The sequence below is a fragment of the Urocitellus parryii genome, chromosome 5, assembly GCF_045843805.1.
Source record: "Urocitellus parryii isolate mUroPar1 chromosome 5, mUroPar1.hap1, whole genome shotgun sequence".
In the NCBI taxonomy this organism is placed as follows: domain Eukaryota; kingdom Metazoa; phylum Chordata; class Mammalia; order Rodentia; family Sciuridae; genus Urocitellus; species Urocitellus parryii.
Genome location: NC_135535.1, coordinates 68,052,493 through 68,112,747, shown reverse-complemented (window position 1 = coordinate 68,112,747; position 60,255 = coordinate 68,052,493). Strand labels below are relative to the sequence as shown.

General features: G+C 46.1%; 1 protein-coding gene across 1 annotated transcript; it reads right to left on the bottom strand.

Moving 5' to 3' along the window:
- Positions 1-12,467: 12,467 nt before the first annotated feature.
- Vdr (vitamin D receptor) lies at positions 12,468-45,071 on the bottom strand. The gene is made up of 8 exons (XM_026400675.2): positions 44,924-45,071; positions 32,651-32,781; positions 22,973-23,157; positions 22,603-22,711; positions 20,213-20,384; positions 14,056-14,207; positions 13,729-13,845; positions 12,468-12,727 (listed from the first exon to the last, which is right to left on the bottom strand). The coding sequence occupies exons 1-8, from the start codon at positions 45,067-45,069 to the stop codon at positions 12,468-12,470; spliced, it is 1,272 nt and encodes a 423-aa protein (XP_026256460.1). The 5' UTR covers positions 45,070-45,071.
- Positions 45,072-60,255: the final 15,184 nt, after the last annotated feature.

Genomic DNA, 60,255 nt, shown 5'->3' with positions numbered 1-60,255 from the left:
CATGCTGGGGGTGGGAAGGGTTGTCTCTCACACCCTCATTCCCCAGCAGGGCTTTGGGTGCCCCCCTCCCCTGGCCCTGGTTCAAGGAGATAGAAGGGGGGAGGCAGGGGAGGAAGAGGATGAGGGGCCAGGAGGGGCTGCTGGGAGCTGTGGTTGGGTTATCTGATGTGGGACCAGGTGTGCAGCTTCAGGGCTCTGAGGTGGGGGAAAGTCAGCTTAAGAGAGAAGGAGACACTGCGGAAGCAGCCTGGAGACCAGCAGCGAGGCCGAGATAGGAAGACCCCCAATATTGCCATTTCCGGACAGATGCCTGGGTTCTCCTGGTTACACCTGGTTCAAGGAGCCTCTGGGGTGCCCCTGCTCCCAGAGAGGAAGGCAGACTCCTGTCAATGTGTGGCATGGGGAGGGGTGGCATGGGGTCTGTGGCACTGGGGACGGGGGTCCAGCCTTATCCCTGAATCAGAGCAGTTGGAGACAGTTGCGGGTCTGTAATCTCGGTTGGGAGTTGATGGGTGGAGAAGGCTTTGCAGGAGGAGATAATGGAACTGAGATGATGGTGCCCCCGTACTAGACACCCTCAGCCTCAGTACTCTCCACCACAAGGTCTCCTGCCTCCTTAGAAGCTGCCCCTATCACCCCTCGGAACTGGGGAACTGAGCAGGGTTGGAAACACCATAGAGTGTACCCCAGCTTTTGAACCTCATTGGGGTGCCAGCTTCCAACTCCTATCTCCTCCAACCTGGCTTGGGTGTGGGGGTGGGGCTGGTTCTAAGGAAGACCAAGTCTGGATAGAAGTTGGGACCCCCAGAAGATGATGAAAAGATAATAATAAAGGCTAATATTTGTTCAGCACTTAGCAACCGGCAGGCACAATTTTAAAAACTATATATTAACAGGGTTGGGGATGTGACTCAGAGGTAGAGTGCTTGCCTGGCATGTGTGAGGCACTGGGTTCGCTTCTCAGCGCCACATGAAAATGAATATATTAAATAAAGGTATTATGTCCATCTACAACTAAAAAAATTTTTAAAAAACCTATATATTAACAAATTTAGTCTTCATACCTTTGAGTAAAGTACCACTATCATCTTCAATTCACAGAAGAGAGACACAGAGTACAGGTAAGAATCAGCCTGCTCCTGGATACAGTGTCTGCTGCTCTTGTTTTGTTTGTGTTTTGTACTGGGGATTAAACCCAGGAGTGCTTCATGATTGAGTCATATCCCTAGCCCTTTCTATATTTTATTTGAGACAGGGTCTCCATAAGTTGCTCAGGCACCAGCAATTTAGTGAACTTGTGATTCTCCTGCCTGAGCCTCCTCCAGTAGCTGGGATTACAGGTATGTGCAGTGGGCCTGATATCTCTCTTATTCTTAACTGTTACTCCCCAACAAGGCCCTGTCAGGAGGCTTGCTGCAAGCCTTCCCTGGTGTTATCTTTACAAAGACTTTATGTTGTCATTCATGGATGAGGAAACAGAGGCCCAGAGAGCTCAAACCATTTCCCCTGAAGTTACCCAGCCAATGAGAGACACTACCTGGATTTGGGATGACCTGGGCTTTTCTTTCTTTCTTTCTTTTTTCTTTCTTTTTTTTTTTTGTACTAGAGATTGAACCTAGGAGTGCCAGGAGTGATTTACCACTAAGTTACGCCCCCAGCCCTTTTTATTTTTTATTTTGTTGTTAAGGGCCTTGATAAATTGCTGACATTGGCCTTGAACTTGATATCCTCCTGCCTCAGCCTCCTGAGTCATGGGGATTACAGACATGCACTATGGTGCCCAGCTGAGATGACCTATTCTTGAAGTCCATGCCCTTACTCTCTAATTGGCTGCTTTGCTTAAGGTGGACAGGAAAGTGGAATAGCTGCAGAGCTTAATTTGCCTTTGTGGCCCTCCCAGCCTAGCATTGCACTGGGCCTGTGGTAGGAGGAGTTGTGGTTGGTATTTGCTGAGTGAATGAACAAACAATGAACAGTCATCTTCCAGGGCAAGGACAACAGAAGCCACTGATACCCTATTTATTATCCTCCCCATCCCCTCCTCAGCCACCTCAGGCTCTTCCTGTAAACACAGCCTAAGGCAGGGAGCCTCTTGGGGTGGGGTCCCTATCAGAGAGGAAGTGAAGCTAGCTTCTCCCCCTTTCCCTTTATCACTTCTCCCCCATCCACTCTTTATCACCCAGGGCTGCTTCATATATCCTGTGACTCTTCTCCGCTTCTGTGTAGAGTAAGAAATTTAAATCAGTGGGACTGGAGGTGCGAAGGCCAAGCCTTTTCTGATAGCCTCTGATCAAGATAGCTCCATCTATCAGGCCATCCTGTTAGACAGTGGGAGAAATGGCACTAACCAGGCACTGACCAAGTTTTGGGCACCTGCCCTGGCCTCAGCCCAGCGGCCACAGATGTTCACAGATGTCTGCAGGAGTCTTAGATGGGTTGGCATCATGGTGGCACAGGCCTTTGCATGTAGACTCTGAGCACAAGTGAAAAGAGCAGAAGGAAGACCCCATGAGGACAACTGAGGGCTGTCAGGTGGCTATGTAAGATTTCTCCATTCCCCTTCAAGGTCTGGATGCCTAAGAAGCATTCTGCTTACCATCCCCAATGCTGACTGGAACTTCTCCCCGTCTTCCCTCTTTCAGCAACCAGGATCTAGGAGGTCATGCCTTCTTCCCTGAGTCCAGCTCAGTTGGAATTTGCAGAACAATCCAGCTTGGAATTTGATACTTGATCCACCCCTTCCTGCATTCCCTAGATCAGATAACCCTGGGCTCAGATCTGGTCTAATTCTGCAGGAATCTCTTCAGACTTGGGGTGGAATATTGTGTCCTGAGAAGCACTGACAAGTTCCCCCACATTCCTGTGAATGACCCAATCTTTCCAACTGCTCCCTTCACAGGAGACAACCTCTCATTACCCACTTCTTTCCCTTCCTGACCGGCTGGGTCTTCAACACTAAACAAAAGAGTTTCTGAGCCAGGCATAGTGATACATGCCTGGGTTCAATCACTGGTACCAAAAAAAAAAAAAAGTTTCTGGGTAATTTGCTAAGGTCAACCTGCAGGAGGGTTAGATAATCTTTGCATCTATCTTCATCAACTATGAACATGGGTTTACAGACCTAAATTTTGGAAGATACAAGGCCAGAAGAGATAGTGAGAATATTGAGTAACAAAAAGAGGATTCAAAAGATTTGAATAGGCTAATGGGGGCATAAATCAAATCAAATAAATGTCAGTAGGGATAAGTGCTAAGTTCTGCATTTTGGCCCCAAAAGCAAATTGGACCAAAGAATGAGGGAGATACTTTAGGGAGAGGGAGTTAGCATGTGGGTTCTGAAGCCACATGAACTTATCAGTTTCCAAAGTTCAAGGGAAGGGTTTGCATTTGCATAAGTCTGTTTGCATTCATTTTCTAGCGAGGACTGTGACAGAACTAACTTTTTTTAAAATTTTATTTTTAATTGTCAATGTCTCTTTATTTTTTAGTTATTTATATGTGGTGCTGAGAATAGAACCCAGGGCCTCACATGTGCTAGCCAAGCACTCTACCACTGAGCACACAACCCTAGCTCCCCTGACAGAACTAACTTTTTAAACTTAACATTTATTGCCAAGACCAGATCTTTGAGATGCTAACAGAAGTAAGTGGTTAGTACATTGTGTCATATTCAATCATCCATCCATGTATTCAGCTACATCTATGGAATCCCTACTTTGTTCCAGTCTGGTAAACAGAAATTTAAAACACACAATGTACTTCATTCTAGAATAGAGAGCATAGTTCTACCCAAATGGGGCAAGCAGAGGGTAGAGAGTGGTGAAGGTCAGGGGAGAGTTCATGAAAGACATCAAGGCTGAGCTGGAAATTTAAGCCTGAGCAGTAGGAGTTAGTCTCATTGAGAAAACTGAAGGAACCATGCAAGGGCATTTGGGGCCAAGAAAACAACAAGTAGAAAGGTAGGTAGCGTGGGTTTCAGAGTTTAGTCTGCAGACCCATGTGGATCCCTGAGACCCTTCAGGGAATCTGCAGGATCCAAACTATTTTCAAAATAATACTAAGATATTATTTGCCTTTATCACTCTCAGTTTCTCACAAGTATATTGTGGAATTTTCCAGAGGCTCCATGACGACCTATGATATCAAATCAGCTTGAATGCAGAAGCTGATATGAGAATCTAGTTGCCTCCTACTAAGTCAGACATTAAAAAGATTTGCAAAGCAATACCCTCTGTTGTTTAATCAGTTCTCCTTTGAAGAATGGTCATTTTAATAAAAAAATTGTGTTGATGTTAACTTCTAATAGATTTTTTTTTTGGGGGGGGGTACTGGGAATTGAACTCACAGGCACTTGACCACTGAACCACATCCCCAGCCTTATTTTGTATTTTATTTAGAGACAGGGTCTCACTGAGTTGCTTAGTGCCTGGCCGTTGATGAGACTGGCTTTGAACTCACGATCCTCATGTCTCAGCCTCCTGAGCTGCTGGGATTACAGTCATGCACCATTGTGCCCGGCTTCTACTAGGTTTGATATTATTTACTTTAAAAAAATTAATACATATGCCAGATATAAAAATTTAATAAATACCTCCAGCGATTCAGAAGGCTGAGGCAGGAGGAACACAAATTGGATACTAACCTGGGCAATTTAGTAAGACGCTGTCTCAAAATAAAAAATAAAAAGGGTTGAGAATGTAGCTCAGTGGTAGAGCACCCCTGAGTTCAATCCCCAGTACTGAAAAAGAAAATTAATAAACATATCTTAACAATGTTTTCAGTTTTAATTTTGAACATGGTAAATATTGCTAGATATAACCTACATAAAAAGAAGTCCTTATTTTCTTAGGAAAGTAAAAGGATCCTAAGACCAAAACATTTGAGAGCTGCTGATCTAGAGGCAGGGCCTGAGATGCATGCTCAGAGAGCTGGGAGTAGGTGGACACAGTGGGGACTTGAGTTCTAACATCTAAAACAGTGACCAGGTCCTAGGAGAGATCACTCTGGGATGCCCAGGTGCTCCAAAGGAGCAGGTTCTACTAAATTCTGGGATAAATGAATGAGGAACCATGATATGCCAGATAATAGATCCAAACTGATTCTTTTTTAAAAAAATTTTTATTAGTTTTTGATGAACTTTTATTTATTTATTTGTAGTGCTGAGGATCAAACCCAGGGCCTCATGCATGCTAGGCAAGCACTCTACCATTGAGCCAAAACCCCAGCCCCAACCTGATTCTTGAAATCTGTATTGGTTCTCCTTTCTGTAAGCACAAGCCCCTCTTCCTTTACCAAAAAATACTGACATTAACTAGGGTCAGTGATACCTGTGTAGTAGTTTCGGTGGTAGTTTTTTACTGAGAGGTGGGCTGAAGCTTGCAAAGAAAGAAGCCTGGGGCAGTAGTTACTACATTTCTGTGTATTTCAGATTTACCTTCCTACCTTCCCATCTCTTTCCTGAAAATGTTCTTCCCAGGCAGGACTGATTCAGCTGGGGCCAATTTGGTTTATTAAGTGGCACACCTGTCCCCTGGTGGCCAGATGGCCCAATGACACTTCCTCCAGTTCTCAAAAGATATTCATGCAGCAACAGTCCCTAGCAGCAGAGGCTGAGATCCAGAGGTGGGAGTTGTGGGACAAAGAGATCAGATTGGGGACAGCCAGGATCAGTGGTCAAGCATGGAGACAAAGTCACCTCCTTGGCGAAAATTTATTTGTAACAATTCTTCCACACTGCAGCCCAGTAGTGAAGATGGCTAGCTTTTATGATTGATGGGTGGTGTAATTTAATACTTTATGTGGAACAAGGCAGAACAGCAAGGCTATGAGGTAGCTACAATCATTGTTGCCATTTTATAGAGAAAGCAACTGAGGCTCAAAAACATTAAGTAACTTGCGCAAGGTCATCCAAGAAGCCAAGGACCCAGCAATTTATGCTGTTAACTGTTAACATTTTGTGGTTTCTACTGTTACTGCCTTGTAATCTGTCTGTTTGTGGGTCTGTCTTTTCCTATTGGACTGTGTCTTTCTTGGGGGCAGTGACTCTTATTGCTCTGTCCCCAGCACTGAGCTCAGGGTGTGTCTGGGTACTTAGAAAGCACTAGTCAGCTGGGCTTCAAAAGGAACCTGCAGCCCCTCTCACTGCCAGCATGGATGCTGCTCACTGGCCCCAGGCACAGATCTCTGACTTGGAAGGCCCCTGGCTGAGGTGTGTGTCAGCTATTCCTATCGCTGAGACTCCTCTGGAGGTGGCCCAGGAAGCCCCAGAGCATGAGGAAAGGTGAATACCACCAGGTGCCCTCAGTAGCAGGGACTTGGGACCTTGTTGGATTTGTCAGCATCATAAGAGATAGAGGGTAGGAGGCCAGTTCGCTCAAGCCCATCCCTATAGGGCAGTAGCACCCTCTAGTGGGGAAGCTCAAGATGATTTTTGGAAGAAAGATGGTTCATAGCTGGGGAGGCTGGAGATAGCCTCTTCAGGAGGTAGTTTCAGAAACAGTTGCTATCCCTCACCCCAGAACCGCAAAGAGTCTGGGACTCTTCTAAATCCCCCCAGGCCAGAGTGGTCCACTGACAAAGGGCTTGCCCAGTTACCCAAAATGTGAAGAAACACTTCCTAGTCCCATTTGCTCTTTGCTGAAAAGAACAGCCTAGTTCAAGGTCACATCAAGGTTACATTTTCTTGTGAAGACTGCATTCAATGACTATCTGATGTAGAAATAGAAAAGCCAGTCTTCCTCATCTCAACTCAGGACAATCCAAAGGCCATCCTGGTTTCAGAGTTCCTGGCCAGGGTTTATTGAAACCCTTGTTAGACTGTGTTTCAGCCCAACTCTTCCCTCTATCTGATCTTACTTCCCTCCCTTTCACCATAGCTGATGGTCCTGAGACCTCTTTCCAATAAGTCCCCTGTATTTCAATCTCTATTTCAGTCTACTTCTCCAGAACCCAATTTGGAACACTTTTTAGAATATCATATATGCCATATGTGAATACAGAGCAGCTCTCAGGGACAGCGAGCCCCAGAATCTCCCTGCCATCCACCAGCTCTGCACCCTGGAGTGCTTCCTGGTCCTCAGAGCACAGAGTCCCCCAAAAGCCTCACAGGCTCCTTTCCCACAATGAGAAGTAGTCACCATCAGGATGTCAGCGTCATTACCTCCTTGGTCATACTGGGAATGCCAGATGGCACTTACCCTTCTTGTCACCTGCAGGGCCCAGGAGGAAGGCACAAATCCCATGCTGAATAGGCAGCCTCCAAGGTGTTGCCATAGAAGCTGGAGAAATAGACCTGAGGGCTCTGGCCACTCCAGGCAGGCCTTGTTTGCTTGTCCCCAAGGCTGAAGCAGTCAATATTTCCCCACACACCAATGACCTATGTATGTCACATAATGCTCTGAGCCTGTGAACCTCATGGTCATTGAGGTATTTCTCCTTTATGTTTCTTGAGGAGCATATCTGTTCCCAGTAGCCCAGCTGAGGAAGGGGAAGATGTTCCCTATACTGCTTTGTCACTGTGTGATGTCAAACACGCAGTGTCTACTGCCTCAAAGGTCAGCAGAAGCATGTTAGGGCCACATCCTCAGTCAGTCACCCACAGTGATATCAGAGAAGAATTCATGGTGTAGACTAGACCAGTGCTATACAGCAGAACTTTCTATGATGATGAAAATGTCCTGTATCTACACCGTCCCTCATGGTAGCCCGAAGATGACTGAGTACTGGAGCTGTGGCTTGTGTAGCCTAGGAGCTGAAAGTTTACTTTTATTTCATTTTCATTTAAATTTATATATATATATATATATATATATATATATATATATATATGTGTGTGTATACCTCATTGAACAGTTACAGATACGGAACCAAAACATGGGATGCAAAAACTCAAAATCACTTTGTCCTAATTATAAGATTTTCCTGAGTTTACCTGGAAAAGTCAGTTATAACACACAGCTTTGGAGATTTTTGTGTTCCCCCTTGATCATCTATAAAAATACTAAGTAAGGCCCAGCACAGTGGTGTAATCCCAGAGACTTGGGAGGTTGAGGCAGAATGATTACAAGTTCAAGGCTAGCTCAGTAACCTAGCTAGATCCTGTGTCAAAATGAGTAATAAAAAGGGCTGGGGATGTGACTCAGTTGTAAAGTGCCCCTGGGTTCAATCCCCAGTACAAAACAGCAACAACAACTAAGTCTGAATCTTCTAGTAATTTCTCAGATTTATGCTTTTTTAGCTAGAGACATGCCCATTTATGTAGTTGTTGGTTTCTTTTCTCTACTTTTATTAATTTTTCATGATCAAATAACCCCCAAGCCCAATTCTCAATTTCTCATCCCCCTGTGACACGTTTTAGCCTATGGTTTGAAATTTTTTGCAGATGTTTCTGAAAACTCAATCACATTTGCAAGTTCCGAGGCCAACTTATCCTAAATAAATACATTGTTTGGGCACGATTACTCCATTTACAGATCCCAATGCTGCGTCCTCAGTGGGTGGTTCTTGTTTGCTGTGTTTAGCAATGCTAACCTTCATCATGAGCCACGCTTCATTGCAGAAGAGGGTGCATAGGCTTTCACTCTTCAGGGCCCCTAGGGAGTCCTACTTGTACATAGGCGTCATTTGCAATCTTCCTGGTCACCAGGGCAGCAGCCATCTTTTTTGCCAACAGTTGTCTGCTTTTCATTCTTGAGGTTTTTAGGTAAGTGCCACACTGGAACCAACACATCTGACCAAACACTTTTTTTTTTTTTTTGTACCAGGGATTAAATTCAGGGGCACTTGACTACTGAACCACATCCATAGAATTATTTTATATTTTATTTAGAGACAAGGGCTCACTGAGTTGCTTGGTACCTTGCTGTTGCTGAGGCTGGCTTTGAACTCTTGATCCTCCTGTATCAGCCTCAGGAGCCGCTGGGATTACAAGCATGTGGTGCCACCACACCCAGCTTGACCAAATACTTCTGAGAGTAGAGCATTTTGGTCTAACATCTCTAATTTCCCCATCTCAGGGCCCATTTTAGGAAAGGGAACCTCCCCTGTATCCACTTTAGGAAAGTGCTAGCAAGACTGTCAAACCCAATAGGAAGCAATATAATAATGTAGCAGTTAATCAATGGCTTCTGAAGGGTCCAAATCTCAACCCTCTCATCACCAATGTAGCTTTCAGCAAGTTATTCTCTCTGTCTAGTGGGGGTAATAATAGCCCATCTCCCATAGGGTCCTTATAAGGATAAAGCAAGTTGGTTTTCATAAAGCATTTATTTACAGCAGTATTTGCCACAAAGTAAGTGCTATGTAAGTATGAATCAGCTTTATTACCATAAGCAGAGCTTTTTTTCCCCATTGGTTTACTTGACAATTTCTGGCAAACTTTTTTTTTTTTTTCTATTTGGAAATCAGTTGGGAGGCAACATTTAAAGCTTTCTTCTGCTGCTTAATGTCTGACTTTCACCAAATTTGTCATACATTCCACCTCTTCCGTTGACCTCACTTGGATTCCCCCTACTTGCTTCCGGTTAGCCAGCAGAAGGACCTCCCCATGCCTGGAATCTTGTTTATTTTCCACTTTGGTGTGTGCTTTCCTTCACTTCTAATATATACTTTAAAAGTTTTCACTTTATACATGTCCACCTTCACACTTTCATTCTAACACACTAGACAATACAGTTTTCTCCCAATTCAGATCCCTAAATCTTCACTTGTTTCTTTTTTCTTTTCCTCCCAGCTCCTAGACTTCCCTTTTGGAGTCCTGGTTATTTGCCCCTGGAATGAGTAACCGTTGTTCCCAGGGGGTCCCCTTGAGTTCCCAGGAGAGGGCAGGGTCAGAGGGAGAGCTGGGGAAGTGCAGACATTACAAAGATCAAGGTACTTTATTGATAAGGCAACAACAGCATTATACGGGGCTGAGGCAGAGACCAAAGGCCAGGGCCACCCGAGGGGAGGGGTTGATTCACATTGAGACACAGGCTGAATGTCCTTCCCCCTCCTTCTTCTGATGGGTCAGTGGGGCTACAACCCAGGGAAAAAAGAAAGGGGTTCCAGATCTAGACATGCTCTGTCTAAATTTGGGTCAGTCATCAGGGAAATGGAAAATAGGGTCTGAGCTTAAGTGTTTTGTATTGAAAAGGGCACTGGAGTATAAGTCCAAATTCTTGTCCAGCCCTGGAGTGACTTATTTGCTTGTTTGTTTAGTTTTTTTCTTTTGTACCAGGGATTGAACCCAGAGTGCTAACCACATCCCCAACCCCTTTTATGTTTTATTTTGAGATAGGATCTCTTTAAGTTGCTCAGGGGCTCACTAAGTTGCTGAGGCTGGCTTTGAACTTGTGATCATTCTGCCTCAGCCTCAGCTCCTGGAGCAACTTAAAAATAGTTATTTGAGCATGGGTAAGTCATACCCTCCTCTAAGGGTCAGTTGCCTTTAACAAGGGGGTCTAACTACTTTAACAATTTTTAAGCTTTCTCCCCCAGTGGAATAGAAAATTAGATCAATGCATTCTACAGCTAAAAATATTCTACAGCTAAAATCAAAGGTCTTTCCCTAGACCCTTATACAATAATAACAATATTCACTAATGTACAGTATTTTCACAATGTAAGTCCCCCCCCCCCCATAAATAGCTCTGCCTGGTACCCTCAATATTAGAACATAGTGGAGTCTGATTCTGAAAGCAACTAATATCTAACACATTGAAGATGAAGCCATAGGTATGCTATTCTGTAATGTGGAATGTGGCCTTTAGACATGTTTTCACCTGAAGAATTTTGGGAAATGCAGGGCCAGGAGGACACTGACAGCTCTTGCTATGTTGAGTCTGATTCCTCCCAGTTTTCACAGATGTAGGTGGAGGGGTGCATCTTCTTGGGATTTGGGTGGCCATATTCCCACTGACCTTACCTCCATGTCGATGTGGAAATACTCCCCTAATTCAAGCAGTCATCTCAAAGACCCTCCATGAGTCCCTCTGGAAGAAGCCCCTCTGTGTGGCCCACACACCCACAACCCACTCGGCAGGGAGGGTTCCCATATCCTGGGTGTGGCCACTAGAGGAGGAAATGGAGTCTAAAGTTATGCATTCCCCTCCTGGCCATGTTCCCTGTGAGTTCTGGGTGGTAGAGTGATGAGAAGGGAACCAGCCCCACACTGCTGGGTCCCCACATGCTCTGACCAGCCCCTGGATCTACCAGCTCCCCCGACCAAGCCCTGAGGTGCAGGTGCTGGCTTCTTATTCTGCATCTGGGTAGCTATCTTGGAGTTACATGTGGGCAGTCCTCTATCCCACCCTGCCAGGGGAAGAAGATGCAAGTCCCATGTACTTGTCAGAGGGAGGCCCTGTTGTTCCAAACTGGGGCAAGAGGAGATTGGGACAACTTCCTTGCTACCGTTGGTGATCAGAGAGGGTGAGGTCTCCTTGGGGGTCAAGGTAGGAGGGCCTGCCCTCCTGGGTGGGAGGTAAAGCACTGGCAGAGTGAAGAGGAGGACAGTGGCAGGGAGGCCTTCTTTGCAGTCCCAGGGTAATTCCATCTTGCCATGTGGATGGTTGGAAGGAGAGCTCCCTCTCAACCAACCCTGGACTTTGTGACAGAGACAGCCTTGGATCACCATCCATTGCCATTCTGGGAGGCTGGTTTGCCTGTTGTCCACTGCCTGATCCTGTGTTCTGCTCTCCTGGGGCTTCTCAGCGGGTGGGTTCTGAGCCAGCAGCTCCTGCCATAGGGAGGAAGCCCAGCATACCACAGCTACTGCCCATGAGAGGATTACCATGGCAAAGGGATGGAGGTGGGCATACCAAGACTGGGAGAGTACCCTTTGGCCAGCAGGGTGGGTGAAGGGGTATCATGACCTTAGTTTTCTTGGATTTGCTCATTCTTGGCAGTGAGTGGCCCAGGCAGGCCAGGAGAAGGAAGGCAGAGGGAGGAGGCACTATTGTGGATGGGACAGAACAGCACAGATAGGTAGCAGGATAAGATGGGGTAGGGTAAGGATTGTGGGTCAGTTATGTATTCTGTGTGGGCAGGGGGAGGGGTCTCCTCACCAGGCTCTGGACGTATGGGCTGGGGGAGGTACAAGTATCTCTGTCCCTGAGGAGTGGGTGCATTTGTCCTGCCTGCCTTCCTTTGCATTAGCAGCAGCCACTTAGGGAGTGTTGGGGACATCCCTGGGCAAGGCCCCTCCTCCAGCCTCTGCCCTCTGTCTCCACTTGATTTTTCTTTGTCAAATAAACAGTAACTCATGACTGAGGTCTCATGGGACAGGGGGCAACCTGTGGCCTGCAGAGAAGGGGAACCTGGTATTAGACCGGACAGGAGAGAGGATGGGCCAGACAGACAAGGGAGTTGGCAGAGGTGGGGTTGAACTCCAGGAGGAGTGGGAGGGGCTGCTGGGCTGTAGCCAGTCTGGGGCCTGGGCACCAGGCCCTGGAGGAGCAACCCGGCCCAGGCGCCACCACAGGCCGCCCTAGTCAGGAGATCTCATTGCCAAACACCTCAAGCACAAGGGGCGTGAGCTTCATGCTGCTGTCAGGCTGGAAGGAGAGCGAGCGATACTGCTTGGAGTGTTCCTCGTTGAGGCTACGCAGGTCCGCCAGCTTCTGGATCATCTTGGCATAGAGCAGGTGGCTGCCTGGGGGCGGGTGGCGGCAGCGAATATAGGTCTGCAGCGTGTTGGACAGGCGATCCTGGATGGCCTCCACCAGCTTGGCGTCCTGCACCCCAGGTCGGTCTGTGGCACAGGGGATAGGAGGAGAAGACACAGGGGCTCCAAGCTGACTCCCTCGCTGCTCAGTCTCACTCATATGGATACCTTGTGAGGCACTGCCCAGGCCACCCTGTATGACTGCTGACCTGAGACACCTGCCTTAAATCCCTCAACAACTTCCCACTGCATGGAGGATGACGTCTTTTCATGAGCCCATCTGGTCCTGTCTCCACCTCACCTCATTTCCTCTGTCTGTACATTGGTCTGTACATTGTGCCTGTACAATGTGTCTGTACATTGTGTCCTGAGCGATGCACTCTCTGGCCTCCGGGCTTTGCTTTTGTGTTTCCCCAGCTTGGAACTCAGCTCTTCTATCTTTGCCTGACTGACTGTAACAGCTTACAAGACCTTCCTCAAGTGGGCCCTTCCTGACGGCCCTTCAGCTCCATGTCTTAATCAGGAGCCCTGCTGCTGTCATATATTCTATAGATCCACAAATCTGGGCTTCATCACCAAGAGAACATCCCCAGGGCCACAACAACTTCCTCTTTGGCCTTTTTGCCCTCTTCCCACCCCAAACAAACAGAAAAGGTCAAGGGTCAAAAAACACTGCCTCCAGAACCAGCCAGGTAAATGCAGAATCATTCATCATCCTCAAGGTTTTGTGTTCTTCTGAGGAACCTCAAGTGACAGAAAAGTTCATTCCAGTTCACACAGAAGAGAGCCCAAGTGTTGGGAACACCCAGGCCTGTCTGTGGCCTGAGGAACCCTGTTTATCTGGTTTCTCAGAATCTTATGAATCACCTACTGTCTCTAGAAGAAAAAGCCAAGGGCAGTGAGGGATGAGGGACCCCTCAACCATTGCACACCCTAAGGGCCATACAAAGCCAGCAAAGCGATGTTTCTCTATTTCCCTATTTGCCTTTCCTTTTGATCAATTTTCCCTCCAGATTGCCCTGCTGGCCCTCCACAGGTCATTGTCTTTCACCACTTCCTAGTGAGTTCCTCACTCCTGGGCTCCATACCTGGGGAGACGATGCAGATAGCCATGAGCAGGACATGTTCTTCCTCATGCAAATTCAGCTTCTTCAGCCCCACTTGGAACTTGATGAGGGGTTCAATCAGCTCCTGGGTGTGCCCAGCTATCAGAAAGAATGACCAGGTACTGTGGGTAGAACCCAGGAGCTACCCACCCCACCTCCAACCCTTGCCTGCCCTTGCTCTCCTCTCCCTGTTGTTGCCTAGCCCCACCCCCCACTATCTTCCATGTGCCTGATGGGAGCCCAAGACCTCAAGTGGGTTGGAACCAGAGTCTGGAAGTTGGAAAAGGTGGAAGCAGAATCTAGACACACCTTTGGTCACATCAGTAAAATTATACTTATAGTCCTGGTTGCCGCAGTTCCAGGACATGTCATCCATAGTGAAGGACTGGTTGGAGCGCAGCATGATCACCTCAATGGCACTCGACTTCAGCAGCACGATCTGGTCCTCAGAGGTGAGATCTCTGTGATGGTTGGGGAGGTGAGGAGATCAGGCCACCAGTCAAGACCTTCAAGTCACACCAATCAGTTTAGGGTTACACCTGCTAGGTGACCATTGTGTGCCTCTGTCCTCCACACTGACCATATGCCAAGGTGAAAATTGAAGTAGCTCAGTTAATAAGAGAAGGAAAATCCAGTGACTAGGCAGCCAGAGCTATTAGTGATGGGAAGAGAAAGCCAAAGGAAGCTCCCCATACCGTGGTGTGGATAGGGTGGTCTGCAAATGCTTTGGCCCAAGTCATCTTCAACAAATCCCCTGTTTTCATTTCTTCTCCCTCTTCCTGTCCACCCGTCCTTCTCAGTAGTAAGCTCTGTCTCCAAGACCTTTCTCAAACCCTTGACCTTATTCCTACTCTCACCAGGACTGCTCCATCAAGAGCTCCATCATCTCTTAAAATAGCCTCCTCTTGGGGTTCTGGACTCATCTCTTAGATCTCTCATTCATCTTTCCTCCTGCTCTTCCAGGTAAATGACACTTTTGTGCCCAGAAAACCTCACTGATTCTCAAACACCCATAACTTGGATCCAATCTGTCTTTCCAGCCCACCCCTCCCAATGCAAATGCCATCAACCCTCCATTTCTAGCAACACTAGGCCTCTCTGTATTTAGATGCTGTATGCTTTCAGACCACTATACCTTAGAGCATACTCCAGCTCCAGTGAGGAACACCCTTCTTCTAATTTTCCATCATACTGTCCTTATCCTGAATCCAGTGTTATCTCTTGGACCTCCCTCCCCCATTCTCTTTAGCAGAAGCCATTTCTTTATGACCCACTGCACATCACTTGGCTCTTATTTTGTCCTTTCACCTTCAGCTCTGTTCATGCTAGTCTCTGGCTCTTATTTGTAAGTTACTTGAGGGCCAATACCATCTCTTAATTACCTTACTGTTGCCCATACTCTGACCATCAAGCCTTGAGTACAAGAGGATCAATAAATGTGTGTATGTGATAAGAGCCCAACAATTAGTTCCACTGTTCTGAGTCATAAGCTGGGCTTGTCTGAACAATGGCAAGGCAAAACCAGAGACCATGGACCCACTTGCTTTTGGCTTTTTCCTCCTTTTTCTTCCTGACTGTCAGTTTTCTCCTGGAAATCATGTAGATGGGCTGTCATCTTCTCTATGGCTGCTCTTTGGTATGTAAATACAGGAAGCAGATATTAACTGATGGGAGTTCTATATCAACAGGTGATAGATGATGGGGAATGAAAGGGCTTACATGATTAGGATGGTAGGCAAAGGACTGGTATTGAGCAATACACAAAATGCAAGAGTTGGAAAGCCTCTTGGAGACCAAGTGGGCCAATTCCTCTTCCTGCATGCCTGACAGATAGCGCTTACATAGCCTCCACAGGATGCTCCTGATGTAGGGAGCTCACAGCCTCTGGACTCAGCCATCAGGTTGTTAGATAGTTCCTGCCTTGATGGCCTCTTCTTCTGTTCAGCTTCAACCCCCATGCAGAGATATTCACCCAATGTTTATAGTTTTGCACTCGAAAGAATCAGACTTCTCCTTTATCCTTGAGATGGCCCTTTAACCATGCTAGTGGAATTTTTAAAAAATTTATTTATTCATTTTTTCCCATTCATTTGTTTGGTTGGTTTTGGGGTATTGAATTTTGTCAACTGATTTTCTCTGACAACTGATGACAATGATTTCTCTTCTTAAGCCTGGGTATGCTTTTCCTGACTGTTGTAACAAATGACCACAAATCTAGAGACTTAAAACAGCAGGAATGTTTTATAGAAGTCCCAGGTAAACCTCCGGGGTCAACTCCTGATGTTGGCACAACCATGTCCTTTTCTTTTCTTGGTACCAGGTATTGAACTCAGGGGCACTCAATCACTGAGCCACATCCCCAGCCCTATTTTGTATTTTATTTAGACACAAGGTCTCACTAAGTTGCTTAGTGCCTTGCCAGTTTTGAAGCTGGCTTTAAACTCGCAATCCTCCTGTCTCAGCCTCCTGAGCTGCTGGGATTATAGGCATGCACCACCATGCCTGGTGGATTTTTTTCTTTTTTAAAGAAAAAATTACCATGTCCTCTTTATATATTCTCTAGGAAAGATGGGCTAATAACTGTCTAAGTCTAAATGTTTCCTTATCTTTGTCACTTTTCTCTAGCTGTTCACTCTACATTTAAAAAATAAAAATTAGGGGCTGGGGTTATGGCTCAGCAGTAAAGCACTCGCCTAACACATGCAAGGCCCTGGGTTCAATCCTCAGAACCACATAAAAATAATAAAAATTAAAAGTTATAAAATTTAAAAACATGATAAAAATAAAAATTAACATCACCTCCATTGTGTTTTGGTTTTTTAACTCAACATACAAGTAAAACATATGTATAATTAAATCTTTGGAAAACAAATGTATAAAAGCAAATAAAATTACTTATAATCACAACTAACATATATATATATATATATATATATATATATATTTTTTTTTTTTTTTAACATACTTGAGTTCATACTAATTCCAGCTTCCCATATCACTGAAAATTCTTTCACCCAGTTCTTAGTGGGCTGGGTAATCTTACATCAGTACACTCAAAGTTATTTAAGCAGTCTCCCATTTACCTATTTTGGGATGTTATGGTAGCTTCTAACTTTTGCTACAATAGGTAATTTTGCGAGGACTGTCTGTTCAGTGCCCTAGTCAGGATGGATGGCATAAGTGAACACACATTCTCTGGGTGGTTGGCCAGGGGATTTCAGTAGGGTTGCTCCTTGTTGTGACCCAGACATGCTACTGCTATGAAGCAAACCTCTGATGACCCCACATTACCACCCACAGCCAGGAAAGACAGGGACTTTCTAAGTGCGGTTCACAGCCAGAACTGGGGATGGTGGTGGGTGGGAGTAGACATGGAGTTTAAGGAAACCAGTAAGAGGGCTGCTCTGTGACAACTGGAGCCTGCTCAGTCTCTGCCTCCTCCCTGACCTGTGTGATATTTATACCCTTGTTATCATCACACCTGTGGCCACTTCTGAGTACCTGAGGCGTGCCTGGTTTGATGTTGCTGTCTGGTCTTTCCCACCCCCAAGGGCAGAGTCCAGCCCCCCCTCGCCTGAATTCCCACGGTATCTCTAGCAGGTTTCCAGGAGAGCTCTTATCTCTCTACAGCAATTGCTCACATGCCTATCTCTTCCATCAGACACTGAGTACCTGGAGGCAGGGACTGTGTCCTAGTCAACTTTTATCCCTCACAGTTTATATAAGAAAGTTGTTTGTTTGATGGATGGGTAAATGAATGTGGAGGAAAGGGCACAGGACAAAGGAAGTACCATGACCCCTGAGCCTTTGTCTCAAGAAGGAGTCCCTGGAAATGGAAGTGGTATTTTTAGCCCACACATCTGGGCTCCAGCTGGAGTGGCCTAGTCCCTTGTGCACCCACTTGGCTGTGGAATCTGAGGGTGCTTGGTCCTCACATCCAAGGCTCTTCCTGGATGTAAGGACCAAGCACCCTCAGATTTGCAAGCTGCTTCTGACAACACTTCTTCTATGCATTTCTTTTGCAGTACCAAGAAAGAGGGAGGTTTGTGGGGTAAGTCTGAAAGGATGAAAGAGAGGCGGTGGGAGGAGGGAGTGGGGCCAAGTGTTCACTACAGTGCAGTTCACGCCCAGAGCAACCCATCCAGTCCCGCCCCATACTGGTCCCATGCCCAAGCTGGAGTCTCATCCAGACCCCCCTCCCCTCACCTACACAGAAGTCTCATCCTGCCTTCCCCACACCCACCACCCCCGCCTATAGGCAGCAAGATCAAAGCCACCAGGGACCATGGCCACTGTTCTTCCACTTCTTGAGAAATCAAAACCCTTAGCATGGAAACCAGAAAGACCAGGGAGCTGCTAGACTGGCCCTGACTGGCCCCTGGAAGTTGCTCCCATCTGAGCTCAGCACCCTCTCCATCTGGTCACAGTGTGTCCACATCAGTGTCCCCCCCATGCTCTTGCCAAGGTCTGCTCCATTTATATGGAAAAACATTCTGCTCTGAAACTTCTCAAGTCACTCTACAGAAAGAGAAGTTAACCCAAGGACATTCAGGATCAGTTTAACACATTTTGTATCAATGGTTTGGCACCCCTATTACCTGCTCACATGTACTTCCCTTTAGCCATGACTACAGGACCAGACTAACGAACCCCAGGGAAGATAAGACTTGAAAAGAAGAGGGCAGACTTAGGCTCAGACTTGGGGAGAAAAATTGAGAGGGAGGTAAGGAACAGGTACCAAAGGACACTGGAGAAAAAATGGAGGCTGGGGACACTTAGGGAAGAGGAGTAGTGCTGAGAGATGCATTTTAATGAGGAATTTCCTTGCAGGATGGTTTCCCATGTGCGCAATCCTAGCCACCACTTAGAACACCAAAACTTAGCCTCTGGAGAGAGCCTCAGGCCATCTGTCCAACTCCCCACTAGGGCAGGGAAGAATGAATCCTGTGCAGATGAGGATGGAAGCCAGGTGCTTCAGAATAGACTTTGGCACCTTGAAGTGTTTTTTCTCTATTTACACAAAACAAGACTTTGGAAGAGATGGAGTTTGCAAACAGTAACATGAAGCATGGAGGAGGGAGTTGAAACTTGTGTTCAACGGAATGTGTTTTTGGTTCCAAGGGAAGGCTCTGGAGGTTAAACCCAGGGACTCACAGGAGACTCAGTCACTTGTTCTGTCTGACTGCCAGCATGGCCCTTGCTTCTGTTGCAGCAACCCAAATGTTCATGTGGCAAGAGTGTCTCAACATTGTTTGACGTTCTTTTTTTTTTTTTTTAATATTTTTAGTTGTCGGTGGACCTTATTTTATTTATTTGTATGCGGTGCTGAGAATCGAACCCAGTGCCTCACGCATGCTAGGCAAGCGCACTACCACAGAGCCACAACCCCGGCCCCCTGACGTTCTTTTCTTTACAATTTTCACATTAATTTCAGGGCAAGAGCATTGGAGAGTTTCTGGTATATGGGTTGGTGAGAGGCATAAAATAAAGCAGGGCTAGTTGTCTCAGCACAGAAACAAACTGGAAAGCGTTGAAGCACCTGACTTCCATCCTAATTCTGAAGAGCAGTCCTCATCTATACATTGCCATTAAGCAGGGCAATGTGGTAATTTAGACAATAACTAATTGATGGCTTCAGTATGCAGCAGAGGGATCCACAAAACAAATAATGGCAGTTCATGTTAGTTCCATCCAGAGCTGGCCAACAATGATTTATTTTCCAGCTTACAGGATCCTATTATGTATTTATTTATTTTGGTATTGGGGATTGAATCCAGTGATGCTTAACCACTGAGCCACATACCCAGCCCCCTTTTAAAAAATATATTTTTAATTTTTTAGTTGTTAGTGTACCTTTATTTCATTTATTTACTTATATGTGGTGCTGAGAATTGAACCCAGTGCTTCACATATGCTAGGCAAGTGCTCTACCACTGAGCCACAAACCCAGCCCTCCCCAGCCCTTTTTGTATTTTATTTAGAGACAGGGTCTCACTGAGTTGCTTAGTGCCTCACCATTGCTAAGGCCAGCTTTGAACTCATGATCCTACTGCCTTAGCCCCCTGAGCCTCTGCGATTACAGGCATACACCAGTGCACCCAGCTACTATATATATATATATATATATATATATATATATATATATATATATATATATATTTTAAATCAAGATACACAGTGAAGTTTTGGAAAGAATGAAGATTTAATATACATAAATATGGATGTAGCTATCTCCCAATATATTTATTAAAAATGACAACTTGGTGTTGCTGGCTCATAAAGCAGTGCTGGATGGGCTACATTTCCTAAAATACAGATTCCTGGGCCTCCCCCAGAGATTCTGATTCTGGAGGTCTGAGGTAGAACCCAATCTCTGTTTTGGGGAAGCAGTGGGTTGGTGACCTCCAAACCTTCTAGCTCCATCTAGGATTCTGACTGATCCCCAGACATTGCAGAAACTACTTACCTGAATCCTGGGATCATCTTGGCAAAGCCGATCACCTTTTGGATGCTGTAACTGACCAGGTCAGCTAGGTGGGGCAGCATGGATAGTTGGGACAGGTCCAAAGTCACAGAAGGATCATCTGGGTCTTCTTCACTTAGATCCAGGTTCGAGAAGTTAGATGGCTCCATCATGTCTGGGGAAAAGGAGGAAAGAGTAGGAACTATTTAAGAATACTCAGGCCGGAGCAAGGCATGGTGGTGCATACCTGTAATCCCTATGGCTCCGGAGTAGGAGGCATGAGGATTGTGAGTTCAAAGGCAGCTTCAGCAACTTAGTGAGGCCCTAAGCAACTTAGCAAGAACCTGTCTCAAAAAATAAAAAGGGCTGGGGATGAGGCTCAGTGGCTAAGCATCCTGGGTTTAATCCCTAATACTTCCCCACAAGAAAAGAATACTCAGGCCAGGTCCCTCTTGCCTGCCCCTACAAGGACCTCATGTGCCCTGGAAGCAAAGCCAACAAGGGACCCCACAGTGACAGCCTCCCTCCAAAGGCCACACTGCAGCTCCAGGATTCCCTCTGGGTCTCTTCTGGTCTCTTCTAGCAGTGTGAGGTGTGAAGCAGTAAAATCAAAGAGCCAGAAATACTTAGAGAAACAAGACTTCCTTGAGCCATGATTTTGGAGACCACGTGATCTTGCAGAGCATGGATCAGATGGTCCTTTCCACACAGCCTGCATCAGAACTTGGCCTCTCCCTCAGCATGGGCCCAGTGCAAGTCAGTGCCCTTCTGTGATCTCCATTAAAAATGAATTTGGGACCAATCAACTTGCGTGTGTGTGTGTGTGTGTGGGGGGGATGTTCAACCTCCCTAGTGATGAAAGAACTACAAAGTAGAACATCTACACTATTCACCTATAAACTGCAAACAAATGTTTAAATGTTGATACCAGTATTTGTAAAGATACAGAGAATTAGGCAATTATCATGCAGAGCTCAGTGCTACAGGTGTACATCTGTACAGGTGATCTAAGCTATTTGACAATAGGGGTCAAAGTCTGTAATTAAGTGTACTTTTTGACCAGTAATCCCACTTTCATGAATTCACCATAAGGAAAGAATTCAAAATAACTGTAAATATTTATCTACAAGCAAAGTATTATCCTTCTGAAAAGTTGGGAAATAATCTAGCTATCCAGGTGGCAGGGGATTTAGATATGTTATATCTCCGAATACTATGCAGCCTTTAAATACTAATACTATATTATAGATGAATAGTGAAAGACATGGAAATATGATACAATATACTATTTCAATTTTTTTGGAAGTACTAGGGATTGAACCCATGGGTGCTTTTACTACTGAGCTTCATCTACAGTTCTTTATATTTTGAGACAGAGTCTTGCCAAATTGACCAGGCTAGCCTCAAATTTACAATCGCCAAGTCTCAGCCTCCTGAGTCACTGGGATCACAGACATGTGCCACTGCACCTGACATACGTATACTATTAAGAGAAAAAAAAAGCAGTGATCTGACTTAGGGCACAATTCCATTTCTGAATACAAGGGATCCCATAGTGACAGCGTCCCTTCAAACATATGTGTTTTTAAAAAAAAAGATGAAGAAGAGATACCTCCTAATGTTAATTTTCTTGGCTCAGGAAGATTAAAGATTATACATAAAATAAATTTTATAGATAATGCACTTTAACAATGTATGCTCCAACTGTTACCTCTGTCCTGGAACCCCTTCCATCTATTCTGGATCCATGCACAGATCCATCACTGAGTCTGAAAATTTCTTATCTAAGGGATGTAGTTATCCAGAGGGAAGATAGGGTTCCTATCCCTGCCCTCAAATAGGCCCTGAGTGGAGGACACCAGAGCTGGGTGAGGGGTGGAGGGAGAAAGGACAAGGGCAGGGGATGATGAGGAGGAGGATGAGGAGAAAGGTATAAAAAGGCCATAAGAAGGAAAGACTGTGCCTCCCAGGCTCTTGGGTGAACTGGAGGTGGCCGATCCTCCAGGGCCATAGTTCTCTCCCAGAGCTCAGGTAAAGCTCTGCTTTCCACGCTGATTTCACCTCCCCAAACAGCCCAGAATCAAAACATCATTTAAAGGAATCAGGTCACCCCCAGGGAGGGAGCCAGAACCTGGCTTAGAGGAAAGAGCATGGATCAGATGGGCCTTTCCACACAGGCTGCATCAGAGCTTGAACTCTCCCTCAGCATGGGCCCCATGCAAGGCAGTGCCCTTCTGTGAAAATGAGGTTGTTTTGAGGACACTGTGTGGTGCACAGTATGCAAATGCTGGTCACAGTAGGGAGCTTTCTGCCTCTTGCATCCAGCAGCCCAAGGACAGGTGGGTGGGCTCCCCTCCCCTGTTGGCCTGGCAGTGGTGGGAAGTCCTGCTTACCTAGAGAGGTGGTGTAGAGATCTGAGCCAGAGGAAGAGGAATTCCTGGAAAAGCTGGGAGTGTGCCCTGCAGGATGACTCCCTTCTCTCTCATGGTCTCGAACTGGAGGCTGGAAGGGAAAGACGGGGTCTCAGAGGCCCCTATTTTCAGGAATGCCTTTTTGTTTTGGTCCTGATCTCTGACAGCAATGGTTTCAAGGATGATCTACAGGAATGGAAGGCCTCCCAATGCCAGAGGGGCAGAGCAGCTTCTGTCCCTTCCCTGATTCCATGCCAGCAGGCCCATGGCTCTCCATTCCTGCTCCCAGCCTGGCTCGTTTCTGGTTCTCTCCTAGCTCTTGCTCATACTCCCTGGCTGGAGGCAGACATACCCGGAACTGGTCAAAGTCGGCATAGGTGGGATCGTAGGTCTTGTGGTGGGCGTCCAGCAGGATGGCAATGATGTGCTGCTGTTCCTCAGATAGCTTGGGCCGCAGACTATCCTTCAAGGCCTCTTCCTCCTTCCGCTTTAGGATCATCTCCCGCTTGCGCTGCACCTCCTCATCTGTCAGTATGACTGTGGGGGCAGGAAGGGGAGTCAGGAGGGCTGGTCCACTGCTCCTCCAGAAAATGTTCATCCAGTATTAAAGGACCAGCATGGGAGGAACTGGCTGTCTCCTCACACTTGGGGCTCCCTGGGGCTCCAATGCCACAATATGGAAATAAATTAGGTTAGCTCTGATGAAAAGGCAGGCACATCCAAGAAGAAGAAAGAGGATCTGGGAGGCAAGATGGGCTGGCATTAGGGAGTCTGGATTCCCAAGAACAAGTTGTTGGATCTTTAGCAAACTGCTCAAACTCTAGGCTTTTGCCAGGTGCAGTGGCGCACACCTGTAATCCCAACAGCTTGGAAAGCTGAGACTGGAGGATCGAGAGTTCAAAGCCAGCCTCAGCAATAGCGAGGTACTAATCAACTCGGTGAGACCCTGTCTCTAAATACAATACAAAAAAAGGGCTGAGGATGTGGCTTAGTGGTTGAGTGCCCCCAATCCCAGTACCCTAAAAAACAAAACAACTCTAGGCTTTTGTTCTCCCATTTATAGAATGAGAAGTTGGACCATATAACTTGTTTCTTGCTATTTTCTCCATAATGAGTGTGTGTGTGTGTGTGTGTGTGCGTGTGTAGGTGGGGGAGTTTTAGGACCCAGATGCGAGGCTGACACTGTGCAGGTGCTCATGAAGCATTAGTCTTCCTCCACCCTCCCACCCCATGGCCTATGGTCCTGAAGAAGAAAGATATGAAGGTAACGTTACAGTGAATGAACAACTGTGTGGACACTCGCAGTTGGAGTGATGGACGATAAGAGATGCCAAAAAGATCCCTCTTCATAGTCATTCTCACATCCATTTCCCAGCATGAAACTCAGGCATCTGGTCTACCCTGACCATCTTCTTTGGTTATCTGCAAAACTACCCATCTTCCAGCCTGTCCAGTCTTGATATATCTGCTCAAGGAAGTTTTTGAGCTCTCTTCGAGTCCCTGAAGGCTAACGCCTCACATCTCTAATCTGGGATGTTCTCTCCAAGTTGCTAGTGGGTGACTGGCCATGAGACCCTCTGTCACTTGCAGGTTTGGGCAGGGATGACCTGCCACACTGTGCTGGGATGGCTGCCCTGGAGGGTGGGGCTGCAGCAGGGATGCCTGGCACAACAGCCAGGCAAACAGACCTCCTGGCCAGGGCTTGCAGAGCGCTGACGGCAGGAGTGGGCACTGGGACATCCTGTAGCTACTTGCTCTTCTCTGGAGCTGCCAGGCATCTGCCCACAGTGCTGGGGAGTTTCACAAGAGCAGGGAAAGGATCAATAACCCCAGAATGGGAGAGTTCCAGGCTTCAAGAAGGGCCAATTGACCCAAGTACCCTAGGTAAGGGGAGAATGAGAGAAGTTGGTGGGGCCTGAAGAAGAACCTAAGGCTGGTGGGAGGATACAACCAGGGCCACAGGCATAGCAGAAAAAGTAAGCCTACGGCAAAAGATGGAGCCTTCCCTTCATGCTGAGGTAAGCCATACCAAGAGGAGGGCAGGGAGGAGGCCATGCCAAGGTGATTGACTCAGCCACCCAGAGCTGCCAATCTCCTCCCACAGAGGGTGTCTACTCAGACTCTAAGAGGTCAAGAAGGGTGGGGAGAAAGGAGCAGAGCAGGGAAAGGCAAGATATAAGGCCCTGGCCTGGGGAATCCCAGATTAGGTGTCTGTTCTTTCTTGCTCATCTGAAGGGTGGATAAAGGGGGTAATGTGATCAGAACTAAGGAGGCCAGGCTCTGCCAAGCACACTGTGGATATCCATAGGCATGTTTTTCAGTCTTAATGGACTTTGGCATCCCTCCTGTGATTCTATGATGTTATTCTCCTGCTTAGAAATGTTTCTTGGCTCCTTCCTGCTTACCAGGCTCAAACCAAAGTCAAGGATCTCCAAGATTTGGCTTCTTTCTAACTTTCCAACCTCATTTCTCAGCACCTCTGGACACTGCTTCTGCTGTAGGCATGTTGGCATTGCTGACCTGTGAACATGACCTGCGCCACATCTCCCCCTGAATTTCCACCTGTGCTGGATGTTTGTCCAGTTGGGTCTTCCCTCCCCAGTAGCTGTGTAAGTTCTATCACTTTCTCAATGCCCAGCTTAACACCCTCCTTTTTTGATTGCCCTGATCTGCACTGTGCTCTCGTTTCTTGTGGCTGACACGTATTTAATCTTTCCCATTCACATTGACCCTTAATCATCTTCCATTCTTTTTTTTTTTTTTTTTTGGTACCAGGGACTGAACTCAATGCACTTAGACATTGAACTACATCCTGGCTCTTTTTAAAATATTTTATTTAGAGACAGGGTGTCACTGAGTTGCTTAGAGTCTTGCTAAGTTGCTGAGACTGGCTTTGAACTTGCAATCCTCCTGCCCCAGCCTCCTGAGTCACTAGGATTACATGCATCAGCCACATTGCCAGGCTTCAACTTCCATTCTTTAATACTAATGGTTAGTATAGGTTTTAATAAATGCCTACAGAGAGAACCTAAGAAGTTGAAAGTCTCCTTCACTAGACTTTAGTTTACTTGAGGGCAGAGGCCCTGTCTTAGAATTCTTGCTTTTCCCAACACAGGCTTCCTGGCCATGGTGCTTGCCAGAAAGTCTGACACTAAACATTGAGCACATCAACACAGACTGCACCTACTATGTGCAAGTCATTTTCCTGGGCTTGGGGAAGGACAGTAAGGAATGCATCAAGCCATATATCCCCTGAAATGTTGGAAATGGCACACATGGCACACCAGGCCACTGCATAACTGAGCGAAGCTAAACTCTTTGATTAAATTATTGTGATTGAAATATTTTTCAGAAAGACTATCTTGTAATGGCATCCTTGGGCATCCTAAAACCTTTTCTCAATGATTCAGAGACCTCATTCTGAATACTCTTCGAACATTCGGGTCAAGGTCATGACCTCAGGGTTGTGCGCTTTGGAGTGTTGTGCTCCTTCTCACAGCTTGGTCTCTGCCTTTCTGCTAAGCTATGCATTGCCTCCTCTTGTCAGTATCTGCCTCTAGAAGTGTGCTTTTCTTCCCTCCAGTGTTACTTCTGATCTGTTGGGAGCTAGAAATCTTGGCAATCAAGTCTGGTATAATAAAAAGATAGTATTAATAGTAATGTATAACATACATAATTTCTTGTTGTATACCAGGCACTGTTCTAAGTGCTTTTTGTACATGCAGTTATATATATTTAGTCCTCTCTTAACAATCCTTAAAGGCAGGCACTATTAATATGCCCATTTTGCAGAAGAGGGAACCGAGTCTCAAGTCACACAGCTAACAAATGGTAGAGCTGCTGTTCAGACCTGGGCAGTCTGGTTCTGGGGTCAATGGCTATAATCATAACCCCATACTGCCTCTGACCCTAGCCAGCTATGACTGCCCAGTAGGACTCTGGCTCTCAGCCATCAATTCTGACAAACAAGGTGCTCCAATCCATCTGAAGAATATAAAGAATTCAATAAAGTAGCAAAGAATGTCAATGGCTTACTTTAAAAAGACAAAAAGGATTCATGGTTAACTCTAAAACAATGTTCTTCCCAACTATTGCCTCAGATAGCAGCCACCATCTTCTGGGCGAGTGGGAGACTAGACAAAGAAACCTAAGCTCTGTTTTACCCAAGGTGCCCAATCCAGGACACTCCCTCCCACAAGGCCAGGTAGTTTAGGGACTGAATAAGCCATAAGCCTCTCACATATACAGATGCTACTATGATTTATGAAATAATTTTTAAAGGGGTTATTAATTTCATTGGTTTCTGAAGTTGTCCTTGAACCTGTGATCCTCTTGCCTCAAACTTCTGAGTCATCGGGATTACAGGCAAGTGCCTCCATTCCTGGCAAGAGACACGTTTTGAAGAGAAAAGCCACTGAGCTAGAATAAGGGTAAATAGGTCTGAAAGAGCTGCATTTGAGGGGCTCTCCAGTGAATAAAGCTATGAGCTTTGGTCCCTGCTCATTGTGAAACACTGTGAAAACTACACTGCTGCTCAGCAGCTTTTTTGACATCTCCCAGGTTCCTAGCTGGATGTGACTTTGTGCAAGTTATTTCCTTGTAAGCCATGTTCTCTGTCAACAAAGCCTAGACTCGAGTTGGGAAGTCAGATCTGCAAACATAAATGATTTAAAAACATTTCACGATGGCCATGGGTAACAAAGGAAGTGGACAAAATATTTTTCCAAATGAATGACAGAGACAATATCAGGTTTGGAATAATCTTTTTGGCTTCTATAGACAAGTGGCGATATAGAGACCTAAGAAGTATAGTGTGGAGCTATGTGCTCCATGTGGGGACATGGAGAGGTCTAGGAGGGGACATGGGTTGGATGCAACCCATAATAAGTAAGTAAAGCTGGAGGCTATAAAGGAAGGGTTCTTGTGTGGGAGTGCCAAATAATAACAATCACAAAGGACTCTAGAGTTGCATGTTTGTCCTGAGTTGAGTTGAGCCTGATCTCATAGACCTACAAATCTTCCTAACCTCCTACATTGATAAACTCCATCTGTTTGTAGAAATTCACACTGGGGAAATGTAACAATCATCCACTTTATGCTTTGAATATAGCTGTATTCCAGCTTAGCCACCAAATTGTTCTCAACACAGATTTATTGAGCACCTACTATGTGCCAGGCACTGTGCTAACACTGGAGAGAAAACATATATATTTGCAAAAAAAATTGAGGTTTACATAATAGGTAGTTCTGTGTAGGATGAGTATAGAATAAGCAACATGCAAGAGCTCAACTATGGAATGTCTTGGGTTCCAAGGACATACAGTCAATAAGGATTGGAAGAGAAAGAGGAGGACTCTTGGTGGGGACAAAGCTCTCTTTAGCTTGTCTCCAGGCAGTATCTGGAGAGGTAAAATGGAGAGAGCTCTGACTATTAGAAGCACCTGAGAGGCTGCCCTGGGGTGGACCCCACAAGCCTGGCCTTTGGAAGCAGACAGACCTATGTTAGAATGAGTGTTGAACGTTGATACCATCATCATTTTAGCTCAGAGGCATATTTTAATTCCTTCAAGCTTTCTTAGCTTTTTTTTTTTTTAAATTTTTTTTTTACCAGGGATTGAACCCAGGGGCGCTTAGCCAGTGAGCTACATCCTCAGCCCTTTTTATCTTGTATTTAGAGACGTGGTCTTACTAAGTTGCTTAGGGCCTTGCTAAGTTGCTGAGACTGGCTTTGAACTCCTGCCTCATCCTCCTGAGCCACTAGGATTACTGGTGTACTCTACCGTGACTGGCTTTTCTTACCTATTAAAAAAAAAAATAGAAGTATTTACATATTTAGGGGTTGTTGTAAGAGTTTAAGAAGAAAATGCATGTCTGACACAGTATCTTGTATCAATAAACACTGGCTTCTGCTAAAGGAGCCAAGAGGCTTTGCACACATCCCCAAGAGTGACTTCTGAGGAATCTCAGCTGACCCTTAAGAGTAGATAGGAACAAGGTCAGTTTTGACCAACTTGGTCTTAAATACCTGGCAGGAGAGTGTAGCCTGAGCACAGTCCTACATGGACATTTAAAAGGAAAAACAATGTTTTTTTTTATATATAACTAAAGATGTATACTTGTGTCAGCCCTACCAAGAGTGAGTAAAGCTGGAGGCTATAGAGGAAGGGTTCTTGTGTGGGAATGCATGATAATAATGATCACAAAGAACTCATGTTTGTCCTAAGTTGATTTGATCCTGATCTCATAGACCTACAAATATTACTAACCTTCTATATCCATAAACTTCATCTATTTTTCACTGACATCATCATGAGTTACTGTCTTCATGGTTTTCAGAGACTGGCTGAAATACTAATTGTTTTTGTGCCAATTGTTTACAAAAAAGTAATGCTTTCCTGTCTTGTTTATAGTTGTCTCAGCATGATCCCTGTCCTATGTATGCCTTGTCCAGTCACCTGCCATCTGCCACTGTGGACCTCTGGACTGCTCTGATATTGAATACTCTTAAACGTCCATATCCCACATGATAGAGAACAAGAACTTTGGGTTACTTCCCTTAACTTTGCTCCCTTTCAGAAGGAAGCAGCTTAGAGATGTTGTTGCCTATTTTCCCATAGAAATGGAATGCAGGAATCCACAGTGGGGAAATGTAACAGTGGTCCACTTTATGCTTTGAATATAGCCCTTGCTGCTCTGCCACTGCAACTGATTTATTTGTTTGTTTGTGTGGTTGGTGCTGGGGATTGAACCCAGAGCCTTGTGCATGCAAGGCAAGCACTCTTCCAACTGAGCTATATTCCCAGCCCTGCAACTGATTTATTTATTTTTTTTAGTTGTTGAAGGACCTTTATTGTATTTATTTATATGCACTGCTGAGAATTGAACACAGTGCCTCACATACGTGCGGCAAGCGCTCCACCACTGAGCTACAACCCCAGCCCCCCTGCAACTGATTTTTTAAATGAACATGTTTCTTTCTCTTCCTCTCTCCTTGCTCCTCTCTAATCTCTCCTCCTCCCTAACCTCAGGATAAATTGGATTTTTTTCCCCATTTAGGGAGATTTATCTGTATTTGAGTACACACTCACCATAGGAATAAAGTAACCCAGACTTTGGGGATGGTACCAGAAGACCTCAGAAATGACTGTCTCCCAAATTAACACATGAATTCCAACTCCATCAGAGAACATGTGGAAGGTAGCCTTTAAATGACCTCTTTAAAAGCACCCTGTTCCTGTTGATGGGCAGAATCACAGCCTCTGGGACAGGAGTTCCCTGCCTTTCTCCTTTGCTAGCAAAGTAATAACCTTCTTTTTCATTTTTCTCAAAAACAAAATCAAAGCAGGGCACATCAGTGTATGCCTGTAATCCCAGAGGCTTGGGAGGCTGAGGCAGGAGGATAAAGAGCTCAAAGCCAGCCTCAGCAAAAGCAAGGTGCTAAGCAACTCAGTGAGACCCTGTCTCTAAATAAAACTCAAAATAGGTCTGTGGATGTGGCTCAGTGGTTGAGTGTCCCTGAGTTCAATCCCCAGTATTTCCCTAACTCCCAGAAAAAAAAAAAAGAAGAAAAAAAACCCCCACTAATTTCTATCTTCACCCCCTTTCCCTTTCTATGTCTCCTCTATAGAGGGCCTATCTATCCGCTCTGGCCAGAAGGGAGCCTGGGTTTTTAGCTCCCTTCCTATGGTTTTACAAATTTTGAGTCACTTGATTGTTTTAGGGAGGCTAGGCCCTGGGACAACAGCTAGCCAATCAGGGAACAGCTCTCCTAGGACTCTGAGCTAGGGACTCTGGGCCCGGACACACGTCAGCTGGGCTGACATGAATAGGAACTAAATCTCTTTGGGGATAACCTACCCTTCAGGGCAGTGAAAAAGATGGGCTTGTGCTGGCCCAGTGCTTCAGTTCTAACTACAGCTCATCCACTGCTCAGTACAGCTGCCTGCCCTGGAGGCACAAGAGCTTGTGGGCAGGACAGGGCACAGGGCTCCATGGGGCAGGTCTAGGCAGAGGCACAAAGCTGATTGGTGTGGGCATTCAGTTTTGGATGACTGGACCCACTATGTGGTGTGGTGTTCATGACCAGGGGCTCCTGATTTAGCTCCTGGGACCTGGTACTGCTCCTCACTGTAGTTTCTGTGCTCCTTGGGGGATCTGGAGGGCTTTAGAAGGGGACATGGGTTGGATGCTATTCTAGTCTAGCCACTAAATTATTTTCTGACCCTAATCCTGATGTTTTTCCTTTTTTGGGTTTCAGAGGATCTCTGTCTTCCTCCTCTAACAGGCTAACAGGACATCCCCTTTTCCTAAGGAACAGGCCAAAGGCTCCTGGGCCATCATCAAAGTTGACCTAACTCCTGAGACAAGTGTCTTACTGAATGCCAAGCTGGAGCCCAGGCCATTCTTGGGTGGCTGAAGCTCCCTGCCCTGAAGGGGCAAAGTGCTTCACAGAGGCAGGGCAGGTGCTGCACCTTGTTTATGCCCACAGAGCAGACCTCACTAAGATGGGGTGCAAAGGCTCATAGGTCCCCAGACATTGGGACTGCATGTTCTCACTCTCTCCAGCATAAACACAGGAGCTGGGGTGGGGCAGGGACTGGGTAGAGTGATAGCATGTCTAGGCCTGCACGCTCCTGTAGGGGTGAGGAACTACAGCCTGTAAACTCCTCCCAGAGCTGCCAGTGTTGGCTGGGGAGCTGCGATCAAGGTGAGGAGGAAGCCCAAGGTAGGGCTCCAACACTGCCCGTTTCCCAGCAATGCTGAATTTTATTCCCATTGAGAAGACATTTCTCATCACCTAAGGCCTTTCCTATTACTTTCTCAGCTGTTACCGGCATATCTTTCTGGTGTCTGCCTTTTCCTTACCTACCCCCAAAATGGTCCCATAGCCAGGAGGGCTTCTGGGATTCTTGTGCTTGAAAGCCTACCTCCCACCCCAGACTCCCCAGGCCACAGCTTGGCAGGGCATGGGTTCTGTTCTGGAGCTGGGGTAGAGGTCTGCCTGCCAACTGCAGACAAGAGTGCTCAGCGGGAGTAGAGTGAGAATAAAATGTGCACCAGCCTCCTATGGCTGGACTGGTCTAGCCCCACCAGCCTAGGGGGGCTATAAGCAAGCCTCTCCCAGCATTGGCTGAATTCAACAGCATTCAAGTCAAGGGCTTGTTTTTGTTTTGGGTTTCTTTTTCTTTTTCTTTTTTGGTACTGGGGACTTAACTCAGGAGTGCTTTACTGCTGAGCCATATCCCAGCCCTTTTTATTTTTTATTTTGAGACAGGATCTCACTAAATTGCTGAGGCTAGCCTCCAACTTGTGATTCTGATGCATCAGCCTCCCAAGTTGCTGGGATTACAGGTGTGTACCACTATGCCCTACTCAATGGTTTATTTTTAATGGTGGGTCAGAATGTCCCTGTAAATCAGCCACGGTGGTCTTCTTCTCCAACCCTAGAGTTGTATAGGAAGTGCTATAGGAAATGAGGGTCATCCTAGAGCTTTGGTGCTTCACCTAGCAGAATCTTCCCCCAGCCTTCCCTGGGCACCAGCCCTCAGATTGACCACAGGACCTACATGGCTGAAGGCCAGGGTGGGGACCCCTTCCTGCCAGGCTCTGCATATTTCTTCTCCCCACCACCTGCCCCTCCTCACCACAGCTGCTCTCCCTCCCAAAGTCCAGAGAAGTCTGAGCCTCATCTTTTCCTCTAAGTCTAGGGAATAAACAGGGAGCACTGAGACTATGATGATATCCTGGAGAAAGACTGTGACCTGGGGGTCATGAAAGCAGTGCCCCCTCTCCCTCTCTCTGCTCACTCTGAGGGATCCTCCAGGGGTCTCAAACAAAAGCACAGGACCTAGAGAGGCTCAAGGGCTCCTTGGTGCATTTGGCCCTACCGCTCCAACAGTCCTACCCTAGCAGCTGGTCATGCAGAGAAAAGGCAGACAGAACTCTCAGGCAAAACTTGCATGATAGTGGTCAAAGTCTTCGCGCGATTCCAGTTCAGCCTCCACCCCTGCCTCGCGCCCTAGGCACTCACATTCCTTCATCATGCCAATTTCCACACAGCGCTTGAGCCGGCAGGCCTGGCAGTGGCGTCGGTTGTCCTTGGTGATGCGACAGTCCCCATTGAAGGGACAGGTGAAGAGCGCCTTCCGTTTCATGCTCCGCCTGCAGAGAAAGCACATGCCTGCACTGGGTCACTGACCTTCTGATTCCTTAGTGCTGGCTATGAATAGCCTGCCAGGTCCATTCCACCCCTGCCCCCCCACCCCCCAGGATGCAGGGTCCATCCCAGCCCCTAGGCCACGGTCAGTGACCCCAGTGCCCTATGCCCTGCCCTAGCTTCATGTACCAACCAGTCCCTCCTCCTTCATTTATTGCCTCCTTAGCTCTCATCATTGCTTTTACTTACTTTTACAGCCTTCAGTTCCCCTATCTTTTTAAAATGACACAGGAAATACACAAGTGAATTTTTCCAGTAAAATTTTCTAAATCCCTAAAATCTGCAGAGTAGCCCTCATAATGAGGCTTTTAATGAGAGGCAAGGATGCCAGTCTCAGCTTTCAGTCTTCTAGAGTCTAGAGGTCTGAGACTAGGACAGTCTAGATGTCTGTGACTAGGACATCCTGTGATCCAGGGATGGATTAGTGCACAGGAACGTAGAGAAGGGAGAAAAGGCCCAATCCCAAACCATAGCTCTATTCACCTGAACAGCCTGCCCAGAAAGGGAGGAGCAGATAGGAGCAATGGCCTCCTGGAAGGCAGAGGAAGCCAGGGAAAACTATAAGAACTGAAAACTACCAAAGAGTTTTGAGCTAGGGAGCTGCCCTCCCCTGTGGGGTATAGTATGGAATATTCTCTGTGTGTGATAGAGAGAGAGAGAGAGAGAGAGAGTGTGTGTGTGTGTGTGTGTGTGTGTAGTATGCACACATATACCCTTGCTTGCTTGTGCAAGCTTGAGGGCTCATTTTCCTAATTTGTGTTTTTTTTAAAGAGAGAGAGAAAGAATTTTTAAATATATATATATATATATATATATATATATATATATATTTTAGTTTTCTGCAGACACAACATCTTTGTTTGTATGTGGTGCTGAGGATCGAACCTGGGCCACACGCATGCCAGGCGAGCGCCCTACCGCTTGAGCCACATCCCCAGCCCATCATTTTCCTAATTTGATGTTCTCTCCCATGCCAACCACACCGTGTAGACTTTGGAGGCTGCATAAAGAACACCTCCCTCAAAGCCTCCCCTATCCCTGTCCTAGAGGCTTCTCACCATCCCTTCTTGTGCCTCTCACCCCCCAGCAGGCCAGCCCAGGCTTATGCACATAATGAGGGAGGGTGGAAGTCCTCTAGCTTATAGCTCTATGCAAAAATGTCCATACACTCTATGGATCAAAGCAAGTTACCAATCAGTTTAGATTCAAGGAGTGGAGAAAGATGGCTCCTTTTCATGAGAAGAACTTCAAAGTCACACTGCAAAGAGCCTGGGCTCAGGAATGGGTAAAACTTATAATCAATATACACCTCCCAGCCCCAACAGGATCAGGCCCCACTTTTTTCCCCAGGGAAGGTAACAAAATTAAGATAAAGAAAACTGGTGACAGAATATCTTTTTGTGTGAGTTGTAGCATCTTCTAGAGAACTTCTGAGTGTGGAGATAACAGAACCTCAGGAGCAAAAGTCCCAGTCCCAGCCCTTTCTCTCCCAAAGATGAGCAAGTAGCATCATTCTCTCCAGATGACAAGACACTAATTAGGATTCTAGGGTTAAAAAAAAAAAAAGACTCACTGATCATGTTCCCTGGAACACATATGGGGTTTAGGACAATCACACTCATCAGTTGACAAACTCAGTCCAATAAACAGACAGATGGGGACCAGACCAATCTGGCCATGGGATGGGGGAGAAGAGATCAGAGTGAGACTCTGCAGCAGCCTAGTTAGTCACAGATCCTCATATCCACAGGTGACCAGAGACCATTCGTGTGACCCCTTCATTTAATAAATGTGACCACTGAGGTTAGGAAACTTAACAATAAGACTATTTAGCAAAAGTTAAGGCTTTCATATCTGGAAGTTGGGAATCTGAGACTCAGCTTCCAGATTCTTGGATTATTTTCAACTCCAGAAACTCAAAGTACTGGGTAAATCCGAGCCCACATGCAAACAGTCCCAGGAAGTAAGCCCTTGAGTGCATTTCAAGGCCAAGAAGGACCCAGTGGTAGAGGAAGTAGTTGCTTTTGGTTTTAGACACTAGCTCTGGTATGCTTCTGTGATGACCCTCATTACCCCAGGGGACAGGAGCAGACCCAGGGTTGTGAGGGGAGGTGGAGCAGAGCCAGTCTATTAGGGGTGCCTTAAATCCATGCCCAGCCCAGCTATGGCCCAGCCTGTCCTGTAGTTATTGCCCAGAGAGTGGTACAATATCGAGCCATTGTCTACCACTGTCCAAATTTTCAACTTTGCCTCAATACCCCGATTGCAGGGATAGTTCTTTCCTGAGCAACAGCAGAATATGGAAACTGTTGGGCTACCCAGAGATCAGACAGCCACCACCACAGGCTTGGCTCTACTGCAGGACGGGCGCCCCTCCCTCACTCCTTTCCCTCCTTCCACTCTGTGGTTTTTGAGGTTTCACCTGTTACCACAAATGCCCACAATTCTCTAAACCCACTCAAAGACCAAACGTTTCTAATTCAGAGAAAACTCTCATTTCCTTTTTTTTTTCTTCAAAACCAGGCATTTAGCCCAGGGGTCCAAGGAACTGCTCTGTCCTCCACCCACTGTCTTGTCTGGCTCTGACCTCTTCCTGTGAAGCTTCTAGGGCCATGGGCACCAAGAAGAGCTCACAGGCGGGCTGTTGGCCTGGCCAGTGACCTGAGTCAAAGCCCCATCTGTCCCTAGCTAGGGCTGAGAGATTGCTGAGACCCCCAAAAGGGGGCATCTGGAGCCCTTCAGAGGCTCCCCTGTCCTTCCTTGGGCTTTAGGGAGCCTGCCTCTGAGCCTCACCAGGGGATAGCCTCCAAAAGCGAGGTTGCCTGAAAAGAGACTTTGGCACTTCACTCTTTTTAAAAAATTGTTCTCGTGTAGTTTTAAACCTGAAGCCCAATTTCAGGCTTCCACACAGAGGACGTTGTAGATAGCCACTCAGCCAAACTTCACCTTACTGCAAGAATGGACTCTACTGAAGCTGGGTTAGGAATACAAGGATTACAGAGCTGGGTTAACAGAAAACACTATACAAACTGTAGTATGAAACTAGAGTATTACAAAGGAAAAAAGAGAGGAAGGAAAAGGAAGAAAATGAGATGGAGAAAGAGGGTAGGGAGGAGAAGGAGAATTATAAAGTTCTGGCACTTTCTAGGGGCAGGCACACAACCTCACATCAGGACTAGAACTGGGAAGAATACAGCCTGTGCTCTTGGCCTAAATTTTTTTTTTTTTTTTTACTTGTAGATGGACACAATGCCTTTATTTTATTTGCTTATTTTATGTGATGCCGGGGATGGAACCCAGTGCTTCACACTTTAGGCAAGCGTTCTACCACTGAGCCAGAACTCCGACCCGCTTGGCCCTTTTTTAGGCAATGCAAAAAAGCAGCTTATACATTTTATGGAAAGTTTTTTGTTTTGTTTTTGTTTTTGTTTTTGTTGCTAAAGATTGAACCCAGGGCTTTGCACATGCTAGGCAAGCACACTATCATTGAGCCACACCCCAGCTCTGGTGCTTTTCAATTATTATTACCATTGTTTAAAAATACAGTGACCAGGCCTTCTAAATGCAGAACCAGAGGAAGGCCTGGAAGATGGAGATTGGACACATGTTCTGGAGTGTGGGGTCAATGTTCAGGGAGGGTATGGAAAGCACACTTGCTGATTCCAGCAACCAACCTTGGGTCCTTCATGGAATCCTGACCCAGATCCCAGGGCGACCTTTCACATGTGTCTGGTCCAATATGGATGTTTGTGGGGCCACACTCCTCTTGGCCAACTTTTTCCCTGTCCTTCCACCTTCTTTTCTTTTTTTTGTGGTGTTGGGGATTGAACCGAAGGCCTTGCTCATGCTAGGCAAGCACCTTACCACTGAGCTACACCCTCCATCTTGCCCTCCCACGTCCACACATGTGGCTGTCATCTAGTCTCTGCCCACAAGGAGTCAGGACAGCCAGACCGCCCAGTCCTGGCTCTGTGCTTTGTCCTACAGATCCACACCCTACTCCGCCTTCCTCCCAACACTAATTGCTGAGCTGGTTTGGTTTGAGAAACAAGAGCTTTGGGATTCCACAGGAGCCTGATGCCTTGGCTGCTCTCTGAGCTGAACCCTGTCATCCCCTGGATGGTTGGCAATTATACCCCAGCTCAGGAGGGGGGGCAGGGGTGGTGCAACAAAGCTAAATATAGACACAGTTTCTAGAAAGCCAGGGGTGAGAGAGGACATTGACCGATTCTCATGCCAGAAACCAATTCATCAAAACATGAGGAAGACAGAAAGTTCATGAAAGCGTCAAGCATAGGGGGCTGGGGCCTCAAGCCTGGGGCAGAAGGTCCTGCTCATGTAGGTGTCTCTGCCAGCAGTGTGGAGTCAAATGCCCCCTGTGGGCTCTGCTGCCGCTGAGTGTCACAGAGATCCCATGCTTGGTCAGGACACAGGAGCTGGATGGAGCCCCTGATATGAAAGACTCGGGTGAGGTGATAGAAATGTCACCTAGCTTGGGGCTGGGATTGTGGCTCAGCAGTAGAGTGCTGGCCTCACATGGCGAGGTCCTAGGTTGGATCCTCAGCACCACATAAAAATAAATAAATAAAATTAAGGAATTGTTTCCATCTATAACTAAAAAATAAGTATTAAAAAAAAAGAAATGTCATCTAGCTTGACTATGGTGGTTGTTACACAATGCATATGCACAGCAAAACACTGAGTTGTATCCCCTAAATACAGACTATTTCTATTTGTCAAGCATAAACAAAGGGGAAAAAAGACCAATGTCATCTGATAGGGGTCTACATGGCAGGTTTATATGTGGTGGCATTAAGGGGTTCTGAGCAGATAGACTTAAAAAACATTTTAAAGGAAGGTTAAAACTGTGAGAAAGAGCTCAGACCTCTTTTCTAGAAGGCAATTTGGCAACATAAACCAAATATTTTAAATGCACAGATCTTTTAACACAGTAAATCCAATTCCAGGGGTCCATCCTGCAGGTAGATCAGGCCCTGGGCTCAAGACACTGCAAAAGTGCCTGGAGACACCAGACAGAACCTACATGCCCATCATAGAGGACTTGCTTATTACACCACAGAACCTCAATACAACACTGCATGACTAAGAATGTTAAAATGGGAACGAGCTTGAAGAAATATTCTTTAATAGATGAAAGAAAGATGTAGAGCAGTGACGACAGCATCACTCCTCTGCATGTATCACATGTATGCACGCGCGTGCACACACACACACACACACACACACACACATACACACACATACTGCATTTTCATGCAAAGAATCCAGAAGCAAACACAAGGGGTAATAGCAATAGCTTGTGGGAGGAGGTAGGGAACTGAGAATTGGGTTGGGCGAGAAACCTAGGTTTTGCTTGTATATACTTTTGAACTATTAGCTTTTAAAAAAAATTATGGACATCACTTTTTAAAAACCCTTTCCCAACATAACTATATCAAAACTAAAAATGAAAAACAGGCTTTGGTTTGATTGATCTAGGTAGTTTAAACCCTAATGCATAACCTTGGGCAAGTTACTTAACCTCTCATGCCTTAGTTTCCACATCTGTAAAACGAAACAGCCCTACAGAGGGAGTTGTTATCAGGATTAAATAAAGGAACAAAGAATCAGACCTGGACAAAGTCAGCACCAAATAAAGGAAAGGGAGAGAAACTAGCAGGGAGAGGCAATGGGAGGCAGTGCTGGCAGGGGATTAAAGAGAGTTAGATTCTAACCATCCCATTGAGAATCTGAGACCCTGGAAGCAGGCATCATGTCCTACACCAATCCTCTAGTTCCTAGAGCAGGATTCTGCAGGCAGAAGAGGTTCAAAACATATTGATGCTTTATATATATACATATACATACACACACACACACACACACACACACACACATATATATATACATACATATATATACATACACACATATATATACACATATATATGTATGTATATATATATATGTATGTATATATATGTATGTGTGTGTATATATATATATATATATATATATATATATACATACATATATATAGATATAGAGACAGATAGATAGTACCAGGGATTGAGTTAAGTGCTCCTGAGCCACGTCCCCAGATGTTTTTTTTTTTTTTTAATTTATTTATATGCAGTGCTGAGAATTGAACCTAGTGCCTCACACATGCCAGGCAAGTGCGCTACCAATGAGTCCCAGCTTCAGACCCATCCCCAGACTTTTTATATTTTATTTTGAGACAGGGTCTTGCTACATTGCTTAAGGCCTTGCTAAATTGCTGAGGCTGGCTTTGAACTTTCAATCCTCCTGCCTCAGCCTCCCCAGCTGCTGGAATTACAGTGTGTACCACTACACCAAGCTCATATTTATTCATCATTGCTCCTGATGTTTATTGCCCCAGACCTTGTGCCGGTTACAGTAACCATTCCCTAGTTCCACTGAGCACCAACCAGTTCCCAGGGAGACTTTAATGGGTAGGACAGTCTCCCAGAACCCACCAGGCCACCTCTTCCTTTTTCATATCTGATATTTAATTCTTTCTGTGCAGGGACTTCTTTTTAGAGGCCCCTGCCAGCACATCATCTTCATATCTGAGCTTCCATAGTAGAGAAGAGGAGGAACAGATAGTCTGTCCTCAAAGACACTACCAAGGAATACCAGCTATCTCCACTGAAGGCCTTCTGTATCAATACTCACACATTCTCCCCAATACCTTCAACAACCTTCGGGGAAGGTATTATTCCTATTTTACAAGTGAAACAAAAAGCCACAGGAAAGTTGAATAACCTTATGAAAGGTGGGATTAGAATGAAGATCTGTTCGACTCTAAAGCTTCTTGTCTTACATTCAAAGGTTTTCATCATGAATGTACCATTTCTCAATCTGGAGCAGAGGTCAAAAGCATGACCCCCTTCAACTCCCGCAAAGTTCAGAAGCAGGAGCAGAGGTTGTTTGAAGGACTTCTTGAGGATGAAGAAGCCATTGGAATATAGGCAGTCCCTAGATGGATGGTTTGGAAGTGCTGGGTAACATCTGGCCACATGTTGCACGGGCCCTACATTGCCCAAGCAGAGAGGATCCCCAGAGCATGCTGAGGGTGAATTCATAAAAATGAACTCAGATTAAAGGGCTAAATTCCTAAAGAAATAAAACAATGACCAAAAGGAACTATGAGATATTCTTCATATCTCTGCAACTCTTTCTTGGCAATGCTAGTGATGGCAATGCTTTTCCTTTCCAGATAAATGTTCTTACCAGGCTTTTGAAGGTTACCCTTGTGCCAGTCATAGCTAACTGTGCTCATCCTCTTTCAACCACATCTTGGAGCACCTGAGGAGGGAGACAAGCTGACTTGGACAGGGTTCTTTCCAGTAGCAATGACTTCCTGGTGAGCCATTTACTTGTGCCCATGGAATGCTCTGTGTGGCCTTTCCTAAATTTTTTTTCCCCTATTTCCTCTGCTGCCTGCAAGCACTTTGGGTTTTAATTACCTGGAAATTTGCCCTATTTCTCTATGTTTCCCTTCATGTCAACATTCTTTTTTTAAAAAAAATTTTTTTAAATATTTTTTTTAGTTGTCAATGGACCTATATTTTATTTATTGATATGCGGTGCTGAGAATCGGACCCAGTGCCTCACACATGCTAGGCAAGCACTCTGCCACTGAGCCACAACCCCAGCCCCTAAAAAAATTTTTAATTTTTAGGTGGACACAAAAATATCTTTATTTTACATTTTGGTTCTCAGGATTGAATCCAGTGCCTGATGCATCATGCTAGGCGAGCACTTTACCACTGAGCCACAACTCCAGCCCCCATGTCAACATTCTTAAAGAGCTACACCTATCAATTGGGAGAACTTCCTGAAAGCTAGAACATTCCTCATGTTTCTGGATATTTACCAGTCTGCTTTTTAGACCCTGCTCTCCACAGGACCAGTAATTAACAAGGTCCCTGAGGACTTTGAGCTAGCAAACAAGAACACATTTCTCCACCCTGTCTGTTATCTTAGAGCTTGCAGAAAACAGCTTCACAGTGTCTTAATTAAGGAGATAACAACAGGGAGGAAGAAGACAAGCTAGAGAGGTAAACAATAAATTGTTTCTCAACCTACCTCCCAAGATCACCTCTTAGACTTCACCATCAATCTTGATTCATTTAGATCCATATATATGGATTATCCACTATATATAATTTGTAATAGATCTACATATTTTTGTCCTTCCTCTTGCTATCTGCTCTGGTTAACGCATAGCTAAAAAGTTCTCAACCATCTACAAGCTTACCTGGACAGACCTTTTATTCATGTTGGAAATATCATCTTTCTCTGACAAAGTGCACGTACTCCAGAAGAGTAGGAAGCAGATGCAACAGGAAATAGCTTACAGGAGGAATTGACCAGCAATGACCTCTAATTCCTGACCACAAATCAATAGAACAATGGTCCAATCTTCTAATCTTCATAATTGCCTTTTGGTTTGATTAGGTTGAGACTTGGACTTATCTTGGGATGAACATAACTAGCTCCTAGAGCAATTTAGCTTGACTATCTTAGAAGCTAAACCAAATACTAAAATGATCAAATAGGATGGCCAGTCTCCAGAGCTTGGAAAACAACCAGTGACCCACCATTAAAGCAAGTTTCCCAAGAGTTTCCATGATAAGGGTTGAGTCTCCTTAAGAACAAGGACTTAGTGTCACTCATCTTTGAGTCCCTGAGGAGGGGGTGCCTGACACAGAGAAGGTATCAGCTACTTCCTGGGACCCAAACTGCATAAACAGACAAAAGTGACAACAAGATTCTTAAGCAACTATCTGAACTGGCTAACGTGAAAAAATTCCAAATAAAGTTTGAATAAAGCAAAGGAGGAGAAGCAAAGGGGGTGGGGAAGAGGGGACATGATGGAGATAAAATCAGTTCTTGTTATTCACAGTCATCATGATCTATAAAGTCACTGTGAACACTGGGTTAGTGAATATTGGGGGGAAACACTGGGTTAGGTGCTGGTCACATTTTCATCAACTGAAGAACCTTGATTTATATGTACTTTCTGTCTAAAGGTGCCTTACTTAATATACAGTTGATTTATTAATACTGAACCAACATTCAACAGCTCATGTCTGAAGGAAGCTTGTCTAACATAAAGTGATCTTTCCTTAGGACACTTCATGGTTTTCTTGTGCTTAAAAATACTTAGCAGCACTTCAGCGCTGTGTGTGGGAACCATTTAAAGTCTTGAAATCACCAAAAACAAAGAATTCAAAAAGGTATAGCACTAAGTGAATTGCTAAAACAAACAAACAAACAAACAAACAAACAAAACCCCACTTGTTTATAGTATGAGAACTGAAATAGCATCAGGTGACTCATTTCTGCACAAGTCCATAAGTGCCATAAAAGTACTTCAAGTACTGATTATGATAACTTGTTAGCAAGTGGGCAAATTTTCAAGCACAAACCTACAAATAAGGAAGATCAACTATATGTATATCTGTGTGTTTGTGTGCTTATTTATTTACTTTTATTTGTAGATCAAACAATGTTCAAGACAAACTCAAAGATGTTGGCTATTTATTTATTTTGGTGTTACTGGGAATTAAGTCCCAGGGTGCTCTACCACTGAGCTACATCTCCAGCCCCCTTCTTTGTATTTTTTGAGACAGGGTCTAAGTTGCTGAGGCTTGCCTTGAACTTATTATCCTTCCACCTCAGCCTCCCAAGTTGCTGGATTACAGGCATGAGCCACCGTGCCCAGCAAGAGATGTTGTTGCCTCTTTAAAAAGTGCAGCCTGGCTCAGTCATCAAGACAGGGAGAGTGAAGCTAGAAGGTAAGTAGAAGAGTAACAAGACAAAAGCAATTTGCTCCCCACAATGGAAGCCCCTGAAAGCAGTGGTGGTAGTAATCAGCTAGCAGCAGACCCTAAGGGGTCCAGTCTATAAGGGCTGGGGGGGTTATGGTAGCATCATGTGCTCTCAAGCAAAACAATTGTATTGTTGATTTATAGTGACATGCATGTGATGCATGTGCAAATGTACCACCCCTGTCCATTCTGCCATCTCCCACACTTGGCCTTGGGCATGTCAGGACCAATCCTCTCACCATTTGGAGGCCTCACACAGTCCTATTCTGAGGCTCCTGCATCCAGTGTTCTATCCCAGGGCAGCAACCACAGGTATACAGGAGTTAGAGCTACCTTAGTGAGGAACAGACCTCCAATATGTCATAATCCAACAAGTGATCACCTATGGGCTCCATTTTGAGAGCTGGATCCCAGGGGAAGACAGAGATGGAAAGAGTCAGGTGATTTGGGGGTAGAAGCTTCATAAATTAACCAAGCAGCCCAAATAACTATTGGGGACATTTTCTTTACAGACTGGTGACATATGCTATTTGATGAGAATCTCCATTTTGGCAGCTCCTACCCAATGTCCTTTCAAATCTGGTGAAGAAGTGAGTGAAAACAAACAAAACACAAGGAGCATGGCCAGAGAATGAATGGCCATGGAGACCTTAGTGGATGCTTAAGGGCATCGGTATTGGCTCATCAGGCTCAAAAATTATATCCTTATATTGAGATTCATATTTTTCAAAGCACTTTTATATAGGTCATCTCATTAATTTCCAGATTAAATTTGTATCATTGAGGGGTCAGATATTAATACACATATATAATCAGTTAACTGAAACACAGGGAAGTCAAGTTATCTGAGCAAGGACATACAATGAATGGCACCAGCCAGCCCTGCAGCCCATGATTTCCTGACTGACTGCATGCCAGGAAGTGGCTCTCAAGTGTGGACCTAGACTCCTCGGTTATCTCTTCCAAGGCAGTCCCCCCCATTCACAGCACCTGGCAGGAAGGGGTCTAAGTAGTACCTAGTATAAAGGGCCCAAGCTCTGGAAGGCCCACCCTAGGGGAAGTATGGGCTTCAGCCCTAAGGACTGACAGATGTGGCAACAGGACCCAGAGCCAGTGATGCTGCTGGTCTGGTTCCCCGAGTTGGGGAACAGCCTGCCAGGAAGGCAAGCCGGCAACCTGTGCCAGGCCAAACAGGCAATTAGCACCCACAGAAACCCTGCTGCCCAGCGACTGCTCAGGGCCATGAAACCCTGGGCCTGCTGGTTCCTGGGCAGAGGGTAGGTGAGTGGGGAGCTGGAGGAGAGTCCCACACAAGGGCCCTGCACTTGGATTTACTCTGCCCCCAAGGTCAGGTGAGTTTGTCAGTTCAGGCAGGGGCCAGGTGGGCCTCAGAATCCTGTCCTTTTTCCAGAATCGATTTGCTCTTGCCTCTCTTGGTGGTTAGAGCCCCGTTCTCCTCTTTACCCACCTCCAGTCAAGGTGATTTTCCTGGCTGTTGTTTTCTAATATTTGCCAAATGCTAATTTTTTATAGTTCCCACTTCCACCAAACAATCCATCACTTTCCCATCTTCCCTCTGTGCCTTTAGATAGAAGCATCCTTCAGTCTTCCTAGCACTTTCCCCAGATTGTCTGCATTTGTAATCCCGAGAAGAGCAGAGGCTGCTAGAAGAGACACCAGCCCTGATTGACCCAATTGGGAGTGCTGGTACATTCCTGGCACTGCCTAGACACTCAACCTGGGACAAGCCAGCCATGGATAAGGAGCTGGGTGCAAATCAGACACAGTGGCCCAGCCAGGGGTGCATTCTCCCTTGTTCCAAGGAACAGTTTGGATTGGATGGGAAGGTAAGCTCTGAAGCCAAGCTCTGGGGCTTCCTCAAAGTCATTGTCTGACTTTTAGATTTGGAAGCTTCAATCCATCAACCAAGGAGAAGAAGGACAGACCCACATGAGTCAGTGCAGGTGTCTGGGTCAAGGGCTAGAGGACAGAAACACAACCATCTTAGGAAAGCAACTTCTGAGGGGGTTAAAGACCACAGCTGGAGCTGAGAGGAGGTGGGAAGAAGAAACCTCTCACCAAAGCCCTATTGCTACCAGTGACTGTGAGGGCTGGCATGTTCCATGGACACAATGAGGAAGGAGAATTGGAAAGTGCAGGGGTCCTCTTCAAGGGAAAATCTTGCTCATCTTCTCTTGCCCTCAGGGGAACCTGGTAAGAGACTCACCTGAAGAAGCCTTTGCAGCCTTCACAGGTCATAGCATTGAAGTGGAAGCCTGTGGCTCGGTCTCCACACACCCCACAGATCCGGGGAACGTTCCGGTCAAAGTCACCAGGATCAGGCAGGGAAGTGCTGGCTGCCATCGCCTCCATCCCTGCAAGAATAGTAGTCAGGCCACAGCTAGGGTCAGAGTCAGTTCCAGGGCCAGCTGGCATCCTTTTGCATTGCCATCCTGCCAGAGAGCTCAGCAAAGCCTGGCAGCTCCCTGGGGCCCAAGACAGAGCGTGAGTTCTTCGGAGGTCTCACTGTGTGGCTTTCCTTCCCCAGCTAGCTCAGAGCAAGGCTGGGAATCAAACTGCCTGGGTTCAAATACTGTATCAGCAGGGCTCTTTCAGGTGAGGTACTCGGCCTCTTTATGGCCCCACAGTCTTCATCTAAAGGCATTTTACTTCATAGGGTGCACAGAAAGGTGACCCCAGTGAACACATACATGATGCTGGTACCAGCTGCACCTCAGTAGCAGATGCCCCCATCTTTCCCACTGTGCCCTTCAAGAGAAAAATGGGAGCCCCCTAATGCCCATCCCTGAACCCTTGTCATTCCAGATCTTGCTCCTTGTAGCATGTCCTGATATGAAGGTAAGAAAAATCTTTCCCCCTGTTTTTTTTTTTTTTGCAATAACATTTAACATTATATTGAACGTCCTTCTGAGTAATGTGAGTCATATACAATTAACTAATTTTGTTTTCAGAGATGGCTTTTATAAATAGGCACTATCATCTAGAGATGGATTTCACACTTGAGGAAAGGGGAGAGGGAACAAAATGTCACAACGCTGGGAAGCCCTTCTCAGGAAGTGGCTAACCACTCTTCCATTAGGCAGATTGGGCCCTTGGCTTCGCCTGCCACTTCCACGATCCAACCGCTGTTAGGCTCAGAGCCAATTCTGGGACACTAAGCCCTCCCAAAAATGCTTTCAGACTCTGCTACCTTCCAGTTTTCCCCATTATATCTTTTTTTTTGGGGGGGAGAGGGGGATGGTACCAGGGATTGAAGCCAAGGGCACTTAACACTGAACCACACCCCAGCTCCTTTTTTAAAAAAAAAATCTTGAGACAGGGTCTCACTAGATTTAGTATAGCTTCACTAAGTTGCTGAGGCTGGCTTTGAACTTGTGATCCTCCTACTTCAGCCTCCCAAGCTGCTGGGATTTTAGGCTTATGCCTCCGCTCTGGCTTCTCCATTTTATCTGAATCCTTATAAGGGACATCACAGGTTTAAGTGGCTCCTCTGCCCTAACACAAGAAGGTTACTCAGGATTAGAAAAAAAGTAAGAGAGAAAGCCAGAAAGAAGGGATGAGTATCCCTATCCCTACCCAGGCCACCATTTTTTCCCCATCCCCCAGGGGAAAGGGGTAGATTCTGGGTCTCTCAAGGTGGGGTGCTGAGCTGCTTTTCAATGACTAGTCTCTGAACCAGGTTTGGAATAGGAAGGCTCATTAGAGTCTAATTTCACTGCAAGACCCAAAGAAGCCCAGACCTGGAGGCATCTCCAGCAACTACTACCTACTGCCAAATGGACAAAACAAATCCATATTCTCTCTCTCTCTCTCTCTCTCTCTCTCTCTCTCTCTCTCTCTCTCTCTCTCTCTCAATTTTGCAAAGAGCTTTGCGCTCAGGGAAGGAAATTGGGCAGATAAGCAAGGATATGTCATTGTCAGTCCCAAAGGGATGGAGGGAATCCTGATCAGACTAACAACAATCCCTTAACCTGTTCTTTCAGCTTTTCTTTTTCTGGGAACTTTAATGTAATAATGATGACATTATTACCCATCCATTTTATAGTTAGATTTATACTTGTTAAACTCCTCTCTCTCTCTCTACTAAAACACAATGTCTAGTTTTATTTTATTATTTTATTTTTGGTATTAGGATTGAATCCAGGGCACTTTACCACTGAGCTATGTATCCAGCTCATTTTATTGTTTTATTTTGAGTCAGGGCCTCACTAAGTTGCTTAGGGCCTTGTTAAATTGCTGAAACTGGCCTCAAATTTGGGATCCTCCTGTCTCAGCCTCCTGAGTCATTAGAATTACAGGTTTATGCCACTGTGCCTAGCAATATCTATGCCATATATGCCCATCTACATATACATAAAATATTTTTAAATTTTAAAACAATTAAAAATAAAAGAAAAATTGCCTCTGGGTCAGTCAACAACATCCCCATAGACTACTCCAAGTCCAAGCTGACTTCTGTAAGTTTCTGGGACATAACAGGCATCCAAGAGGTAGGCAGGGATCCCAGAGCCCGGTACCACAGTGGGGTAATAGGAGAAATTGTCTAGGATGCTTGTGGCTTAACTTTGGTCGACTGACATGAAGAAGCTCAGAATCATCAGGATGTTGCTACAGAGTCTGGGTCATCCAGATTCCCCAACATCTGGTGGATTTGGTGAAAACAAAAAAAAAATAGGAGGTGGAGAGGTACATTAGCCAAATCATTTCAACAAGGGTTCAGCAGCACATGGCCTCATTGGAGACATTATGACACAAGCGAGTTGGAACTTTACAATGCCATGGTATGTCAAGCTGCAGTCCTGCAGGGGCTGAGGCACTGTCTGAGAGTCAGGAGGTCTCCTGGCATGGGGGCAAGGGCCTAGGCACTAGGCTAGGTTGCACAGAAAGGCTGGATCAGCTGCTAGAGAGCCACAGTGATTAGGACCATTTCAACAGAGCTGAGAGTAGCCCCAGCCCTGCTTGGGGTTACTTGCTGCCATAGAAAGCCAGCGCCCAAGGCCTGAGTCCAGGTGTGAAGGGGCCCAGAGTTCTGTGGCTTGAGAACTTAAAGTACCAGAAGAGATAGGCAGAGACTAAAGGGGGCAGGAAAAAGAGGAGATAGAAACTGGCTAGGAAATGTCAAACATAGATGCCCTGGGGTTCCCCTCCTTGCCAAGCCACTCTCTGAACTGCCACCACACCCCATGTGCTTGTAGGTCTCAGCTGCACATTCTGTTGACCCCCATTTGCAAAGGCCCAGACAGTATACTCCCTTCCTTCTCCTCCCCACCCCCTTCCTATAACATATCCCTGCACCTTGAAAACAGCAAGCCAGGGAGGTTGCAGCTGATGAGGCCATACCTACCTGAAAGAGCAGGGAGCAGGTTCGTGGAGCCCAAGAGTACTCCTCTGTGAGGTCTCACAGATGCGTCCAACCAAGGACCCTAAAATGAAGAAGGGGAGACATTTTATCTAGTCTTATGCTAATCTCCCAGGCAGTCTTCCAAGGAGCACAAGGTTCAAGATTCTTTCCAGGGACGTTAGGCCTCAAAACAGGGACTGAAAACTTGAGACTGACATGGGAGCAGGTATGCCATGTTGTCATTGGAAGAGGTGATGGGGTGGGAGGTGAGTGGCAACCAGAGGCAGGGTGCAGCATGAAGGAGTGGGAAGGGTTGAGAGTGGCAACTAGAACTGGGCAGATGTGGACTGGGGATGTAGCTCAGTGATAGAGCACTTGCCTGCATGCGTGAGGTCCTGGGTTTAATCCCTAGCACCCACAATAAATAAATAAATAATCAAACAAACAAATAAATGAATGAATGAATGAACAAACTGGGCAAATGCAAACAGCTCCCCCCCCCCCCCCCCCCCCGCTTAGGCCCTCCTCCTCAACTCATAGCTAAGGGAGGAAGGACCTTTTTCTAAAGGAGATCTGTTCATTCCACTGCTCCCATCCCTAGGTTTTGAGGATGCCCTGAGAAGCAGAGCTGTAGGGTGGCCTGGCACACTGCTGAGAGGGGGAAGGAGATTGTTCCCCAAGCAGGATGGCAGAGGACTCTCCAGAAGCTTGGAACCACTAGGGCTGAGATGGCTGCCCGGGGTCCTGGCCTCTTGGGATGGCTTCAAAGGTAGGTGTCTAGGTCTCCTGTCTGTGGAGCCTGGGTGTAGGCGGAGCAGATGCTGCAGGGGTTAAAAACAGCAACATATTGCTTTCAAACAGGATGTTTCCTGCTACTTTTAGCTCTTTCCCAGACATGCCTAACACTCCAGCCTTAGTAAAGGCTGAGGGAGGGCTGATTCTGGTGCCCAGACTCTGGGTCTTAGTGGCATGACAAGTCACCAAGGTGGAGCTGGCAGAATTTCATCCTCCCCACTTCTACCCATGAGATAGACAGATAGATACGTGCGTGTGTGTGCGCGTGCACACACACACACACACACACACATACACTTCCTCCCTTTCTTGATATATTACTGGGGAAATACATAGCTATGTAGTTACCCAACCCTGAACCCTGGCAAAGGCCTTTGAGCCAAACCACAGGTGGGGAGGTCTTGTCACTCAGGTTTTGCTTCCCTTCAGAGACCCCTGTCTCCTAGTGACCTGACTAGACAGGGAAGGGGAGAGCTCCAAGGGGCTTCCAAGACTTGGGGACAATCCTAGAACTGCTAGCCACTGAGCCCATTTGCCACCTGTCAGGTACTGCCAGCCCCCAGGGAACACCCAAGGAAAATGCCAGTGGAGCCCAGGAGTACTCCTCTGTGAGGATGACTGATGAGCTGAGTGGGTGGGATTACTACTTCCCAGGGCCATGGGTGGTGGGAGGTATGCCTGCTAGGGACATGCTCTCCTTTGCTTCCTCTGCTCACATGACCCATGTCCCCTGGCTGACCATGCTCTTCTGGATTCTACTCAATAGCCTTATGGATTTCTTGGGCTCTCTACCCAATTGGAAGACTGGGGTGAGAACAAAGTGGGAACAAAGAGGACCACTGCTTTCCTGTCCTCAGATCCTAAGGTTTTCAGAGGTCAGAGGTGATAACTACTCTTGAACTTAAAAAAAAAAAAAAAGTTACAAAGTATCCACAGTGTGCCTGCCAAGCCTGCTAAGTGCTGCACCCTTTATTACAATTAACGCTTACAACAGTTCTGGGAGGTGCAGAGTAGTCCCATTTCAAAGGCGGCAAAATCAAAGTTTGGGGCACTTTGAGTGACTTGCCAGTCCCAGGGCCAGGCAAATGGTGGTACCAGGCAAGGCCAAATGAGGGCAGGCTGATGGTAACACCCAAGTTCTTCCTTGGCCTCCCATTTCCATCGATAATCATCAGAGCAGGCACCTATTGCTCTGTACTGGGTCCTGCTCCAAGTTCTTCATGCATACTTACTCATTTAACCCTCACCACAACTCATCAGGAGGGGCCTGTTATTATCTCTATCTTAGGGATGGAAAATGGAAGCATGGGAAAGTGGATCATCTTTGGAGCCGGAGTTTGAAACAAGGCAGCTTAGCTCTGAGTCTCCACTCTGCTACATTTCCTAAGAGAAATATTTTAATCATTTCCCCAGCCTCAAGCCCTGGACACCCTTCACCTCCACTAAGTCAGGGAACAATGCAGAGAACAATCTCCAGGTCATGAGGGAAGAATGTTGTGGCTCTTTTCCTTCCAAGGATCCCCAGGCCAGGGGATGGCAGGCTTCAGTCAGGATCTGCTTTCCACCAATTAGCCCCTCCTCTGGGGAAGCTCCGTTCAACACATGGTCCCTTCCTTCCCACTCAACTTTTCAGTACTGGATGACTCTTTTAGGAGCGATTACCCTAGATTGAACTTCTAGATCCAAGGGCAGATTGATAAGAAAGTAGAGCAAAGACACAGAATGAAAAAGAGGACAGGTCGTAAAAACCACTTCATGTTCCCCTAATCACGTCATGCGCTCTCCTACACCCACCAGCAATCATGTTCTGAGTACAGAAAATATCCCACTGCTTTTGCAACCCCTTCCTGACCCTGCTTTAGAAATACTGAAACCCTCAGCAAGCTTTGGAGAAGCAGGAGGAAGGAGCCCAACTCTGCAGAAAGTCCCTTGCTTCCATTCCTCCAGAGACTAAATCTCATGTCCAAACCTCTCTGTGTCCCTGGCCTTGACCCCAGTCCCGGCAAGAAATGAGAAGATCATGAAGTTCCTTCCAGTCACAGAAACCACAACCACTGCCTCTCCTACATGTCTGCCTGCCAACTCACACAGCAGGCACCCATCTTCCGGCAGCTTCTGTTCAATGGGCATCCTTGGGAAGAGCCTTGCCCAAGATTTTTTTTTTTTCAGAAGTGGCTTTAGGGTGTCCTGAGAAGACAAGGATCAAAATCCTCATCTCCCTCCTGCTCTGGGCTCATTTTAGCTCTATCACATTGATTGGACCTGCCTCTAAGTCCTGAGGATGGTATGGCTATGACTCTGAGGAGGACCCAGGGGTGGACAAGAGGCTTACCACTAATGTCTTTTCCAGCTCTGAAAGTGTGTGACTCGAAGACCAGAATTCCCATCATGATGAGGACTTCAGTGAAATGCATTCAAGGAGCTTTCTCCCTGACGCCTCAGATGAGAACCAACATACCTGTCTGAGCAACTGAGAACTACTATCCTCAGACGCTAATGACCAGGAAAGGCATGAAAGATGTGGCCCCAATGAACCCCAGTGGATAATGGGTACCCAGGAGAAGGGATCTCAGTCAGGATGGGATCTGAGTAATCAAAACTGGAATTTCTAATTGTTGACATTGGCTCAAAGTTCCCACTCCTTCTAGAAAGAAATAGAAAGCTAAGCAATTTCACTACAGAGAAAGAGTTTTTTTTTTTCTTCTTAAAATTGGCACATACAGGGGCTGGGGTTGTGGTTCAGTGTAGAGTGCTTGCCTAGCACGTGCGGCGCTCTGAGTTCGATCCTCAGTACCACATAAAAATAAAATAAAGGTATTATGTCCAACTACAACTAAAACAGAATATTTTTTTTTTAAAAAAATTGGCACACACAGAGGGAACCACATGTGAGACTCTCTCTGGAGCAGACAGGTCTGCGTGTCCACCCTTCTTGACAATTTTCATTTCATCATCCTTTTGGCTTGGCCATGGCATGCTGAGCACTGTATGACCTACCCAGCTCTTCATCTGTCATCTCTTTATTCTATCATGTAACTTAAGCATAGTGTTATCATGGCTAGCTAAGGTGATGCCCTTTCTTCCTTCTCTACCCCTCCCCCACCAGCATTTGCCCATTTTCTTTGTCCAGAACAATCTCAGCATTATTTCCCCCACCAAAAAAACAAAACAAAACAACAACAACAACAACAAAAACTGGCAGGGGGGTGCTGTGGGCAGAGAAAAAATAAGGGAAAGAGGAGAGAGGATGTACTGTATACATAGTCAGTCGTATGTAAGCTACTTCTTTGTCCTACTGTCTCCCCAGCTCCTCCATACATATATATTTTAGACAAGGGTGAGAATGGTTGAAAATCATTTTCTACAGGCTACAAGATCCAAAGCAAAAACAACAGATATTAGTCATTCCAGAAAATAGCAAGATTAGAAGACAATTTAGCACTACCTTTTCCAACCATCTTAAAATCCCTTCTTATTCTAAACAAAGGGTTTCCTGGCCTGTGCTTGAATATGTGTCCTAATGGAGAGCCATCTCCCATGGCAATCCACTCTCTCTGAATGACTGTATGCTTATAAAATGCATCACTATGCACAGCTGAAATATTCCCTGTAGTTTTCAGTTGCTGGTCCTAGACCAGCTCTGTATAGCTAAGAAGATGAACCTTCTAGGCCATTTACACAAGGCCTCTAGAGGAGCACTTGGAGGGGCCACTAATTGGTATCACTGTGAAAACTAGAAAAAGAAGCTTAGTCCTCAATACACTTTTCTCCCATCAGTCAGAAAGTTGTCATTAAAAAATTCAAAAATCTGCGGGGCACGATGGCACACACCTGTAATCCCAGCAGCTTGGGTGTCTGAGGCAGGAGGATCACAAGTTCAAAGCCAACCTCAGCAAGAGCAAGGCTCTAAGCAACTCTGTGAGATCCTATCTCTAAATAAAATACAAAATAGGGCTGGGGATGTGGCTCAGTAGTTGAATGCCTCTGAGTTCAATCTCTTTTTACCCACCCCCACCCCAAAATCTATAATGCCCATGTTTATAGTAGGGGGAGAAGGAGAGGATGGAAGACAGCCTGGGCTATCATTAATTTTGAATGAGACTTCATAAACTTGCTAGGTATGATCATGATTCCCACAACAGGAAGTAAGGCAGTTAAGTGCAGACCACATCGGCCACAGCAGCCTTCACCTGGGAAGCAGCTCCCAGCACAGGGAAAGGGCCCTTGGAAGCATGTATATAGCTGCCTGTGCTCCTGCCAATGCTCCCTGTCTCCTCTGTCTGCAGCTCTGTGGTTTCCGGGGAGGATGGCCCTCAGTACCACAGCCCAAAACACATTTGTAAGGCCTACCAAACATACTTACCCACCAGCTGAGCAATGGGAAAGTAAGTGGCAGATCCTTCAGTAGTGGCAGGAGGGAGTTAACTCCTGAAGGTGGTTCTTAATCAACCCTTTTGAGTCTATGCATAACCTTTGATGATCTGTTAAAGTCATGGACTGACACCATACAGTGTCAGGGGCTAGTGGGTCACTCCATAGAAACGGGGTCTAAACTCCCATTCACCAAGACTCGTTCTTGGCTGACTGTCCCATCATTCTTGGGTATAGAGCAGCATCTTGGAGCTGAGCAGAACTCAGAGGCAGGAGGCCCCAGGCAGTGGGGCAGTAGACACATGGCTTCCTTAAGTAGTTTCCACTTCTTATCAGCAACAATTATTCCTGCAAGCTGCTTTTTTTCCAGTGGAAACTCTGCCCTCAGCTTTGTCAACAAGATTTCTGGGCTGATTACTGCTCTCCAGGTAACAGGCAGGCTATGCCCTGTCACTGCTGGAAACTATGGGTAGCTACCACAGTGGCCAGTGAGGCATAGGGAATCGACCCCATCGTAAACTGTAAAACCAATCACTCTGGTTTTACAGCCGAGGAAACCGAAGCCATCAGAGGGAAAGTGACTTGTTCAAGGCCACATAATAGGGGAATGTGTTTCCCCGTTTTGCACTCTGGTCAAGTTTGGAGGACTCTAATTGCTGGCCTCAGATGCTTCTAGAAGAGTGTGGCATGGGGGAGAAATGGCTATGGGGCTCTGTATGTATTTCACTATTTAGCAGAGGAGAGTTGTGGAAAGGCCTGATGAGAGGCCCTGATGAAGATTTCACGGGAACTACCCAACACTGTCTCCTTCCTTACAACCAATACAGAGAATCAGAAAGGATGATATCACTCGCTCCCATCTGACCAAGTCCAGCTTCTGGCTCCAGTCTTGAAGGCTAAAGAAATGGACAAGAACTCAAGACAGCCATAAAGTATTTTAGAGAGAAGTGGGATTTGCCTGGCTTTGTCTTTCCCTACTCTAGATGGATTTTCCTGAGATACTAGGATGGAGGTATTTCTCAAGTATCTGCTATGGGCAAAAGTCAATGAGACTAAGGAGGTTATTTGTCCAGTGACTTGGGGACCAAGAAATAGAGACTAAGCAGCCTCACAGGGAAAGCATCAAAAACACAGGGAAAGAAGGTCCAGCCTTCTCTGAGAATTCAAAAACTGCTATTGCTGGTACAGCTGATGACTAAATGATATTTTCATTAATTGTTTTTCAAGGCCTTTGAGACAATAGCAAATAGTTTTGCTTTCTTCCAGGACACTCTCAAGCCCACCTTTGGCATCCCTGTGTGCCTGTCTCCAGGCTAAGCATTTGTCTTTTTTTGTTTTGTTTTGTTTTTTAATATCTATCTATTTATTTATTTAGTTAGTTAGTTAGTTTTCGGCGGACACAACATCTTTGTTTGTATGTGGTGCTGAGGATCGAACCCGGGCCGCACGCATGCCAGGCGCCGCTTGAGCCACATCCCCAGCCCCTAAGCATTTGTCTTAATGCTGCAACCTCTAAGGCTTGAGTTCCCATCTGTCTCAGACAGATTACTCCAAGGCCCTCCCCTCTCTATCCAATCCACCCTGGCCACTCACTTTCCTTGTAGGACCCATGAAATCTCTGAATAACTCACTCTCCCTGCATTGTGTAACAGGTCAGTATCCCCATCTTGGGTCTTGCCAGCTCCTAGGACTGGTGATCCTTGGCCTGAGATCCCTTGCTTACATCTAGTCACCTTGACCAGCTGGGTACCCTTGGCTACTAACCACAGTCCAGCTTCCCCAAGTCCATTCCTGTTTCCTTGTCTATAAATTGGGATATGACAGTACCTGATTCTCAGGGCTGCTGTGGGCTGACCTCTGAGGAACACTCACACAGGGGCCTCGTACCTGCAAGCTAATAAAGTTAGCTATCACTGCCAGAATTGTGTTGCAAAGAGTATCACTGGAGAACCCAGGTCAATGAGGGGGAAAGCTGCAGGCCCCAGAGAAGCACTGTGAAGGATCAGAAATCTGCTGTTGGTCCTAAAAGGTCCACCCCAAACAAACATTTCCCAGAAAGCCACATTTTTGCTGATCTGAGAAAAAATTGACCACCCCATATGCTGTGGCTTCCAAAATTCTGGCTGCTCCAAGTGGATGGAAATGGGTCATTTTAATCTTTCTCCCCAAAAGCAGAGAAGCTGAGCTACAAATCTCGACTTTCCTTCCACAAGGAAGATAAGGCCTGTGGTCCTCAAGGTGTTACTGATACTAACCCTTTCGGCCCATCATTCTTTCTCTCCCCCTCTCTTCTAGTGTCACCTCCTCCCACTTCCCCGATCATCTTGTGCTTGTCCCCTATTATGCATCTGTTCTCACTCTAGCAGCACCTGAAACATGACAACCTCTGAAAGGCCCCAGTATGTCATCAGGGCAACAGCAGCCCTCACCCGACTCCTGCCGACCAGCGCATGCAGCAGAAAGCAGAGGACCGGGAAAGGCTGAGGTGGGTGCCAAGGGGCTGGAGCTGGCAGGTGGCAGGAAGTAGCTAGACCTAGACACTGGGCTGGTTCTGAGCTCCTGGATACCTCAGCTCTTAGAGGCCTGAGAAGGCCATTTGGTTATTCTGGGGTAGATTCTGAGGCCTATGTCAGAATCAGAGAAGGGTACCTGGGGTCCTCTGAGATGGACAGGGAACTTCAGACCCAGATGGGGTTGATTTCCCCAAAGGTATCCTCTCCTTCTTTTGGATTATTAGTGAGGGTGTGGACACTTCCCATATTCATGAAGTGTCTCAGGGCCTAGGTCAAGTGAGAGGTTCCCTTTTACTTTAGAGTCCAGCAGCAGTCACCCCAAGTCAACTCTAGCTTCTACCCACTTTCTGATTAGAATGACTGTCCTCCTAAAGAGCTTTTTCAGATCTTCTGTTTCATTGGGTTTCTGGTTATCCTATGGTGGATTTCCTTTTGGGGACCTCCTTGGAGGGCAGAGAGGCTGCTGCATTTCTTCTTCTATGGTCTCCTCGGCCTTACACTGTGATTGGCATCAGTTATAGCAGGGGCAATTAACCACTCCAGCCCTTTTTATTTTTTATTTCAAGACAGGGTCTCACTAAGTTTCTTAAAGCTTTGCTAAATTGCTGAAGCTGCCTTGAACTTGTGATCTTTCCACCTTAGCCTCCCAAGCTGTTGGGATTACAGGTGTGCACCACCAGCCTGGCTTCTGTGTGATCTTTTTAATTTTTTTAGTCATAGGTCGACACAATGTCTTTATTTTATTTTTAAGTGGTGCTGAGTATCAAACCGAGTACCTCACGCATGCTAGGCAAGCACTCTACCTGAGCCACAACCCAGCCCCTGATGTCTGATCTTTGATGGTGATCTCTACCTAGCTTAAGCACCAACTACATGGCAACATATGTACTAGAAGCAGGAATCACAATAGCCTGCAGGACACAGGCCCTGGCCTCTTGGAATTTATTGTCTACAGGGGAAGAAAAGCAGAACCCTCCAATTCAGTGTGACACATGCTATGATGCAAAGGAAAGGAAAACTGGAGCTTACAGGAGAGCCCCTGGTTTGTCTTGGAAAGAAGAGATAAGAGCAGGCTTTTTGGAGGAGGTCTTATCCCAACCTGTCGGCAAGGACTGGAAGGAGCAGGAGAGTTTAGTGTGAGAGTGGTAAGAGACTAACAAAGTTCCAATATTAGGAATACTATGCATGCGAAGGTTGAGAAGCAAAAGGGAAAGGACACCTTTGAAGTGGAGAGACTAGTCCAATATGGCTGGAACACGTAGGAAGGCACCAGGAAGAGATGAATCAACATTTTAAAAACCTGCAGGAAGAATATTCCATTCTTTTCTCTACCGAGAACTTCTAGTAAACCCAGAGTCTTAAATTCCAGGAATTTAAAATTACTGTAATAACATTTCGGAACTGAAGACTTTTAGAGCCCATTCAGATTCCAGTATCAGTGTGGTGAAGAAAATAAAAATGGGGCCTCTCTCTCATTGGTTCATTGAGAAATGATCCCAGAGGTCAGCAGAGCAGCTGGTCTCTTCTGCAGCACAACTGAGAGTCTTATGGGTATACACCTAGAGCCATTAACCTGGGACTAGAACCATTAGTAATTTAGTTGGAAGGAAGGGGCAGAGGACAGAGTTCTTGAAACTTCAGTCCAGCTCAACAAGAAAAAAAAAAGTTTCATGAGAGAAAATTTAAAAAAAAAAAAAACACAATAGGTTCAACAAGGGCAGGTGGAAGTTGGAAAACTGGTCAACCATTATATCGCCAGTCAATGATCCTTTCTTCATTCATCAATCTGTCCAGGGTGCCCAGGTATGGTTGCTGGGTACATGATTGCTGACACCAAACAGCCTCCAGGTTCCCAAACCTGCCTTCACCAGGCCACTCAGCCCACTCTACTCTCCTGGCCAACAAGGTCACTTCCTTGTTGCCAGGACTTGCTCTAAGGAAGGGTACCAGGCACAAATTCACGATGCTCATAAACAACTTGCACCATGGACACAGGTGGAAAGTCCCATATAGATATAGGAAAATCCCAATCCATACCCTGAGACCAGAAATCCAAATTCATTGTTGGCTAACATTATACAAGCCTTTTACCTTACCCTCAAAGCTATAATTGAAGGTAATCCTCTTATTTCAACATATGAAGCCAAGCACCATAATCTGTCTGGAGGATTCTTCCCCAGAGCCACAAAGTGTTAGAAGAGCTGCCTCTGACCTGACCCATGAATCCTCCCCAAACTATAATCCACCTTCCCTGGCACTATCCATTCACCATCTTTCTCTTGCTCCTCCTCCTTGTTTCTCTTTGGTACCCAGAGGTCAAGAGAGAGCAGATTTAATTCACAGAGCAGTTTTCAATGAATGCTGCCCTAGGACAGAAGAGGAGCTAAACCCTGGGTCTCTAGAGGAAGGACCTCTGTCCCTCCTAGCAGTCAGCTTCCTGAAGTCCCCAGCTCCTTGAGTTAGGCCTGCTGCCCACCTGGCCTCTGTCCCAGGAAATAGAACTTTCATTCCCATCACTCAAACTCTTCCCAGCAGAGGCAAACATCCCTAAAGAGGGAAACTGATGGAGTAGCTCAGAGCAGAGCTCAGATAAAGGACATGTGAGTGAAAGCCAGCTCCAGCTGCTGGGCTAGGCCACCATGTCAGCCAGACCTTCTGCCAGTCAGCAGCCAAGGGGGAACAGCTTATGAGAGGAAGCCGGAGGCTGTGGCACCTTCCTCTGCCCCTGGGGGAGAAGCGGCAGCCCCTCCACCCACTGCTTCCCCTTCTTTTCCCAGAACTCTCCCTGACCTGAAAAACAACTCTCCAACTCGGTTCTTCAGGAGCCCTGGATTGAAGTTTAACAGACAAAAATAATTCCCTTGAGTGAGCTATTTTCTGCCCAGCGTTTGGAATAATAGCTCAGGGTGATGGGCACTGGGGGTAGGCTTGGGAGGAGGCTGGCCACAGGCCACCATCTGCTTAGGGCCCTTCCCATGCTCACTCCCTACTCTCCCTGGAGCCAGGATTTTCAGGGAGGTGGGGACCTTAATCCAGGGCTCAAACACTAATTATCTGCTACCACCTGTAGATTCCAGGGTGGGCACTGAGAGTGGCAGGACAGGGAAAGCCTGAGGGGGCCAAGGGTTTTAAGTCTCCATGGTTCCTGTTCTCTTATAGAATGGAAAGAAGAGGGGAAAGAATCCCTGCTACTTTACCACACCTCAAACAAAGCATAACATATCATTTGCCTATCTATAGATACAAGATTATTGTATCAGCTGAGAAAAATATTTAAAAGGTGTTACAAAAAATGTTACACTCTATAAAAATGTTAGCTATTATGTTACTGTGATTCCCCTGGGTGTTTAAGAGCAATGGGAGGATAGTATCATATATAAAGTGGAAGCTGTGAAAAAAAAACTTGAAGAATTCTATGGAGCATGCCCCTCTCGGCCAGTCTGAGGTCCTCATTGCCCAGGTAAGCCCAGTGCAATGCGGGGGCTGGGGTGCAGTTTGGTAGTGGAGTGCTTTCCTAGCACTCCTGAGGCCCTGGCTTCTATCCCCAGCACCATGTGAGGCAGGAGGTGGACAGAGGGCAAGAAGGACTTCCCTAGAGTGCAAGTTGTGCACCAAGCACATTCCAAAACCTTCCCCGGGCTGTTGATCTTTTTTTTTTTTTTTTTTTTTGGTTTGTTATGCCTAGAGACCCTTTCCCTTTTGTTTTCTCTCACATGACCTTCCCTCTAGTATCTCTGGGGAAATCCCTAACTGGAAACACCAAGTATTAAAGGAAGAAAGAGGGAGGAAAGGGAAGGAGAAAGGGGTGGGAAGGGAGGGGGGTTGTAAAGAGAAGTCATTCAGGGATTTCATTCTGAAAAGTTTCTTGATAACTCACCAGAGAGAAACCCTCTGCATTATAATGTGTGGTGATCACTGATTCCTCTAGTGAGGAATTCTCACTAAAGGGGTTTTCCCTGTCTTGATATAGCAGTCATTTACGTAAACAACAACAAAACCATCCAGAGGACACTGAAGAGGCTTGTAGGCTAACCTGGCTGATATGTGTTCTGTTTACCCCCATCACCAACAGAGATTACAAATACAGATTTCACTTTTGAAAAAAAAAAAAAGTCCTATATATATTAAAAAAAAACAGAAACAAAACAAAAAAACAGATCATGCAACCACAATGGACTGCAGTCCTAGCAGCAAATCCTCTGGCTCAAGACCAGGCTCTTACCCCCCAGTTCATCTCATCAGGGTTTGTACCCCTCCAGCCTCACTCCCTCTCCCTGGCCCTGGTCCCCTGAACCTGGCCACAGTGACGGAGGTCTGTGGTCAGGAACACGTACTTAAAAGAACAGGCTCTGGAGGAAGCCTGCCTGGTTGGCTCCAATTCCTGATTTCTCCCTGACATTAGCTATGAAACCAGAACCAATTACCTGCGCTCTCTAAGCTTCTGTTTCCTCAAATGTTAAGTAAGAAAAATAATAGCACTTACCTTCTTGGTGTGTGAGGATTCAACAAGATAATGCA

Coding starts and splice junctions, on each gene's coding strand:
- Vdr (XM_026400675.2), bottom strand. CDS start 45,069: ATGGAGGCGATGGCAGCCAGCACTTCCCTGCCTGATCCTGGTGACTTT. Junction 32,782..44,923: donor GGCTGCAAAGGCTTCTTCAG/GTGAGTCTCTTA, acceptor CTTTCTCTGCAG/GCGGAGCATGAAACGGAAGG. Junction 12,728..13,728: donor TATCTGCATCGTCTCCCCAG/GTATGGAGCCCA, acceptor CCTGTGCCACAG/ACCGACCTGGGGTGCAGGAC.